This window comes from Xenopus laevis, chromosome 9_10L, assembly GCF_017654675.1.
Source record: "Xenopus laevis strain J_2021 chromosome 9_10L, Xenopus_laevis_v10.1, whole genome shotgun sequence".
Lineage (NCBI taxonomy): Eukaryota > Metazoa > Chordata > Amphibia > Anura > Pipidae > Xenopus > Xenopus laevis.
The window spans coordinates 48,826,171-48,898,259 of NC_054387.1; the positions used below are offsets into that span (position 1 = coordinate 48,826,171).

Sequence of the window (72,089 nt, forward strand, 5' to 3'; positions counted from 1 at the left end):
GAGACCCGGACCAGACCCGTTCCCGCAGCCCGCGACCCGAACCAAAACCCACATATTTCCACACTTTGATCTGCTACCCAACCCTGGTCCGTCCGCAACTGCCTTATCCGCAACCCGATCAGCAACCCGCTGACCACCATTAAACAGGAAGTGCTGTTTCTGCAAACCAGAAGTGACATCATCAAAAGTGGGCCGAGACTGAAAAACGTTTTGTAAAATTTTAAAAGTAGTAAAATACAGACAAAATAACATAACATAAGAGATATAGATGAGAGCCTCAACCCACAGACCCACGACCTGCAGACCTACAACTATACCCACACCCGTAAATCCTACCCTTACCCTGACATGTGTAACATTGTCTGATGTAAAAGGTGCCAGCACTTGAAATTTTCCTCTGTTGCCATTTGGTCTGTGCCACAGGGTTAAACCATGTGTTCTTCGTAGCAGAAGTCCTACTTTTTGTTGCAGTGTGTTTGCTAGTGTTCATCAATCTGTTTTCACCGTGTGCCAACAGTACAGATATTTGTAATACAAATTTCAGAATGATTCAGAGCTGTAGAAAGTTCAGGCTAATTATCACAAAGTAATTTGAGAATATATATTTCCTGGTATTGTTGGTGATTTTGAATTTGGGGCATTTTTATTAATCCTTTAATTGCCTGTCAATTTGGCACTTTGTGGTACTTTTATTGCCAAAGGGTTTTTGAACATTTTGTGCCCTTTTAGTTTACCTAGGAAAGGTGTGTGTGTGTGTGTGTGTGTGTATGTATATATATATATATATATATATATATATATATATATATATATAGAGTTCATGTGGGGCCACACTCCGCTAAAACATTTCAAAATCGGGTGCAAGGTAAAAAATGTTACATATCATAAAGAAGACCAGCAACACCGATATATTTTGTGCAAAAAATTCAAATGTATTGAAAATGCATGTACAGCCAACGTGACGTTTCGGTCCTCACAGGGACCTTTCTCAAGGCCTTGAGAAAGGTCCCTGTGAGGACCGAAACGTCACGTTGGCTGTACATGCATTTTCAATACATTTGAATTTTTTGCACAAAATATATCGGTGTTGCTGGTCTTCTTTATGATATATATATATATATATATATATACGTTATATATAACGTCGATGCATGTATTATGCTCTTTTAAAATTTAATAAATAAATTACGTTTTTTAAAAATTCCAGTGTTCGCTGCTAACTACTCATGCACTGTTGTATATATACATATATACACTGTTCCAATGACCAGCAACTCCAGGGGTTTCATTGAAAATATTGTATTTAAATATATGCAGTTACAGCCTGTAACTGCATATATTTAAATACAATATTTATACAATATTTTCACTGAAACCCCTGGAGTTGCTGGTCATTAGAACAGTGTATGTATATTTTTTACCGTGCACCCGGGTAATTGATGAGAAACAGTGTGCCACCCAGCCAGATGAACATGGATATATATATATATATATATATATATATTCAAGAGGGACCAGCACTCCGTTCTTTCAAAAACCACAAAAATATTTATTATACCATCACCGTGCCTCCAACGTTTCGGCCCGCATTGGGGCCTTTATCAAGAAGATCCTTGATAAAGGCCGGAGTGCTGGTTCCTCTTGAACATTTACATACATTTATTTGACCAAGCATCCGGAAAAGTGGGAGTTGGTGATGGCGTGCGGGTACCACTTATATTATTTTATATTTATATATATATATATATATATATATATATATATATATATATATATATATATATATTTTTTTTTTTTTTTCTTTCAAGGCAACCTAAGCTTTCAAAATATAAAAGCTTCTATATCATACTCTCCTTAATTTACTCTCATAATTTATTGTATGAACAAAAATACAACTGATTTGGAAAGTCAGATATCCTGAATCTGACAATACTAAATATGTATAGTTTTATGGCAATTTCTGACATGTGTAGTTAACAAACTCCCAACAGTTCAGTATGAAATTTCCAAAGCAGTCCAAAAGTCCACAAATGCTAGGTTTACCTAAGGAAACCATAGATTTTTGGAAAACACACATTCTGACTAGGGTTGCCACCTTTTTTTAAAAAATTTACCGGCCAGTGATGGGGCGGTAACGCCGTGACGTAAAAAGGGGCGGAGCCATGGGTAAATGGGCGGACTGTGAAGTAAAAAGGGACAGAACCGCGTGCGTCGTGATGCAAAAGGGGGCAGGGCCCCATCGCAAGATGGGCAGAAGACAAAGGAGAGGTACGTTTCTGCTTTTGTTATAGGTATTACAAATTACCGGCAGCTACATTGCCGGTAAATTTGTAATACCGGCCCCGGCAGGTATTTTTCCGGCTAGGCCAGTAAAATACCGGCCAGGTGGCAACCCTAATTCTGACAAATCCAAAATGAGTAATCGTGCTCTCATTTCTGTCTTTTCAGCTACTGCAACCCTTTAACTGCATTTTACGTGTGGTAAAGCCAGAAAAAAAGTAGTTTCACCCAAAAAAATCCATATTTTTTGGAAAGTACCTATTATTGCAAATCCAAAATTGCTAATTATGTCTTTCTACTCAAAACAGCCTGCAATACGAACAAAAGGGGGGGTACAGGCACTCAAGAAAATCCACAGAGCCACATACATAAAGTTCAAAACTGAGATGAAATATAACCGTACACTTCTCTAATGGCCCTACGCATTTTGTGCTCTGTTGGCACTTAATTTGTGTGCCCCAGCTGAGGATCTGAGGCTAGTGCACCTAGAAGAGTGCTTCAGTTTCAGAGTAACTCATATTGGTTACTTGTGGCACCATCCATGTTCGTTAGTATCGTTTTGTGATACTAAACTCTATAGTTAGTATAGATATGGGTATATATAATTTATCTGAAAGAATGGAGGGGTGTGTTTATAGATGCTGGGTTTCATTTGGCAGGGGATGAACTTGATGGCCTTTGTCTTTTTTAAAAATCACATCTAAACTTCCATTTTGCATCAGTTTATTTCATACATATTAGGTACCATGCTTAAACACCCTGAATATAAATGAATATGAACTAAACAGTTTGATGAACTAAAACATTTGATGCCCACTGTGCATCTAGCATGTAGAGGCCCAAAATTAAAATACCCCATATGCTCTATCATCTTTGTCAGGTACTGCACAAGCAACACATTTATTGCATATTATGCGGGGTAAAGCAAAAAAGAATTAGTTCATCCTAGAAAGCCATATGTTCTCCCAAATCAAAAATTGGTAAATATATTTTATACCTTTGCCAAACCACAAAGCTTTTTTCTGAAGATAAGAGTTTTGATAGTATTTCTGAAAAACGCCTAAAATTGCTAAAAAATAATCTTGCTAAATTGTAATAAAGTCACCAAAATGAAAGTGATTATGCTGTGTTATTAGTGCTCACACTTATCACACAGGCCAATCAAACACTTTTTAAGGAAAGACTTGATACAGTAAAAAAGGGGTGGGGAGAGTATGCATGTATGTGGGGCCACTTGTTCCACTTTCACACATAAGTGCTGCCAAATGTACAAACTGTGGTTCTTCAGTCACTCGTATAACATACAACAGTGCTGTCCAACTGGCGGCCCGTGACCCCCCTTGTGTGGCCCCCACATGAAAGTCTGCCTGCTGTGATTGCTTACCATGTGTAAAGATTTAAAAGGTAACAGTACTGAGATTGGTCTCTGCATTGTTTACATCTCAAATTCTGAATGTAATCTCCTGCATTCTTCACACCTGTTATACCCCCTGTATTGTTCATACCTGTGACACCTCTATTGTTCATACCCCTAAAGCCCTGTACTGTTCACACCTCAGACCTAGACTGAAAGTGCATATTGTTCACCTGTTCACACCTCATACAAACTGTTGGAGAGGCACCCGCACTGTGTGCCATACTCTGCCTGTGTGTGTCATACTGTGCCTGCCCTATGTTCTGTGTGTGCCATACTCTGCCTGCCCTATGCTCCCTGTTTGTGTCATACTCTGCTTGTCCTATGCTCCCTGTGTGTGCCATGCTCTGCCTGCCCTATGCTGCCTGTGTGTGCCATACTCTGCCTGCCCTATGCTCCCTGTGTGTGCCATACTCTACCTCTGTGTGTCATACTCTGCCTGCCCTATGCTCCCTGTGTGTGCCACACTCCGCCTGCCCTATGCTGCCTGTGTTTGTCATACTCTACCTGCCCTATGCTACCTGTGCATTAGTGATGTGCCGACCGGCCCGATACCTGCGAGTGTCATACTCTGCCTGCCCTATGTTCTGTGTGTGTCATACTCTGCCTGCCCTATGCTCCCTGTGTGTGTGTGTGTGTCATATTCTGCCTGCCCTATGTTCCCTGTGTGTGCCATACTCTGCCTGCCCTGTGTTCCCTGTGCGTGCCATACTCTGCCTGCCCTATGCTCCTTGTGCTTTAGAGATGTCCCGGCCGGCAAGATACCGGCGGGTCAGGCGGGTTTGGGCCTACCTTGCGCCCCCATTTGCAGGTGGCAGACGGGTTTGGGTTAAACTCTTTTGCCTGCACTTTCCACCCTTGACCTTACACTGCAGGCTTCTGATTTCCTGTTTCTGTTTCCCGTGCCCCTTTTGTGACATCATCGGGGGGAGGTGTGGGTCTATAAACGCACCAACAATTTGTTTTTTTTGGTGTGCTGCCACATTAATGTGGATATGGTCTTAAAAGTTCTTGTGGTAACATGCGTGTGGTTAAAACCACATCTGCTGCACCTTCAGCAGCCCTGAACGCACAGGCCATGTGCAGAACCATCACAACCGATCCAACTTTAAAGGCATAGTATTTCACATCCTTTGGGTTAATCAGGCATTGGGTTGGAGTGTAATAGAACTGTTAATAGCAGGTGCAGGACTAGTACAGAGGTGGTTGGACAGAAATTAAAGGCATTATTACTGAACAAGCAGAGGCAGTTGCCAGTATATTTTCATCTTCACTGAAAAAGCATAAAGTACAAAAAACTTGTCAGATGCTAGACTTAACTAGACTTGATACATGTTATTGGCCAAAGCAGTTGTTTTCTTGAACAACATTTGTGTGGTTTGTCTATAAAGAGCACCATCTTCACATACCCACTTCCTTCCTTGCATCATGAATCTGCATAAGAAGGCTCTTCTGCACACTGCTAAGCATACTGGGTAGAACTTTGTTATTTCTCGCCATGAAATTCGAACAAGTCAGTCGCAAAGCACTGGGGATGTCAGACCCACCACCATCCACATGCCCAGCAGCTCAGCCCCTGCCAGCCCTGCGCCCGCACCCCCAGCTCCCCCTGCTGAGAAACTGGCGCTTTCTTTATGGCCGTTTTTCTGAGCTTCCACTTCTCCCATCCATGGGAGATGGGTAGGGGTTATGGGTATACCATAGTCTCAGCACCCCTCGGGACCTGCTATGGCAGCGGAACGTATTTGGGCAACTTACAGATAAGCACATAGGTTTCTTAAAAAGAGTGCAACCAGACATTTTGACAAATCCCAATTTCAAATGAATTTCACGTTGACAGCTTGTGAACCAGCTTTAACTTTCTCCTCTAAAAGCAGCATAGACAATTCTCCATAGCAGAGATGATAATATGAAAGTGTAGTGAATGCCTAGGAGAAAGGCCGTTTCCAAAATAACTAGCTGGGCTCAATGTTATTTCACAAACCTTATGAACAATTATATTGGATATTAGGTTTTCTACAGGAATAACTCTATTGATTCTATTCGATTTTTTTTATAGGAGGGGCCCTGCACATATAGTTACTTCACTGAAATAATGAAATAATGTCACATCATCAAGGAAAATCTCTTTGGTAAGTCTATCTACTTTGTACAAGTCACATGGCGTTATGCGTCTCTCAAGAACACCAGCAGCAATGTGGTATTTCTGTGCTTCCTGTAAAACCTGCAGTAGCAGTATTAGGATGGAAGATTTTCTTGACCATAAAACCACATTACAAATGACTATATTCATTGGACGCCCGACAAAGTAATTTATATGTATGTATGTATATATATATATATATATATATATATATATATATATATATATATATATATATATATATATTCTTTTTTTAAAGGGATTCTGTCTTGATTTTTATGATGTAGTTTTGATTTCTAAATTACACTGTTTACACCGCATATAATTCATTCTACCATGTAAAATGTCATTCCTGAACCAGCAAGTGTATTTTTGTTTAGTTGTAATTTTGGTGTGTAGGCAGCCATATCAGGTCATTTTGCCTGGTCATGTGTTTCCAGCACTATAGGATGGAACTGCTTTCTGGTAGGCTGTTGTTTCTCCTACTGGATTTTACTATTGAGTGCTTTTCTTAGATTTACCAGGTTATCTTGCGTTAAGGAGCTGCTATCTGGTTACCTTCCCATTGTTCTGTTGTTAGGCTGCTGAGGGTTTATCAATGTCTGGAGTCACCAGCAGACTATGCTCACTCAACTGAATCCAGATGAGACATGTAAAGACAGAGTTCTGCCGCTGGCACAAAATCTGTGGCCTAAAGCTGGCCATAGACTCAAAGATCCGCTCGTTTGGCGACATCGCGAAACAAACGTATCTTTCCCCGATATGCCACTAACGCATGGCTATATCGGGGGTAATTTGAACGTTCGTCCGTATGGTCGAACGATCGAATTACAATACGCCAAGGGGCTCCGATGGGTCAGTCGGGTAAAAATCAAACCTTCCCGATCGATATTGTGGCCAGATATCGATCGGGAAGACCCGTCGGAAGCCCCCATACACGGGCAGATAAGCTGTCAAATTGGTCTAAATGACTGATATCAGCAGCTTTATCTGCCCGTGTATGGCCACCTTTACTGTCACTGTCACAACAACTAAGATGAGTTGAGATCATGGGGAGCCCAACATTTTTTTTCCCGGGGGGCCCCTGAGACTTCTAGTTACACATCTAGTCTCCTTGGATAAAGCAGATATTTATCTCTATAACCTCTATAATACCTGCAGGTGATTGCATAAACCCTTAGCATTGTTATTCCTTCTGCTATTACATTGCATACATTACAGACCTTAATAAAAAGAAAAGGTTTAAAGCATGTGTCAGAAGAGGCTGCTGAAAAAAAGCCCCAAATTGTTGCCATGAAAAGGCAAAAAAAAAGATAAAAAGCTGCCTCCTGTTTTCTCTGTAAATGTTTCATTTCTCTAGTAAAATGTACGTGCAGTTTATATAAAAAAAAATTTCACATGTGGTCAAGGTTTTTGTTAAAAAAAATTGCCTGTTACCTGATAGAGCTTTTTATACCGTATCCGCCTGCCTTTAAAGGGATACTGTGATGGGAAAACATGTTTTTGTCAAAACATATAAGTTAATAGTGCTGCACTAGCAGACTTCTGCGCTGTAATCCATTTTCAAAAGAGCAAACAGATTTTTTTATTTCATTTTAAATATCTGACATGGGGCTAGACATATTCTCAGTTTCCCAGGTGTTCCCAGTCACGAGACCTGTTTTCTGAGAAACATCAATCACTCTTTACTGCTGTACTTCAAGTTGGAGTCATATTACCCCCTCCCTTCTCCCCCGAGCAGGCAATCAGCAGAACAATGGGAAGGTAACCAGATAACAGCTCCCTGTTAGATATAAGAACAGAATTCAGTAGTAAAAATCCATGTCCCGCTGCGGGTTGAGTTGGAGAAACAGCCTGTCAGAAAGCAGTCATAGTGCAGCACTGGCTCTTTCTGAAAGGACATGACCAGGCAAAATAACTTGAGATGGCTGCATATATATATATATATATAAATATTCATAAAGTACCTGCACTCCTTCCTGGTTGTCGAGGGTGGGTGCTTGGTCAATCGTAGTATATAAAGTTCAAAGTGGACCAGCACACCAAATTTTCAATCAAAAAAAGGTTTATTCCAACATCACTTTAGTGTCCAACGTTTCGGCCCACATTAGGGCCTTTATATGATAAAGGCCCTAATGTGGGCCGAAACGTTGGACACTAAAGTGTCCAACGTTTCGGCGCAGAGTGATCGGGCAGAGTGGATCTATTTGGGAAGCTGTAATCAAGTTATTACACCCCAATATAGTGATGAATCAACTTTATTTTCCTCACAACATAATGCAAGACTGCTCCCAGCTAGAGGAAGAAATGGCAGTGGATTTGTTAGAGGAAAAGACTAGAGAGAAATCCCATAGTAAAATGCCCCCAGGCCAGTATTTGCCATCCTCTGTGGCAATGAGCAATGTATCCAGTCCTACTGTTGAAGCTCCTTTTAATTAGCCGTTGCTTAAGCAGCCACTCCCCCAGTGACAAAACCCTCAGCCCTCTGTGTCTTCAAAGTCAAATACATCTGAACCCGTTCCTTAGGGTCAGGTGGAGACTTTTTGTTCTCCACCTGAGGAATGGACAAAAATTTAAAAAAAAAAAAATTAAACGAAAAAATAGTAAAACAACCCTTCCATTTACATGTGTTCCCTCAATGAATATTTGGAAAATAAATTTGATGTGTTATCAGAGAATAAAACATGGGGGGAGGTAGTGGAGGAAGCAGAGGAGTTGGAAAGAATAGACAGGAAAGGGGAGAAAGAAGGAAGGGGAAAAACAAGACTGTGATCTGGAGATGGTCACAGATAATATTGTGGCAGAAGTTTCTGACAGTAAAAGTGAGAGAGGAGAATCTGAGAAATGAGAAGGATCTAGGTTTTTTTTTATAACAAATTTTCTAATACTGGGCAGTGTCATTCTGTGGCTACTAAAGCAAATAAAGTTCTGTCTTGCATAAAAAGGGCATTAACTCAAGGGATGAAAACATAATTATGCCTCTTTATAGGTCCCTGGTAAGGCCTCATCTGGAGTATGCAGTGCAGTTTTGGACTCCATATACTCCATTTTGGACTCATATAAATGAGCTGGAGAGAGTGCAGAGACTAAGTGCAACTAAATTGGTTAGAGGGATGGAAGACTTAAATTATGAGGGTAGACTGTCACGGTTGGGGTTGTTTTCTCTTGAAAAAAGGCGCTTGTGAGGGGACATGATTACACTTTAGAAGTACATTAGAGGACATTATAGACAAATAGCAGGGGACCTTTTTACCCATAAAGTGGATCACCGTACCAGAGGCCACCCCTTCAGACTAGAAGAAAAGAACGTTCATTTGAAGCAACGTAGGGGGTTCTTCACAGTCAGGACAGTGAGGTTGTGGAATGCACTGCCGGGTGATGTTGTGATGCTGATTCAGTTAATGCCTTTAAGAATGGTTTGGATGATTTCTTGGACAGACATAATATCAAAGGCTATTGTGATACTAAACTCTATAGTTAGTATAGGTATGGGTATATAGAATTTATGTCAAAGTATGGAGGGGTGTGTGTATGGATGCTGGGATTTTTATTTGAAAGGGTGGAACTTGATGGACTTTGTCTTTTTTCAACCCGATTTAACTATGTAACTACTGTATGTATCATCTGAATCAGATATGAAAACTGGAAGGCAACAGGTCAGCAGTTGGAGTTCTACAGTACATTAGCAGAGCTACTAATCACTCGGGCAACAAAATACTCAAAAATAATGCATTGTATTTGGAGACAATTTATTATCAAGTTATAGCACTCAGTGCAGAAATTATTTAGCTGAAAACAGTAAAGTAAGCAAAATTGATAGTACAGTATTAGAATCTCACAGCTGTAATATTAAAATAACAAACCCATACTGAGTGACTTCAGTTGGAATTTAATTGCTACATGTGAATCTTACTGCTAAAATATATTACCTTTTAAAAAGTAAAAACCTTTCCTTCATATAGTGATCTATAGCAAATTATTGTTGCGCTGAATAAAAGAAAATGTAATTCTGTTCTGCTACAATGTTTCAAGAGTTGGAACCAGAGAACAGACTTTCATAGCAATTATATGTACAATTGAAAGCAGTTTCTCTCTATTTCTTGCTATTCTATACTCTTCTTTCTGTAACTGTTCGTACTTCAAACACTGTATCACTAGTCCTATGTGTAAGGCAATGGAAAGTCTTGGAGGTCTTGGCTGGAGGACTGAACTGTTGTTATTATGTGTAGGGCAGGGAGCAAAGTGCAAAAAACATGTATAGTCTGCTGTGCTTTTTGTACTTGCACTCTGCACGTGCTCCAAGATCTGTTTTCCCAATAAAGAACTGTATTTATGAGGGACAGGGGGATAGAAGAATGCAGGCATCCATCCTGCTCATGCCTTGCACATAATTCAGATACTTTGAATGGCTCCTGTACTTACTGCCTGCTAGTTGTTTAGGACTATATACAAACAGTAAAAACGGTGGCCTTTTACACCATGTCCTGCACATAGAAGAATTGAACTGTATTTACAAGGGCCAGGTGGGTAAAGGCTTGGAAGCATCCCCCCTGCTCAGCCCCTAACTTATGTATGATTTAGACCCTCTGTATGTGCCAATATTTATCCAGTGAGAGGTCCTCTCTGAATGAGCACTAAGAGAAATTCTTTTGCACCTTTTCCATGCTCTTATACATCTGTCTGGGGCCAAAGTAAATGACCCCTCTGATCTCTGATACAGTACATTGTTTCTGTAGTCTAGTAGACTGAGAAGAGACTAAAGATCTTTCGTACGATCAAAGATCGGAATTGTAGCGTGTATGGCCACCTTAACAAAGGACAGGTTTTTGTTGCAATTTACATTTGCAGTTAACATGACAATGTTTCATTAATGTATAGCGGAAAGTTGCAGAGAATAATATTTTCATCCACTAGGCAAAAAGAAAAATCTATAGATTCATTATTTGGGCTGAACCATAATAGTAATTATTCTTATATTACTATGGTTTTTCTGCTCCCTGAAGCTAAGAATCTGGGTCTGGAGCACTTGGATGTGGATTTTTCAACTATAAGTAATGCTTCAGTGCTCCTTTTTATTTCTTTAATCTCACGTAATAATACTAGCTTCAGTATAACTGTACATAACACTACACAGAATTCAAAGCATTTTTTAAAGGGCTTTAGCAGCTGGGAACTCACACGGCACAATTACATTCATTACTCCATGGTACTTTGTGGGTCTTCTGCTGCCTGAGGCCATCAGGCCAAGTGCTGCACCACCCAAGAGGTACTCCAAATAGCAAATAGCTGCTCAGTTAGTGGAGTTTAAGACTGAATATATACACGCTACATATTAGATCTTAGCATAGCTCATAGCTGATATTATTGTTTCTCTTAGGTGTTGTTCATTGTGTTCCTGCGTAGGGTCTGTCTCATATCTTCATATACAGAATTCAATGGTTGTCTGGGATTTTTCATCTGTAACTCCTTCTGTTATAAAAGAATGAGCAAGAAATGTTGAAGTGGGAATCAGTATAGATAACATAAAGTAGTCCATTGTTACAGTGGCATAACTATATGAATCTGACCTCCTTCCAAAAAAAGATTTTTGTATCACAAATTATGGGTCATCTGTGAACCTTCCCCCCTGGGCCCCCTGGATAGAGGAAGTATGAACTTGATCAGTATATAAGACTTTTCTGAAACCCAAAAAGGTCAAACTACTGCTGTCCTAAAGTCTTTAGCAGACTGGGGAAGGCTAATGAAAATAAAAATATAGTTGGCCCCCACTTGGGCAGCAATGGGTTGTGGCATGAACAATTAAGGGACAAGGAGAGACAAAGCTCCTGGTCAAGCTAATGCACGTATACTGTATGTTGGAGGCAGATCTGCCAAGATGGTGCTGTCATGGGGTACAGGAGACTACCCAGTGGATTTTTACAAAGGAGGAGTTCGAGTTCTGAGATGGGAGTTAATGACTTTGGGCCCCTGGAAGGTGCTTTTCAGAAAGGGTTGGTTTACTTTTCTACCAAGATGGGGGATTATTGATCCAGTCACTGATTTGATTGGAGTCAGGAAATATTTTTTTCTGATTGGAAAGATTCAGGCATTTTGCCTTGTTTATATAGACTAGAAGCTTGTTTGGAACTGAGTATGGTGTTGAGGTTGATAGCTAGGTCCGGGTCCTATTTTAAACCTGAGCTATGATGTTACTATTTAGAAAAATACTTACATAAATCCTGTATATTGCAAATATCAGAATGGGTATCAGGAACAATGACAACATCACAATGACAACAACCAGCGATATGAGATGATTTGCACTAGAATCTGATGCTGCAAAAAGAGAGAGAGAAACCTTTTAAACCCAAGTGATGTGAATAGAAATTTTCATTATGGTACTACCCTTTATAATATGTGATTGGTAGGTTTAGACACAAGAAGCAGAAGGTCTGATTTGTGAAGCCAAATGCAGGGTGCAAAGCAGGGTCGTACTGGGCCGGCAGAACACCAGGTAAAAGCCCTTTTGGGCCCCGCTGACTAGAGTTGCAACCTGTCTGGTTTTGACCCAGACAGCCCGGTATTTTGAAGGGCTACCAGGTCAAAAATTGAAGGGCTACCAGGTCAAAAATTGAAGGGCTACCAGGTCAAAAATTGAAGGGCTGCCAGGTCAAATTACCTGCCTGGTTTTCCAAATAAGGAAAAAACGGGCAGGATTCCATGATTGACATGACAATCGGGCAATCACAGATTGCCATGCCATAGCCCTGCCCCTATATGGCATGGCCACACCCCTATATGGAAAGGCCACTATACGTCACGGCCTTGCCCCTGCCCAGTCTCCACTGGGGGAAAAGGTGGCACCCCTACCACCGACCCAGACCCGCACCCTAGCCCCAATCGAGAGAACAGGTACATGCATGGGGGCTGGAGAAGGGGCCCCAAAGGAGGGATTTCGAGTGGGGCAGGGGGCCCGGAAGAGGGGCAGGGCCCCCTGTATCAAAAGCCCCAGTGGGCTTCAGACTCTTCAGTCCGACACTGGTGCAAAGTGCAAAATAAAGGTGCAATAGGCCGGCCCAAAGGGAGGCGTTAAGGACAGGGTTGTGCCGCAAATCCCGATGCTACCCTTTGTACTGAACACCAGATTTTTTAATGCTAGTGCTTGTTCTGTGTTTATACAGAGGCCAAGAATCAGCCTTATTTGGCAGTACACTAAATATTGTGGTGGTTTTTTAAAAATATTTGCCAGTGACGAAGTGCAGAATTTCACTCATCACTAAGGAAGTGGGTAGGTTTACATTGTTTATTTTTTCCCAGCTTCAGCTGTTATTTAATATATCCTTAGTATATTTTCATTTTTTTGTAGTTCAGCAGTCTGGTTTCTAGGATCCAAATTACCCTAACAACCATGCACTGATTTGAATAAGAGACTGGAATATGAATAGGAGAGAGTCTGAATAGAAGATGAGTAATAAAGAGAAGTAATTACAATACATTTGAAGCCTTACAAAGCATTTGTTTTCTTTTTACATGGGGACAGTGACCCACATTTGAAAGCTGAAAAGAGTCAAATGAAGAAGACAAATAAGTGAAAAACTATATAAAAAAAAATAATGAAGTCGCAAAGTCTCTTAAAATAGGCAATTCTATAGTATACCAAAAGGTGAACCAACTCCTGCTTATGGCAAGAGTCAAGTACAGGCTCCCAAGCACTACTGGTTATTTTGCATAATTGTGCTCCAATTTTTGAACAGTGTTTAGGCCTTGCAAAAAAACAAATATTTGACCTCATAAAGGCCAAACCTAAGTGCCTAAAAATGCAGCACTCCCCAGTTCTCAATAGAAAAGTCTTTTATTCATAAAGTATATTTAAGTAACCTCAAATAAAAACACACGATAATCAAAAACAATTATCCTACAAGGGGGATCCCTAAGCTGTGACTAATATGCGTTAACATTATGAATGTTAAGTTAAGACTGTACCATACCACACTTCCTGCAATGAACTCAGTTTGCAGTTTCTTAAAGGAGAACTAAACCCCCAATATAATACAACTCACTACTCTACATAGTCCCCCTCCGTGCTCCCGCCTGCACAGGTGATAACTCCAATAATTGCCCCATATCCTGTAATTAGCAGAGCTCACGGGCACCATCTTCTTTTCTTCAGTAATCTTCGGAAAGTAATCGTCGTATCGGCACATGCGCAGTTGAAGCAATCTTCCTGTTCCGGACAACTTCGCATGCGCCGAAAGTGACGGAAACAGCCGAAGATCCGGAAGAAGACCGAAAAGAAGAAGATGGCGCCCGTGAGCTCTGCTGCGCTTACTCTACAACGAGGGGTAATTACAGGATATGGGGCAATCAACGGAGTGGATACTGGACTTTTTTTTATCAAATGGCCTTTTCCCTGATAATTCACAAGTAATGTGAACCAGGTCTTAAAGGGGAGTTTCACCTTTAAGTTTACTTTTAATATGTTTCGGAATGGCCAGTTCTAAGCAACTTTTCAATTAGTCTTCAATTTTTAATTTCTTATAGTTTTTGAGTTTTTTGCTGACTCTTTACAGCTTTCAAATAAGGGTCACTGACCCAGCTGCCAAAAAATATTGTTCTGTGAGGCTTCAATTTTATTATTATTGTTACGTTTTATTACTTATCTTTCTATTCCGGCTCTGTCCTATTCATATTCAAGTCTCTCATTCAATCCCCTGCCTGGTAACTAAGATAATTTGCTCCCAGCAACCAAATACCTCCTACAATTCCAAACTAGAGCTGCTGAACAAAAAACTGAGATGATTAAAAAAAAAAAAAAAAGGAAAATATAGACCAATTTCAAATTGTCTCAGAATATTACTCTACATCAAATTAAAGTTAATTTTAAATTGCAAAACCCTTTGAGACCATGTAAAAGGTAAAAGTCTAATATTAATGCGGCACATTTTTAATTCATAGCAAAGCACAGAGCAAAACAAATTCCACAGTCTCATGAGCTCAATAGATGGTTTCTGAGGGGAGAAAGGGCTCTTGCATTTGTGCTTGTGGGAATAGAAAATAAACCCTTATGATCTGTCCCTGCTGCTGCTTCATGTATGTGTTTTGATGACCTGATCTCACCATACATGAGATGAGAAACAAATGCAAATAATAATAATAAATGATCCCCTGGTTTGGTACTTACCATTTCTGGAATTATCACAAAAGGTATTAGCCGTTACGATCAGCACAGTCCCTTCTCCGCAAATGTCGTTGTCATCTTCTTCCATGCCATCACACAGGTAAAAACCCGTGTCGCTTTCTGTGACATTGCTTATGGTTACAGTGAAATTGTATACACTCACATTCCCAAATACATTTATGCGTATGTTTTTTACGTAATTGTGAAATTTATTGTCTGAATTCACATATACTATTTTATCGAAGCGTTTTAGTAGGTGAACTCCTTCTACATTTTTTGTGTGCTCGGCAGTGCAGCTGATGTTGACTGTCCCACCAGGTTTAATAAGGATTTGTCTTGGATGTTGTCTTATACCACCTGGACCATTTCCTGAAAAGTAAAAATAATAATGTATGTGTATATATCGTCCCCTTCTTAATATTGACTCTGTAGGCTGTTAAAGGGATTCTGTCATGATTTTTCATGGTTTGTATTTCTAAATTACACTGTTTACACTGCAAAAATTCACTATACCATATAAAAGTTATTCTTGAACCAAGTGTATTTTTTTTAGTTGTTAATATTGGTGTGTAGGCAGCCATCTCAGTCCATTGCACCTGACCCTGTGCTTTCCGAAAGAGCCAGCACTTCATGATGGAATTGCTTTCAGTTATACTATTGTTTCCCCTACCCTAGTTACTGTGTCACAGAGGACCTGGATTTTTACTATTGAGTGCTATACCTACAAGGGAGCTGTTATGTTGTATCAGGGAGTTGTTATCTTGTTACCTTCCCATTGTTCTGTTGATAAGCTGCTGGGGGGAGAAAGGGTGGTGGGTGATAGCACTGCTGGTGGGCATTGGTTTGGGCAATCTCTCTCTCTTAAGCTGGCCATAGACGCAAAGATCCGATCTCCCGACCCGCCACTAACCATTCAGATCAAAGTCTTACCATTCCGATCAAATAAAGTAGTAAAAGAACAGATCAGCCGATGTTCTGCCCCTGACAGCAATCGTCCGATATCTATGTCCGACCAAAGCTAGTGACAGTCTCCCACTGAAAATCGTACGATCGGCAATACACGCAGAGATATTATCTGCAGCCGACAGAAATTTTCTAACCTGTCCAATCGACCAAACGAGCGACCTCCGCCGGACGAAAAATGTCGGGACTCTCCACACACGGTCCGAAAATCGTACGAATCCACGATTCGTACGATCGGATTTTTGCATCTATGGCCAGCTTTAGGTTCCGGGCGACAAATTTAGCCGAATCTGAGCATTTGTCTTTGCCCTTAAAAGCTGCAAAAGCTAGTGGCGGGGGAGGATCTAGCCCTCATACTGAAACCAAGGTTAGAGAGACACTGATTACAAGTAATGCTACTATGCAGAGGTACAAGACTTTTTATACTATGACCGGAGGTAAAAAAAGTTAGGGACCACCGTATGGGGTTTATCTTGACGTGGTATAGTGGCTTATCAACTTTATGATCATAACTTTGTAACTTAAAACCCCTGTTTTTGTAAACACATGAATGGAATTGCTTTCAGTTATGCTATTGTTTCTCATCCGCAAAGTAACTGAGTCACAGTAGATCTGGATTTTTACTATTGAGTGCTATTCTTATACCTACCAGGGAGCTGTTATCTTGTTACCTTCCCATTGTTCTGTTGATTAACTGCTTGGGGGAAAAGGGTGGTGGGTGTTGCAGCAGTCTTTTTGTGGGTGTAGGTGCATGGGGTAAATGTTTTGCTTCTGCTTCCTTTCTAATATTAGCTCCCTTTATGGCACTGCAAATTTAGCATTCAGCCCGGGAGGTTGCAGAGATTCAAACAAGATCCTCACTAACTGTACTGTCTCTTCCTAACGAAAAAAAAATCTTTGTAGTTACCTTTCAAACAGGTTCCTGCAGCCAGGGACACAAGGTAGCAGAGAGACACGGAGATGAGAAGCATCTTTTCTTCAAGTTAGTATTCATGCATGTGGCTTGTTCACGTCTGTGGTTCAGATTTAACACCTTTTTTGTGAGCAATGTCACTGGTACAGCCCTCGTCTCTTCATAGGTGTCAACATTTTTGTTATTATCAGCCAAGTATCTCTTGTGATTCTAACAGTGAAAAAAACATTCCTCCATTAATTCCTAAATGGAGGCCAATGAGACCTGTTGTTCTTGGGACTAGGTGTTGCTGACTGCCAATGGGAGGGGGTCGGGTCTATCTAGCTGGCTATTTTCAACCCCCTCCCCTTGGCGCAGGTCAGGTATGAGTAGGGTTGCCACCTTTTCTGGAAAAAAATACCGGCCTTCCTATATATTTATCTTTTTTCCCTATTAATAACATTGGGATCAGCCATCATTTTTATCGGCCAGGCCGGTAAAATACCGGCCAGATGGCAATCCTAGGTATGAGAGTGAAGGGGGTTAAAACTGAAAAAGGTGAGCTAGTGGGGAGAAAGGGGCCAGATAAACTTTTGTTTTTGTGTTGTAGGTATAGAGCTTTGTTTGAACTGCTGCCTTCCTGGCCCAGGAATCAAGAGGTACTGACTTCAGATCTCAGCTACATTGAACTGTGAAGAAGATAGACAGAGGACAGCTAGAGTAAGTCACAAATTCAAAAGTTTGCCATGCTCAGCCACCAACCCCCAGTATTGCCAAGAACACAGTTGATAGAATATAGGCATTTATGCTCCACAGAATATGATAACATATGAGTTCCATTTCCCACAGCCCAACAAGGCAGCACAGGCCCCATTATTATAGGAGCAGACAGACTCACAGCAGGGCACACAGAAGGCATTTCTGTAGCAGGAAAAAGTCTCCTAGGCCTGATAGCAGTTTATATCATGTTAGAAAGCAAAGGGGTCACAGGGCCCCAGAATCTGAATCTGAACCCTTTCAGCAGCAAAGACAACGGCAAGTTCAACAGAATACAACTTTTAGGCTGGTGCAGAAAGAAAAGTCGGTATGAAAGAATTCAATTTAAAGCAACAGAAGCACACAAAGTAATCATCAGGTGGAAAGGGATCAACTCAGCAAAACAAAGGACATCAGCTTCTGATACAACAAGAGATGGTGGTAGGCAAGTGCAGAAAGGGGCATCTGAATTAACGATGGAGAAGGGTGAGTACTGTAAGATAAATGTTTTGATACAGATTCTTCTGATTCAGACAGAGAGTGAGAGAGAGTGAGTCTGCAGGGGATTTGATTTATAAGATACTTAAAGGGATACTGTCATGGGGAAAATATGTTTTATTTTCAAAATTCATCAGTAAATAGTGCTGCTCCAGCAGACTTCTGCACTGAAATCCATTTTCAAAAGAGCAAACCGATTTTTGTATATTTAATTTTGAAATCTGACATGGGGCTAGACAGTTTCCCAGGTGCCCCCAATCATGTGACTTGTGCTCTGATAAACTTCAGTCACTCTTTACTGCTGCACTGCAAGTTGGAGTGATATCACCCCATCCCTTCTCCTGCCCCCCACAACCCATCACTCAGCATGTAGGGGGCCCTCCAGTCATTAAAGCGACACTACGCCAATTTCTTTATAAACTTAAAAAATAGTTTTATTTGAAGAAATGCCAAAAACTCTTACCAACCAGCATATAAGATATTCCTTTACAGTCTTACAGGTGTTTTCTTATTCCCCACAGACATTGGACTTGCGAACCCAGCCTCTTCACCTTTCTTGCATCAGGCAGTCCGCCGTACGTCCTACGAGCCCTCCACCTCGCCCTAGTAGGAATTTCCCGTTGTGCCACCTTCCCTCCTTCAGCTAGCAGGCCACCACAGCAGTGCCCCCTAACCTATCCGGGTAGGATTTTTTCACCATAGGCCTTCCAATCCGACTAACCACGCCCTGGGTGGAACTATCCCTTTTATACCTTTTCTACCCTGTCTCACTACAGGAACTACATTTTACATAACACCATTATATAACTCCATATAACTAATGAGGACTCACACTTTTTAACAATTCAACTTTTCAGCATAATTACACATACACATAACAGTCACATTTTCATTCAACATTTTCGTATAGCACCATTTTCATCCACCTTACAAGCAGAACAATGGGAAGGTAACCAGATAAGAGCTCCCTATTAGATATAAGAACAGCACTCAGTAGTAAAAATCCATGTCCCACTGTGACAACTTCAGTTACATTGAGTAGGAGATACAATTGCCTGTTTGAAAGCAGTTCTATCCTGAAGTGCTGGCTTCTTCTCAAAGCTCAGAATCAGGCACAATGCATTGAGATGGCTGCCTCCACACCAATATTACAGCCAAAAAATACAGTTGTTGGTTCAAGAATAACATTTTAAATAGTAGAGTGAATTATTTGCAGTGTAAACAGTGTAATTTAGAAATAAAACCCACACCATAAGAAATATGGAAGGGAAGATTAAAACTAATGAAGCTTTATTAGAAAGGTCTGTGTAAATACAGCCAGTTACACTCACAGTAATGTTCTCTGAGTTCTCTGTGAAAAGAGCCACCGCAGTACCCAGTATGACAGGGCTGCAAAAAAAAGTTTCAAATAGATTCTGCTTCACAATTGCTGCCTTTACACACATATAGCTTCAAATTCACAGGCTGTTTCTTTCAGGGTAGTTCATTTGTGAAAAGATTTTTACCCAGGGGTTGTGCTACATCTTGTTCATTTTGTGAAATGCTGTAACACTTATTACCTGATTTTTAGAAGTTAAACTTCGGGCGACTTCGGAAAACGAAATGATTGGAGTGCCATCCTGCCAGTGATTTACAATCTAACTGGCAGGAGGCAGTTCGGGGAGGTTAGTCACCCCAAAGAAGAGGAGATTTGTCACCGGGCGACTAATCTCCCCGAATCTGAGCGCGTGTCTCTGCTCTTAAAAGCTGCAAAAGCTAGTGGCGGGGAGGATCTAGCCTTCAGACTAAAACAAAGGTTCAAGAAACACTGATTACAAGTAATGCTACTATGCAGAGGTACAAGACTTTTTATACTATGACCAGAGGTAAACAAGTTAGGGACCACCATATGGGGTGTACCTTGACGTGGTATGGTGGCTTATCAACTTTATGATCATAACTTTGTAACTAGAAACCCCTCTTTTTGATGCAAAGATCCGATCATACGCATCCTTGATTGGTACGATTTTCGGATCATGTGTGGAGGGTCCCGACATCTGTCGTGCCATGCCGATCGGTCGTTCAGTCGATCGGACAGGTTAGAAAATTTCTGTCGGCTGCCGATAAAATCTCTGTATGTATTGCGGATAGGGTTGCCACCTGGCCAGTATTTTAACGGCCTGGCCAGTAAAAATGATGGTTGATCCCAATGTTATTAATAGAGAAAAAAGATAAATATATAGGAAGGCCGGTATTCTTTTCCAGAAAAGGTGCCAACCCTAATTGCGGATCTGACAATCTTCAGTTGGAGACTGTCACTAGCTTTGTTCGAACATAACTATCGATGATTGCTGTCAGGGACAGAACATCGGCTGATCTGTTCTTTTTTACTTTATTTGATCGGAATGGTTAGTGGCAGGTCGGGAGAAAGTCTGATCTTTTACGGATTCGTACGATCGGATCTTTGCGTCTATGGACAGCTTAAGCCTTTGAGTGCTAAGTGCTTTGAAAGCAGCACTATTAACGGATGCATTTTGAAAAAAAATGTTTTCACATGACAGAATCCCTTTAATCTCACATTATTATATAGAATATTGTTTAGTATAAATACGAAGGCAGTACAGACGCATACAACCACTCATAACACAAGTCTGTGTTTGTGTGTGTATATATATATATATATATATATATATATATATATATATATAAAGAGTTATGTTTACCTGGGAGCCCAAGATGAGAAACAACAACATAAACAATGCAGAAGAACAGCCCTCACAGGACCTTCATTGGGATTCAAACACTTTCAAACCCCTGCAATTGTCCAGACTAGGGGCATGGTCAGGGCCGGAACTATGGGTAGGCAGAGTAGGCACGTGCCTACGGCACAAAGCTGGGGGAGTGCCAGGCACATACCTGCTCTGTCGCCTACCCCATGTCCGGTCCCATCTCTCCCCAGCAGCCGCTTGAATCTTTTTGCGTAAATACAAAAGATTCGAGCGCAGTCTTGCGCATGCGCGCTTGAGCACATTTTCACGCATGCGCAATCGAGCCCAATATCAGCCGGCGCCGTGGCCGGCCAGGTTGCCTAGGGTGCCTGGCCAGGATGTCCCGGCTCTGGGCATGGTATATAATGCCGCAACCAACATCATTGTTATTAACCACAAGGTGGACAGAGCAGGGGATTAAAACTATTGTCAGCAGTGAACAGATGTCCAGACCTACTGGAGCACCACACAGAAATCTGCTTTTGCATAGGAACAGGATCTTATTTTTGCCTGTCCCACACATAAAGTAGTTTATCACATGACCACAAGTCCCTGCATAATGGCCTTCTACTTATCTCAGCTAGAGAAAGGCAAAAAAAGGGAGGGGGTTGTTTAAACAGAGTATAGACGCAGGCAAAATTTTTCATTAAACAGCTTCAAAAATTCACTGTGCATCTTGTTTCACCGTCTGTCAAGATTTTTTAGCTGCGCGTCTGATTTTGGTGAACATCAAACTCGGCGCACGCACATCATATGCGCATAAAAAATTGGCGTCACCCGTATATGCTATATATTCAAGCTATATTTTCATGCAACCATTTTTTCGTATTCTAAATAAGCCAAATTATCCATTATCTTCCTAGATAATTTGGCTGATTTCGAATACGAAATTTTTTTTGCATGAAAATATAGCTTGAATATGAATAGCAACACTACATAAGGGTAAGAGAATTTCCCCTTGTCTAAATGTACAATATGAAGTTGCCTTATATTACAAATTGAATAGGCAGGCCGTATGGCAGTGCCAGGGTTAAGTGTTTTCTTTGCTTTAACTGCTGTTCTATTGTTACTTTTATTATTGCCCTTTTTTTCGGACTGACTCTTTTGTTGTTTTTAACAGGAAAGACTTTGGATGGGATAAACATGGGGAAAAAGGACTATTAATGAACTCTTTTTCTACTTATTGAAACACTTTGTTTCTTTCTTTGAAGGGGTGGCTAGGCTGACAAAAATGTTCCCCCTTAGCAGTGGCTACCAATACCTTGCATCACTAATACGGTGGGGTGAATTTCTTAAATGAATGGTAATTAGTGTTTTGTGTTACACTTGAAAAAGAGCAGTCGCTCGAAACATAAATAAATAAATGCACCCTGAATTTGCAAAATTGTACTGCGTTTGACCTTTTGTGCCTACTTTTGTGATTGAATAATACTTGGGGTCTGGTTTTCTTGCCCCCATCCAGCCTGACTTCTAAACTGAAAAAGTTCAGCGGGGCTCTTTTTCTGAAGCTCTTAAGCGAGTGTCGCAAGATGGTGTGACCCCACCACCATTTTGGAAGTGATTCGCTCACCCGTTGCTGGGCCTACTGCCGCCTATCCTTTGCCAAGTCCTGTAACACACAAGGCTTCAGGTTTTGGTCCCCCAGGATATCTTTCTGGATCCAGGCATCCAGATGATCAACCACCTTCTGGTAAGTCCAGAGAGGCACGTACGGCATTTAGTAACTGTACTCCTTGAACACCTCTCTATTGATCACCTTTTGCACTCGGGAGTGTGCCCAGAACTGTTGGGTCTCCGCTTGGCCTGGTAGCACCAGGGCAGCCATCGGGGGGGACAGGGGGGAGAGTTGTAGGGGGCCCGAGGGTAAGGGGGCCCGGCCACGCCACACTTACTTGATTAGCCGGCCCCCCATCTTTCTGAGAGCTGCTGACTTCGGGAAGGCATGGACGTTTAAGGGGCCCTGGCCACCAATTTTCTTATAACGTGGGAGGGGGGGGGGCTGGCCACCAATTTTTTTTTCTCATGTGGGGTCCTAGCCACCAATATTTTTTAATGGGGGGCCCTGGCCACAAATGTTTTTTTTATGGGGGACCCTGACCACCAATATCTTTTTATTTTTTATTAACATGTGGGAACCCTAGCCACCAATATTTTTTTTGGTTTTTTACTTTGTGGTGGGGAGAGCTGACCTGTAGGTGGGGCTTGCGGTGGGCACAGCCCAGGAGGCCCATATGGTCATATGGGGCCCTGCGATTTCTGATGGCGGTCCTGGGTAGCCCCCAGAAGGTACCCTCATCTTCATGCAGCTTGTACCTGGATAAACTCCTTGTGACCCATGGAGAACAAATCCTCCAATCTCTCACGGCCACTGCTGTACTTGCCTTCACCACCGCAGTCGTCGCTTCTGCTTCCACTGCCATTGTAACAGAAGCAGGTCATGTTCCTCTGACCTCCTTCTTCAGGCCACGGGTGCCTCTTGTGCAGGGGTCGGACTGGCTGTCTTTACTACTTCCTCCACCGGCCGAGGGACCTCTGCCACCACCAGGACTTCCCTGCCTTGTTCCTCTGGGCCCTCTTCAGCCAAATCCACCATGCATGGGAGGGGTCGCTTAGGCCAGAGTACCCCAATCCTTGCAGCTGGTGCTCCGGTAGGAAATAGTGGACTGTTGCTAAAAATGGCTGCTGCAAATTCTGCTCGGGTGTAATCTTCTTCCTGCAAAAGACCCTCGTCCAGACTTACCTTTCCACTGTGGTGAGCTGTCCTGCTTGGAGCACTCTGCACATACCCTTTTGCACTGTGTCACACTTCTGGTGGTTACTCCAGGGCATCAACAGCTCGGCCAGGTCTCCAAAGCCAATCTTGGGATGCACTCCCCTGCAACTGTCAGCTCATCCATCAATGGCATCCAAAAGTGTTAACGAACCTTTAGTGTGAGGGGGCCCTTCCAGTAATTACACAGAATGCAGGAGGAGAGCTGTAGTTGGAACAGGTCCACTTTATTTGTATCACAGCCTTCAGTTGTACAGCAGCACATCCACAGGACTCAATCCCCTGGCCTTTCCCACAAAACATCTGTGCCTGGGGGGCTCTCACTCACAGGCACCTCTCTTGGGATTAGCCTCTCCTCTTTAAGTCCTGGCTCGTGGGATTCCCGCTGTGAACACTTTGCCTACTAACTCCTAGTTGGGGCATACTATAACATCCACTAAGCCTCACACTACCTAGGTTCAGTTCCTGTTCCGAGGGATGACTCTACTGCTCCTTTCTGTACTTCATTCTTCCCATGATTCATCTCGCGTTTCTTACCTCCAACCTTCCCTTTTATATCCTCTGCCCACTAGGGCCTTCCCCTTATAACTGTTATCCTCTAGCTCCCCCTAGTGGCCAACATATATGTATTAACCATTACTTAACATTCATATTAAATCACTAACATTTTACCCTAATACATACTAATATATAAACTATAGATGGTACTTTTTGGTTAAACAGCAATACAGTGTAGTAGTAGATACCATTACCAGTCGACCAGAGGTAATGTCATGTTTTTAAGAAAATGGCAAAATGTGAGCAATCTTTTTCTTTTGAAAAAAACAGGACTCCTGTAACAATGTAGGGCATGTGTGTAGCAGTATACTGAGTGAAACATGCATGGGTCTTGCCATTGACTCCAATGCAATTCGGTGAATTTTGACACAAAGCAAGATGCCATATTCACTTATCGCAGTCTACAAAGTTTGAGGAAAATGTTTTATTGGTAGCCCCAAAGCTGAAAAAAGTGACACAAACAAAACAGCCATTTGGTTTCACTAAATTGCATTGCGCAACGAAAAGCCAAAATGTTTTGACGTGCGTCAAAAGTCAAATTTGCGACAAAACAATTTTGACACATGACAAAATTTTTTCGGCAAAGTGAAATGAAAGAGATTCGCCCCTCACTGTCTAATTCAATTAACCCTGGAAACAGAGGTAATAAGTATGAAACATTAACAATGATATGTTTAGTAATTTGGGTTTTCTTATATTACTATGGTTTTTATGCTCCTTGAAGCTAAGGTTCTGGGGCTGGAGCACTTGGACGTGAATTTTTCAACTAAAAGTAATGCTTCAGTGCTCCTTGTTATTTCTTTAATCTCACCTACTAATACTAGCTTCAGTATAACTGTACATAACACTAAACAGAATTGAAAGCATTTTTTTAACTGCATTAAATAACAAGAACCATGGTGGTGTATGTTTTTTAGCAGCTGGGAACTCACACGGCATAATTATATTCATTATTTCATGGTGCTTTGTGGGTCTTCTGCTGAATGAGGCCATCAGGCCCAGTGGCGGAACTACCAGGGCAGCAGGGGGTGCAATTGGGCCAGGGCCCGCACCCCCTCAGGGCACCGCTGATTCCGATAGGAAAATCACATACGGAGGGGGGCTCAGCTGCACATCCCGCACCAGGGTCGCCCCCCTCTAGTTACGTTATTGATCAGGCCAAATGATGCCCCAACCAAAAGATACTCCAAATAGCAAATTGCTGCTCAGTTAGTGGAGCTTAAGACTGAATATATATATATATATATATATATATATATATATATATATATATATATATATATATAGAAATTGCACGTGGTACCGTCACTCTCAGGGTTTGCATGAAAAACTCAAACGTTCGATATATTGAAATAAGGGAATAAGGTTTTTAATAAGGTTCTTGAGAAAGGTTCCTGTTGGGAAAACCTTATTCTCTTATTTCAATATATCGAACGTTTGAGTTTTTCATGCAAACCCTGAGAGTGACGGTACCACGTGCAATTTCTGTTTATTTTTCAACCAGAGCACCCAGGTATTTTTGTGTATCTTAAGGTGTGCAGCTTGTACCCACCTTTCCCTATATATATATATATATATATATATATATATATATATATATACGCTACATAAAATAAATTCCAGTTTGCTCTTGCAAACTGAACTAATCTTCACTGTAGAGATATTAGCATAGGTCATAGCTGATATTATTGTTTCTTGTCAATAAGAGGGGGGCAAATGTTAACAGGATCTGGTTTAAACTCTTTAGGTGTTGCTCATTGTGTTCCTGCGTAGGTTCGGTCTCATATCTTCATATACAGAATTCAGTGGCTGTTTGTGATTTTTCATCTGTAACTCCTTCTATAAACAAAGAATGAACAAGAAATGTTATTTAAAGTGGGAATCAGTACAGATAACATAAAGCATCCATTGTTACAGTGGCATAACTATATGAATCTGACCCCCTGCCAAAAAAGGTTTTTGTAGGCCCCCTGTTTGAAACAAATATAAATGATGGTTCACCTGCGAACCTAACCCCCTGGATAGAGGAAGTATGAACTTGATCTGTATATAAGACTTTTCTGAAACCCAAAAAGGTTAAACAACTGCTGTCCTAAAGTCTTTGGCAGACTGGGGAAGGCAGCAATGGGGTGTGGCAGAAACAACTAAGGTACTTAAAAAGGGATTATTCAAAGTCCCTGGGGTCTCCCTTCTTTTCCAACAAAACTCGTTCTCTTCATTTGAGTAATTTAGGCCATATAAATATACAACATATTACACTATATTATTTTTTGCTATACACTGCTTTCCCCAAGCTTTTATAGCGCTGACTCCCACCTTCCAAATGAACAATTAAGGGACAAGGAGAGACAAAGCCCCTGGTCAGGCTAATGCACGTATACTGTATGTTGGAGGCAGATCTGCCAAGATGGCACTGCCATGGGGTACAGGTCAGTAGGGTTTTTACAAAGGAGGAGTGTGAATTCTGAGATGGGAGTTAATGACTTTGGGCCCCTGGAAGGTGCCTTTCAGAAAGGGTTGGTTTATTTTCTATCAAAGTGGGGAATTATTGATTGGTATCAGGCACTTCAAAATGACAACAACCAGCAATATGGGGTGATTTGCACTAGAATCTGATGCTGCAAAGAATGAGAGAGAAACTTTTTAAACTGAATTGTTGTGAATAGAAATATATAATATTGGTGGCAAATGAATCCTATCGGGTATATTTAATGTTTAAATGATTTTTAAAAGATACATGGTATGTATTCTGCATAAATAGATTCCATACTCATATTACTTTCATTATGGTACTACTATCCTTTATAATATGTGATTGGTAGGTTTGGACACAAGAAGCACAAGACCTGATTTGTGATGCCAAATACAGGATGCAAAGCAGGGTCGGAATGGACTGGTGGGACACCGGGTAAAAAACCTGGTGGGTCCCGCCAACCCAGACCCGCACCCTTCTGCTGCCCATATGTAAGGAGGTGAACAAAATGTATGTGCAGAATGTTACGTGTAATGTGGGTACATGGTCACTAGATGGCAGGCAAGTGTAACAAAAGTATAAGTCTAATTATTTCCCCTACCACTAGAGGGAGTTGGTTTCTTCCAGGGGTATAAAAGAGAGCCACACCCAGAGTTAAGGGTCCGGTGATGGGAAAGAACTATCAGAGGAAAAGGTCCGGATAGAAGAGGCCCGGTAAGGATAAAAGACAGACCATAGTGATAGGCTAAGGTAGTAAGATTTAAGTTGAGCAGGCACTAGGTGCGTGAGACAGGAAATTTAGTAAGGGCCGCTCAATGCCCCAACAAGGAGGTTAGAGGGGATAGTGCCCCCGTGGAGGGTATGGGTCTTGGGCCAGGAAGCTGCCAGCAAAGAAGCCCAACTGGAATAGCAAAGGGGTGCTGACGGGGCACCCGATTGCTGAAGTGGGTGAGTCTGTGAGAGTGGCAAAGGGGTGCTGTGAGAGTACCAGATTGCCGAAGCAGATAGACTGGAGCTGTTTGTGAATGCCCTTCTTCCGGGTGGATTCCTTTGGGAAGAAGGAAACCCGTGTCGTAAGTGGGAGTATTCTGTGAAAGAGTGAATGCCTGTTTGTATGTAATTTTGCCTGAGTGTGAGAAATCAGAAGAAATAAAAGTTGGAGTGTTTGCACCAAGGAAATTTGGATCGTCTTTAATGTGAGGGGACTTCTGATGGTTATTTCCCCTTACACATAATGGCTCCCCTCTGATCTCGCCCTCCTGCAGCCCCAATTGAGAGAACAGATGTGCTGTGGGGGGGGGGGGAATTCGGAGTAAATTTGCAATTGTTTTTTCATTTTTTATTTGTAGTTTTATAGTTATAATATATTATTATTCAGCTTTTCTCCAGTTTGCAATTTCAGCAATCTATTTGCTAGGATCCAAATTACCCTAGCAACCATGCACAACCATTCCAAGAGACTGAAATATGAATAGGAGATGGCCTGAATAGAAAGATGAGTAATAAAAAGAAGCAATAATAATACATTGAAAGCCTTGCAGAGCATTTGTTTTTGTATATGGAGTCAGTGACCCCTATTTGAAAGCTTTAAAGAGTCAGATGAAGAAGGCAAATAAGTCAAGAACTATATAAAAAAAATCAGTAAAGAAGTTGCTTAGAATAGGCCATTTTCCATACCTCCCAACTGTCCCTTTTTCGGAGGGACAGTCCCTCTTTTGACAGCTCAACCTGCAGTCCCTCATTTGTACTGGATTTGTCCCTCTTTTCTCTGCACTGAACAGCCAGAAAAAGAAACAAAGTTTCTCACTTAATTGGCTTTTAGCAGAGAGCCCAGAACAACTAACAGGTGCAAATAAGATACTTTGTAACAATTTTGAGACACAAAAACACAGTTTAGATAAGGAGAAATATTTTTAAACTTTCATAACCTGCCAAATTTTGTAAAACAAACATGGTAAGTAAGGGGTGTGGACACAGAAAGGGGTGTGGTCAAAAAATTGCTGCGCTACATGCGTAAAAAAATTTTTTGTCCCTCTTTTTACTTCCAAAATGTCGGGAGGTATGCATTTTATAATATACCAAATGGTAACTTAAAGGTCGACCACATACTTAACTCCAGCTATTTTTTATTTTGCATAATTGTGCTAGAAAAATGTTTTACAAAAAAAAAGTTCTCTCTAGAAAATTTAAATTACCTCAAGTTAAAACACATGATAACCAAAAACATAACATAACATGCGTAATGTTCTTTATCATTAATTCAGTCTGCTGCAGGTCTGGACTGAGAATTAAAATAGGCCATGGCATTTCAGGTACACAGAGGCCCAATCAGCCCACATAGAGGCCCAAACAGCCCCCACCAGCCCACTAAATAGTGACTTTCTATGGCACCTTATAGCAGCCCCTCTGGCATTTGACAGAACCCACAGATTGCCAGTCCGGGCCTGGTCTGCTGCATATTGTAAACTGCATGCCAGATAGTAGGTTTTTATATCAAGAAGGTCAATGCCCGCTCATTTTGGGTGGTGGCGAATAATCTCCCCAAAATGCCTTCCTGCCTCCATGAACATGAATTTGAATCAATTTTCCGAAAAAAACCCAAAGCGACACGTATGCCACCCCACCGGGGAAGGAAGGCATTTTGGGGAGATTAGTTGCCCACAGTAGCGAAGATTTGTCGCTTGGCAACTAATCTCCCCTTGTGCCACCACCCTTAAGATGTTGGAACTTTGTCCTACTAATGTGGGGATATTTAACCTGCCTTATAAAACTCAGAGAGCCTGTTTTAATTTTGCCACATCTGTACAAGTGAGAACTAATGGCAGCATCTGCAGATGTGGCATTTTTCCTGATACTTCAGGTTCTTATTTTGCCTGTCCCACATATAAAGTAGTTTAATACATGATCAGTCCCTGCATAATGGCCTTCTACGTATCTGTCAGCTAGAGACAGGCACAAAAAAGGGGGGTGGGTTCAGGCCCAGATTTGTGGCAAGACCCGGGCCTAGGGTGGCAAAATATTAGGGGCAGCATAATTCCCTCGCCACATCCTACAGAGCACTGGGGACTCAAAGCTCCCCAGTGCTCTGGTGCTTAAAAGCTCGCTCACACGCGGAGAAGGGGTTGCTTGTTATATCTAATTCAATTAACCCTGGTGATTACAGGGAAACAAAGAAAATAAGTATGAAAAATGAACAATGATTTGTTGCTTTATTCTAACAAAAAAGGCAGAATACATTTTCAGTAAAAGTTCTGTTTATTTTGCTTTCAATGTTAAATAAAGCTGTATATAGGTTATATTTGTACATACTTTTTAAGGGGAAGTTTTTTGTGAACTTTCCGACTGCCTAAACAATTGGCAATTTGGGATTTTGTTTTCAATAATCGATTGTTTCTAAAGGAATTTTTTTTTTTTAAATCAGTGGGCCTCTGGTATGTGTAGGCAAAAATGGGCCAGAAAGAGATGGGCCATGCACAGCCCTTAATCTCTCTGAGCCTACTTTGGGGATGACAGTTTATATCATGATTAAAGATACTATAAATTCTGCCTGTTAATTCCTATGCCTTAAAAAAACATCATTTTAATAAAATTCCATGTTCTTTCCTGGAATTTGAGCAGTGTCGGACTGGCCCGGTGGGACACCGGGAAAAAACCCGGTGGGCCCCGACCCACATGGGCCCCCGCCGGGCCAGACCCCTCTCCTGTTGCTCATTTTTTTCCCTTTTTTTAAAAAATGATCTTCGCGGCGTGCATGCCCGCCGATGGGGCGTCTTGTGCGCATATGCGCCGGGGCGCCATGTGCGCATGCGCGCCAAGGGGATGGTGCACAACAGAGCACAGCGCCGCACGGTACGCACAGCAGGGGGGCGGGGGGCCTGTAGGGGGCCCCTGGACTGCAGTCCCGGTGGGCCCCGGGCCCCCCAGTCCGACCCTGAATTTGAGTGTAACTTTGCCCACTTCATACCCAGCTCAAAATTCGACATCAGATTCAGGAAGTGAAAAATGTGTTTTGTTTATTCTGTTCATTGCGTGCACTTGGGTGTAAATTTTGCCTGCGAGGCCCACAGATGGAATATGGGCATACACACATACTCCATGCAACTTCATATTCATACAGTGTTACAGCACACTCTTTGCAGGCGCATGGGGTTAAGGTTCTGTTTCTGATTCCTTCCTAACTTTAGCCTTCTTTATGGCACTGCAAATTTAGCATTTAGCCCGGGAGGTTGCAAAGATCCAAACAAGATCCTCACTAACTGTACTGTCTCTACCTAACGATGAAATCTTTTCCTACAGCCAGGGACACAAGGCAGAGAGACACTGAGATGAGAAGCATATTTTCTTCAAGTTAGTATACATAAAAAGTTCCAAACAAACTACCTAACGATGTGTATTACGTTCTGGGTCATAGGGCTTATCAGTGTCAGACTGGCCCACAGGGATACCAGGAAAACTCCCGGTGGTCCAAGGTGTCAGTGGTCCCTCCTGCTTCTAAATATTTGGCTTATTTCATGGCCATTCCATTTTTCTATGAGAATAAAGAGGCTAAATAGATGGAATAATATGTTATAGTATGGAAAGAAAAGAGAATAGGAGAATAGGTTGAGTGAGGAGAGGAAGAAAATAATACTTCGAGTGGGCCCCTGGTCTAAAGGTGTTTGGGTGGGCCCCTGGTCTAAGGGTTTTTGGTAGGCCCCTGGTGTCCCAGTCCGACACGGGGGCTTATTCACCACAGCTCCTCAAAAATGTACATAAATCTTGTCAAAGGACAACATTTATTTTGCTTTAAAATGCCTTTAAAGGTCACATGTCAGGGAAGCAAGAGCACCTTTGTACTTGCTGCCCTGACCATTAAAATTTTGGAGTGCTGTCGTTTGCCAAGATTTATGTTCAAGTAAGTATTCATGCATGTGGCTTTGTGACTTCTGTGGCTCAGATTTAACACCTTGTGAGCAACGTCATTGGTTAAAAAGGTTGCTAATTCCCAAAGCATCAGTCTTTATTGCAGAATCGTTGCATGTACACATGCATGTATACATAAGGCCAAAATTATGTAGGTATAAAATCAGACTCGCAGGCCTGACTTTTAAACCACCTAAGCAAATCAGGCTAGGCTGTAAACGGCCCAACCCTTGGGAATCAGGTCCTGGAGAAGACTAAGGAATGTAAAAAGTCTCCGTATCCCTTCAATGGATCTTTCCTTCAGATTTTTAATGTTAAAACTCGCTACAATAAACTGGACATAAACATTGACAGTTAGCTCTAATTTGGAAAGATCAGTGACTTGGTTGGGACTTGGACACATATTAGTTAGAAAACCCCTACGGGTATTGAACACACACGACCACAGGGCGGCCAAGAATGGCAAACATCTACTCTAGTTCCTTAGCATGGTGACTGCATAAGTGTTACTTTTCAATAACATGTCAAATATATATTTAGAACACTACTGCACAGTAATCTCTCTCACTTAACCCAGTACTATTTTCATATTTTCTGGTGGAGCTGGAATATACTATCCTAATTACGAGTTCAATGAATCTCTTTAACTGCCTATGAGCATGTTCCATATTCGTAGGTGAGCATATTCATTTATTTGAAACACAGCGGCCAGAAATGGTCAGATGTTGTCCATTTATTTGGCTTGCCAACATGAATGATTCAGGAAGTGATTAAGTTCTAATAAATGTTCTATGTTTTAGTTGTTTGAATTTTAGGCTAATGGCACAAACATGGTGAGAAACAACACCAAAGATGGTTTCTGATGAAAGCTGTGGGCATATGTACGAGCTCATGGTAAGCAAAGGAACCTTAAACAGATTGTCCTACTCCAGTCATTTATGCTTAAAGGAACAGTAACACCAAAAATTGAAAGTGTTTTAAAGTAATGAAAATATCATGTACTGTTGCCCTGCACTGGTAAAACTGATATTTTTGCTTCAGAAACACCACTATAAATCACATAAACAAGTTGCTGTGTACAGGTGCAGCAAAAGAAGTTTTAAAGGATCTTAAAGGAGCTTACCTCTTTTATTGTGACCACTGCTGCACCAACATTTGTGGAAGAGCAATCCCCAGATGAAGGGAGGATTGGAGGGTTGGACCACCATATTAAAAGGTGTAAGCTCCCCATCTGCATGAAATATTGTGTATGTGCTGCTCCTTTCAAACTTCTTTTTTCTAACAACCTCATGGGGTCATTGATACAAAATCCCACCTGAAAGTTTGCATTGTCCCCTCCCCCCCTTATGTGACTTGCACACTCTTTCAACAATTAATTATCTTACTTTCGTGTTCTAATGCACCTATTTGGGCTGTCTTGCTTTTCTAAAAGGATACATTGTGTGCAGTTATAGTACTTACTGTAAAGTTTAAAACCAGAGAGCATTCTAGTCTACATTATGGGGCCCATTTACTTAGCTCGAGTGAAGGAATAGAAGAAAAAAAACTTTGAATTTCGAATGTTTTTTTTCTGGCTACTTGGACCATCGAATGGACTACTTCGACCTTCGACGACGACTTCGAATGGAACGATTCGAACAAAAAATCGTTCGACTATTCGACCATTCGATAGTCGAAGTACTGTCTCTTTAAAAAAAAACTTTGACCCCATAGTTCGACACCTAAAACCTACCGAAGTCAATGTAAGCCTATGGGGAAGGTCCCCATAGGCTTTGCCATCTTATTTAGATGAAGAAAAATCTTCGATCGATGGATTGAAATCCTTTGAATCAAACGATTCGAAGGATTTAATTGTTCGATCAAACGACTTTTCGATTTCAATTCGATAGTCGAATATCGAGGGTTTATTAACCCTCGATATTCGACCTTAAGTAAATTTGCCCCTATGCTTACTGATGAATCTTCTTCTTTTCTGCTTTAGTTCACCTGGATGCATGGCTCAACTCCCTCTCATCTTACAGTATGTGCTATCCATTGCTCTGCAGATCTGCACAAAAATACAAGATAAGCACCCAGGTCCAGACTGATTTAAAGGGGTGGTTTACCTTTGAGATAACTTTTAGTATGATGTAAAGAGTGAGATTTGGAAACAATTTGCAATTGGTTTTCATTTTTTATTATTTAAGGTTTTTGAGTTATTTAGATTTTTATCCAGCAGCTCTTCAATTTTCATTTTAAGGAATCTTGTTGCTGGGGTGCAAATTACCCTAGCAACCATGCATTGATTTGAATACAAGACTGGAATATGAACAGGAGAGGCCAGAATAGAAAGATGAGTAATGAAAAGTAGCAATAACAATACATTTGTAGCCATAAAGAATATTTATTTTTTAGAAGGGAGTCAGCGACGCCCATTTGAAAGCTGCAAAGAGTCAGAAGAAAAAGGCAAATAACTATAAAACTTTAAAAAATAAATGATGAAAACCAATTGAAAAGTTTCTTAGAATTGTCCATTCTATAACCTACTAAAGGTTTTTTTTTTTTTTTTTAACATACTATTGGTCTCCCCACGACCTCTGATTACCTATAAAAGGAACACCAGCATCGGGGACTTACTGACCAAAAGTCATTGTATGCTGTAAGACACTGGGTACTTTCAGATGCGGAGCCTGTGAACAATGTCAGTTTGTGAAAATTTCTAATGAATTTGGGGGAGATCACTCAAATTTCAAGATGTATCACTATATATCTTGTACTAACACGTGTGTAGTTTATTTGTTCACTTGCCACTGTGGGAGTATGTATGTGGGGAAAACAAAAAGGCCGCTGAAGAGGCGCATTTACGAACATATACGGGATATTGGAAATTGCAATCTTATGTCTAGCATCGCTAAGCACATATACTGCTCCCATAACGGCCACTATTCAGGTTGCTATTTTCAAGGGGTAGACCGCCTACATGGAAATATAAGAGGCAGTGACCTGGATAACAGATTACTTCAATTGGAGACGACATGGATATTTAGGCTCAATACCTACCGCTCTGAGATTGGCCTCAATGGACATTTAAACTTCCAGGCATTTGTTCACAGATAATCTTAAAGGGTGAATAGACTAACCCGGCGCTTAGTCCATAATATCTTACAGTCATCATTTCTCCCCTATTAACAATCGGGATTTAGTGTCTCTATGTGAGTGTATTGTCATTTAGCAACACTTTACCCTACCACCATTTCCTTGAGTGGATATGGTGCTACTTATGTCATTTATTCATTTTCTTTATTTTCCTTAGTTTATTTACTTTTTTCAACGTTATAATTCATTATTTCCCCATCTCATATTTTTAATATTAATTTCTCATATTATCATCGTTTCTTTATTATATAATTCCGCTTTCTTGTTGGTGGTTGTTTCTGTTTTCGTTTTCATTTTGTCTTATTTTATTTTGTTCTCGTTTTGTTTCTTCTTTATTTTTGTGTTTTGGTTTTGATTTTCTAATACAGTATGCTCAGCATTTCTGTCTGTGAGATTACCTCAGGATTAATACTCATAATACTGGCTAAATCCAAATATTTGTTGTATATTTTTCATTAGACCTTTTTTATTTATGTTGTGAACTAATTTTTGGGTCTACTTACATTTAGCGGTAGTCGCTTTATGTGCTAACTACATGCGGTGATTGGACATTGAGCATGACACCAATACGATATTATGACACCGAATTCCTCCTGTGTAGGACGTGATTCAAATGGACACTTGGAATACAACCAATAGAGTTCACAACGTAAATACGTCATGGTCACATGACGCTTCTTTTAAATCTTACAGCAACTCCGGATTTCCGGTCTCTTGACAAAGCCACGTTGGTGGCAAAACGGCTGTCGAGCTGCAGCACATGCAGCGGTCGTGGGGTCCCTGCAGGGTCGGTATGAGACACAGCTATTTATGCTGGCAACGGACGGAATTGCTTTGGTGATGTCCATCGCACGGATGTACATGGGAGCGCCCACTTACTTTCATAGTTGGGAAACATATTGCAACGCTGAGGCGATTTATCGTGGGGGTTGTGAGTATTTCACAGAGATATCTTTTTGGGCGACGGCATTTCCGCCCCTCCCGCTGATTTTCATAGCATTTTGACCAACTCCACTTTACAAGGGTGGGCTCCCCGTGCCCTTTCTGGACTGTGTCGGGTGTATTCCCATCTATTCACGAATAGCCCTATTACGATACCACATACCCTAGCACCGAGTGGCCATAAGGGCGTCGGGCCTGATGTGGCAATCCGTCTGCTCTCTCTGACCCCTGGATATATCATTATCACTATGCACTGGTAGCAATTTGCTTTGGATACCAATATTGGACATTTGAAGGACACACGTCCAATTTGAACATTGGTTGCTTCATTCTACCTCCGCACTGTGGTGCTTAGTGTATTGTTGCATGTCTCATTAGGCAGCAATTCATCATACATATATGTATACATGCATGTTGCACTAGTGCATATAATATATTTGCATTAAGGGGATCCCCGTCCACATGCAGCGCTGCTTATTATTTTAATTGATTTTAATTGAAGTGTTTTGGCTTGGTGTTTAATAAATATTGCCTTTTATCATAATAATATGTCCTATTCTCATTGAATGTATTTGAACCTTTTGGGCAGGGGGTTAAGTCCTATGAAGTTGTGTATACAGATTTACTTGGTTGCGGACACCCAGGCCCTTTTGGTTCTCATACATAATTGCATTCATTACCTACCAGCACCCCTCTCTCACTTTATTCCACTGTTGTAATTACATGGAGGATGCACTCCTACAGCAGATCCAGGCTAGGATGGCACAAGAGGGTACAGAGTGGTTGCAGAACCTCCTCTACACTGAAAAAGATAAGGCAGCAGGAAGATCAGGGAGAGAAGGGGTAAGAGGCACCAGGGCTCGCCCTGTTCGCCGTTCTCGCCCGCCCACTAGATTAAGCCCCAGTCCCCCTTCAGCTCGTAAGAGAGCTCAGCCAGCCATAGTACCGGTTGTAACATCTATACCGGCAGTAACAGCCCCACAGTTACAGGTGACTGCACAAGTTCATGCATCTGCAGAACCAACCTTAGCTGGGTTGCAGTCACGTTTACACTCCCCAGGTCATGTTAGTTGTGATCAGGGGTATTTGCAAAGTCGTTCCCCATCGCCTTCCATAATTCCCCCCTCCCCCCGGCCATTTGGGGCATACCAACTTGGGTTCGCAGGGTGATGGGGGGCCCAGCAGCTAATTTAGTTGAGGAGCTTCATGATTCCATGGCATACAGCTCTGAGGACAGAGAGCTGCCCAATTTTGATACGGCACCACCACAGGCCATTAGGCCTCAGCCTGTACACACACCTGTGATTCATCAATCTCCTCTGCCCCAATTCAACCCACCTCCCTTATACCATCCCGGCTCCCGGCTTCCTGCCTCACTCCCTGCACCCTCCCATCACATGGGATGGGAGGGTCGTTAGCGGTTAGGGATCTTGCATCACAAGGTTCTGGCGGGTGTAAACGTCATTGTGACGCTGTTAGGTCCCCAGATAGGTTTTTGGTCAATAGGGGAGCCTCCAGGCATAGGCTCTACGGTCCGGGGTACAGTGACCACAGCTCATCCGCCTGAGAGAGACTCTGCTTGTCTTAAAAGGAAGACAGCTACTACAGTTCCTGCACAACCGACAGTGACGGTTACTCTACCGTTCCCAACCCATTGTTACAGGCTGGAAGTGATGGCATTTTGCCGAACAGCGTACAACAGCAGACAGGTGAGCATGCTTGTTTGGGTGCTTGGGATCAGCTGAGAGGTAATTCAGAAGTCATTAATGCTTTACGGCCTATTATGGGTAAATTACTGGGACCTGCTTCAGCAGCGTCTCAACCCTCTTTAGTTTGTCCTTTAAAAGACTCCTACTTTTGTGGTGTTACACCATTAGGGTGCCATATCTCCACTGATACAAGGGAAAAAATTTGGCGCAACAAATTTATTGACATATGGTCTTTAATTTCACCGGATCAGCCCACAGTTGACTGGGAGAGGCGTTTTGAAAAGCCTGACGACAAAAAAGTAAAAGTAGCAAAGACTTTTGGAAATTGGCTACAAGCCTTTTCGGTGCTGGCCTGTGTAGTGGGCCAGAAATTTCCCAATAAATGTTCTGAGCTTTTCCTGTACTTGGATTTAATCTATGGGGCCTACAAGACACCTGGGGGCGCTGCGTGGTGGAGATATGACGAGGAGTTCAGGAGGCGGTTAGCGCTTAAACCGGATCTGGGTTGGGATAGCAAGGCGACTGATGTTTGGCTTCGGTTAATGACCTCACAGAGGTCACAACCCTTTCACTATCCCGCTGCACAACATACCCTTGGGGCACCCAGTGCAGCGGCCACTAGATGCCCCAGTTCCTGCTGGTTGTTTAATGAGGGACACTGCAGGTTCTACAGCCTGTGTAAGTTCAAACACGAGTGTTCCACTTGCGGAGGAGCCCATTCGGCACTCCGATGCTTTAAGAAATTCAAACCTACTACCCGTGCTGGTACCGGTAAGCCAGAGGACCCCGGTGAGCGTCCAAAGGATGTCCCCGTGGTTAGACAGTTATCCCAAGAAGCAGGAAGCCGCCCTACTTAGAGTCGGCTTTACCTATGTTTTTTTCATCCCTTTTCAGTACTCGCCCTTTCCTACATTTGCTGAAAACTTGAAAAGTGCCGTTGACAACCCGGGGGTAGTTGCGCTAAAACTAGCTACAGAAATCCAGCTTGGCAGGGTAGCCGGCCCTTTTGACTATTTGCCTTTTCCCAATTTGTGGATGTCTCCTTTGGGCGTGGTACCCAAGAAGGAACCCGGAAAATTCCGGTTGATACACCACCTGTCCTACCCAAAGGGTACATCTGTGAATGATGGGATTAGCAGAGCGGCGGCAGCAGTGTTGTATATTTCCTTTGATAGGGATGTCTCCTTGGTTAGGACAGCCGGCTCAGGGGCGCTCCTTGCTAAGTCAGACATAGAATCAGCTTTCCGGCTCCTCCCGGTCCACAATGATTGCTTTCATTTGCTGGGTTGTCATTTCAACAATGATATTTACTATGATATGTGCCTACCTATGGGCTGCACAATCTCCTGCAGGTACTTTGAGGTTTTCAGCTCATTTTTGGAATGGGTAGGACGTACTGAAACGGGGTTCAATTCGGCGCTGCACTACCTTGACAATTTCCTTTTTGTGGGGCCCCGATCTTCCAAGGTGCGTGGTTCATTATTGAACGCGTTCCACTTTTTCATGCAGAAATTTGGGGTGCCAGTGGCACTGGATAAAACCGAAGGCCCCACTATGGTTATTTCTTTTTTGGGTATAGAAATAGACTCAAATTTGATGGGTTTTAGGTTGCCACAAGACAAATTGCAAAAATTGAGGGACGCCATCACGGTGGTTCGACTCTGCAAAAAGGTGACACTACAACAAATGCAATCATTATTAGGGCTATTGGTTTTTGCCTGCCGCATTATGCCTATGGGCAGAGTGTTTTGCCGAAGGCTGTCTCTGGCTACTCGTGGTGTTGAAAAACCCTATCACCACATTCGCATTACTAAACAATTGCGAGAGGACTTAAGTGTATGGCACTCTTTCCTAGGCATCTACAACGGCCATACTTGCTTATTGGGTAAGGAGGTCCAAAACAGTGAGGTGTCCTTATACACTGATGCGGCTGACTTAACTGGTTTTGGAGCCGTACTTGGGAATTCCTCGTGTGCGGGTCCTTGGCCAGCTACCTGGCACGAGCTTGGTCTTTGCAGGAACCTAACTTTATTGGAACTATTCCCCATCGTAGTTGCCCTTGAACTTTGGGCTCCCGGCCTGGGCAATCGAAAGATTTGTTTTTGGACGGCAATATGAGTATGGTACATTGCATTAATGGGTTATCTTCCTCTTCACTTCCTGTTTTGGCATTGCTGAGACATTTGGTGTATTTGTGCTTAGCCCATAACATTTGGTTTTGTGCTAGGCACGTGACGGGGAAGGTCAACTCCATTGCTGATGCTCTTTCTCGTTTTCAGTGGTCAACGTTTCGACTGCTGGCTCCCGAGGCGGAAGAGGAGGGTACGGAATGCCCAGCTTGGCCCCTGGTGGAGACGAATTTATGAGTTTGATACAGGCATCGGTTACGTCAGCGACATGGAAAGGTTACGGTAATGCTTGGACTGAGTGGGTACAGATGGGGCATGGCAGGTCCTTAGCCAGTGATGCTGACAGGCTGCAACTCACGATAGATTATTTGTTACACGTGAGAGCAAAAGGCTATTAGCCCACAGTGGCTCAGAGACGTCTGTCGGGACTTGCTTTTTATTTTAAGTTGGCGGGTTGGCATGACGTGACGAAACATTTTGTAATTTCGCAAGTGCTTAAAGGGTGGAAGAAGGAAGTAGTTAAAAAGGAGAGCCGCAGACCCATCTCTTTTGCGTTGCTGCGACAGTTAATTTTAGGTTTGCAGCAGGCAGTTAGTTCCCCTTATGAGATTTCCCTGTTTCAAACTGCTTTTAGCTTGGCATTTTTTGGTGCTCTTGGCATCAGCGACCTGTTCCCCATGAGTAAGGTCAAAACAGGTGGCCTCCAGGCGGAAGACGTTATTCTTGGTAACTCCTTCATACGCTTCAGAATCCGAAAATCTAAAACGGACATCTATGGGCAGGGCACTTGGGTGGCTCTTTCAGCGATTGATGACGTAGCTTGCCCGGCAAGACTTGCAACCGCATTTGCGGCGGTTCGGAAGCGGGATGTGTGTTTTTTGTCTCATGAGGATGGTTCCCCGCTGACTAGATATCAGTTTGACACTATCTTTAAGAAATGCTTGACTGCGTTGGGGCTCAACTCCAAGGAGTTTGGGACTCATTCCTTTCGGATAGGGGCGGCCACGGAGGCTAGTGTTCAAGGCATGTGTGAGGAACTGAATTTTCTTTACAGACGGATCATCTCCTGTGGTACTTCTTGTGGGGCACTCATACATCTGTCAAACGGCACAGCGTGCGGAGAATCGTCCAGGGGGAAAAAACCTTGGTTTTTCTGGCACACGTGTGATTTGGCGAGGCATCAGTGGCATGTGGTGGCTGCAAGTACTCCCTGAGGTGGTTCGCTTTAGCCGAGCTTATGATGGCCCGCTGGTACTGGTAATACACGCTGGGGGTAATGATTTATGCCAAGTTCGGGTAGCTGAGCTAATTTCTCTCATAAAATCTGATATTGCTCGTTTCCCCCCATTTTTTATGGATTTGGTTATAGTTTGGTCAGAGTTGGTGCCCAGGTTAGCATGGAGGGGTGCCCGCAATGTTGCTGCAGTTGATAGATCCCGTTCCCAGCTTAATCAAAGAATCTCGCGTTTTGTGCGTAGCCAAGGCTGGGTGGTGGTTAGGCACCGGCAACTGGAAACGGATACCCCCTTGTTAGCTGACGGGGTTCACCTTAATGATGTCGGTTTAGATATATTTTTCCCTAGCGGGGCATAAATGTTAAGTTCCATAGGCTTAAACATCTTCACAGTCACAACAGGATCCTGTACTTACTGTGTGCCCTACCCTGGGCGCAGTCAGTGTTTAAATTACTTTTGACCCACTTAGCGATCTTGCACTTGTGTCCAGGGTCTCAGTAAACGACTCCTAGTGTGTTTTTCCAGACAAGCCTTTGTGCAAATCGCAGCCGAGTATCACAAGAAAAGGCAGATTCCTGAAAATGGTTTAAATATTACATCTTATAAACTTTACATTTTGGGGCCGATTCACTAAGGGTCGAATATCGAGGGTTAATTAACCCTCGATGTTCAACTGGGAATTAAAATCCTTCGACTTCGAATATCGAAGTCGAAGGATTTAGCGCAGATAGCACGACCGAACGATTCGAAGGATTTTAATCCAACGATCGAAGGAATATCCTTCGATCAAAAAAACATAGGAAAGCCTATGGGGACCTTCCCCATAGGCTAACATTGAGTTCGGTAGGTTTTAGGTGGCGAACTAGGGGGTCGAAGTTTTTTTTAAAGAGACAGTACTTCGACTATCGAATGGTAGAATAGTCGAACGATTTTTAGTTTGAATCCTTCGATTCGTAGTCGTCGTCGAAGGTCGAAGTAGCCCATTCGATGGTCGAAGTTGTTTTTTTACTTCGAATCCTTCACTCGAAGTTAGTGAATCAGCCCCTTTGTCTTAATGAAGAAAATGTAGTTAAAGGAAAAGGTGTTGATCACTGGGGAGTGACAATTTGCTTGGCAATAATCTCATCCTCTGTGCTGAAAATGCACCGGCCCGTTTCTATTCGTGTCCTGTCCTAGCAGCGTTGCAGCTGCCCTGGGCCATGTAATGCATAGTAGAGTTAATAAGACTTTTATTGACATAATTCCCATTTTACTCTACCCAAGGCAGGCCCAAGAGATTGATGGGACAGAAGGCAAGATGTTGACTAGGTATTAACTAGAATAGTTAATATTTTCCACTGAAGAGGAGCACCTAAATCGGGTCTGAAGTTTAATCACTGGAGTGTACCTAACAAATTGGGTCATTAACCCTTTCTTTCTCCTTTAATTATAACCCATATTACTATACACTGGCCAATCATAACCATTCATGGTGACATATACTGTTTATTTGAATCCTTTGTAGCCCTTCTGCTAATGACAGAACCCATATTTGCAACTTACTTTATACATATTCTGCAAACAAATATATATATGACACAACCAACCTACCAAATTTGAAGAAGAGAAGGAACTGTGGCCTGAAAATCTGTATCATGATTAACTTTGATAGTTTGCAAAAGTACTACATGTTCATATCTCTCCCCCATATAAAAATACTTGGTTAATTATATCATTTGTATAACGTACATGGTAATAATAGAAAGTATAGTGTCTCTCATTCTGCAAACATTTTTATTTACATATTTTCTTAACATAACAAAAACAGATATTTTGTGTGGATTCCACAGTTGACATGGGTTTATATGAACCGACCCACAAACAAGAATTTCTTTATTTCTCCAGAGGGTTGTAATCGTAGGACATCCATGTGACGTAATAGATGGTTCAGATGGCTGTTTCGTAGTTCCTAAATCATATCCATTGTTCAGAGGAATAAAGTAAGTGAACTAAACCAGTCAGCCAGTATTGTAGGTGTTGGAGTTGCTCATCGTGTTCCGTCGGGTCTGTGTCATGTCCACATATAGAGAGTTCTGGGGCAGCTTTTGTAGGGCTTTCTTCAGCTGAATCCTTTTCTGAAAATAATTAAAACATTTTTCCCTGGTCACTGTGGCAGCCATCCCACTAAGGGTGTTTTCCCACCCCCACACGCTGATAGGACAGTACCTCCAAAATCATCCAATGAGCTACGTACCTCTCCCTTATCCACCCTTTCCGCTCCCCTCCTATTGTCTTTTTTTCTGTCCTCGCAAGGCTGATAGGATAGATAGCTTTTGTCTCGGTAACCTGGGAATTATTATCGAGTTCCTAGAAGGGCTGGGTAATGCATTTCTTCTTAGAAGATTCCTACAAGCCAAAAACCTGCATCGACAGTACGCAAGTCTGTGTGTTACACCGGGAGATTGCGCAAGCAGGAAGGAGTGACGTGCGCATACCGTAGGCGCCATCTTTCTTGTGGGCAAACGGCCAGTGCTTGGGCGCACAATACACGCAACTTCCTGTGCGCGCAAGGTTGCTCGCATAGGGAGAATAACACGCTCAGACGCTGCAGAAGTGTTGGAGTTTTCTACCTAACAGGGTCAAGTGCCAGAAGTCCACCATTCGTCTTTCAGGACGCAATATTACAGGTCAGTAATGGATTAATGAAGGTGCTTGGAGCACATATATGTAAAGAGTTGTACAAATGTAATATCATTTGTTTTTAGCCTCTATCCAAACATGGAGTCCCAAATGCCTAGTAGCCCAGAAAATGCTGCCCATAGTATCAGGAGGTGAGCCATTTTTGAGTAAAAGCTATTTCTATTTTTATTTTTATTTTATTTTATTTAAAAAAAAAAATGGGATTTTGTCTGTTTTCTTGTTTTTCTATACCTCAGTGTGTCTTCACCTAAGAAAAGGACTAGTAAAGAGAAGAATTAGATTTGTGTAACATGTGAAAACCCAGCACAGAAACACTCAAAATTATGTGAGAGATGTTCTAGGAGATTAGCGGGTGATGCTGCAGCAGACACCTCAGAAGTTATGAATTGGATCAAATAAGCAGTAGTAGAAGGGGTTAGAGCTGCTACAAAAAGATCTAGGACCGAGATGGAGCCGGAACCATTTGTGAACACTCAAAGTGAACATAGCCAAAGTCTTACTGGAGTGATATCGGATATTTCAGATGAAGAAGATTTTAGAGATGAATCCGTAGGAGGTTCTTTTGATGTAAGTGGTGTGGAACCATTAATTAAAGCTGTTAGGGAACAGTTAAATTTACCTGAAACAGCAGAAGCACAAACTTCTACATTTAACCCGTTTAAGTCACTTAAAAGGGAAAGAACTGCTTTTCCAATCCACAAGATCATCAAAGATGTGGTGGTAAGAGAATGGGAAAAGAGAGAAGGAAAGTATCCTGTTCCCACAAGGCTTCATAAATTGTATCCATTTCCAGGAGATGAAGAACAGGTTCTGGATAAACCACCTAAGGTGGATGCAGCCGTAGCTCGCCTATCTAGGAAAACTGCACTCCCGGTGGATGATGTAGTATCCTTCATTAATCCAATGGATAGAAAGATGGAGGCATCGCTAAAAAAATCTCACATGGCGATTGGAGCCACAATAAAGCCGGCGTTAGCTTTAACTTCAGTATCCAGAGCTCTACAGGGTTGGATACAAAATGTGGAATCAGCATTGAAAAGTGGGGTAAGCAGAACAAAAATTCTAGATTCTCTATCGGAAGTAAAATTAGCAGTGGATTTCATTACAGAATCCTCACTAGATTTGGTGAAATCGTCAACCAGGTCAATGGCCCTATCTGTAGCGGCAAGAAGAGCTCTATGGCTTAGGCTAGGGCATGGAATGCAGACAAGGCTTCTAAGATGAGCCTTTGCAATCTGCCTTTCGAAGGTTCCATGTTGTTTGGAACAAAACTGGAAGAGATAATAAAAAGAGTCATAGGAGGTAAGAGCGTTTTTCTGCCACAGGAAAGGGCACCTGTAAGAAATTTTGACGCAGGAATAGAAAGAAATTCCTTTCGAGACAGAAAATTCTTCAGAGACAGGCGACAGTATAGAGACAAAACACGAAGACCAATTATTGGAGAGGAGGTCAGAGTGCAAGTGTCAAGACACAAGGGAACAGGAGTAATCCTAAACAGTCTAAAAAGTGGTACTGAGATGGAGGCAGTCCAGTCCTCACCAATACCCAGAAGATTAGAAAGATTTTTAGGGGTGGACAAAGTCAGTAAAAGATCAATGGGTAATCCAAACGTTAAGAAGAGGATATCTATTGGAACACGAGACTTATCCAAAGGACAGTTTGTTCCAATTGTCGAAAATTCCTGGTCAAACAGACAAACGAAAAGTACTATTAAGTTACATTCAACAAATGCTACAGGATGGAGCCATTATTCCAGTACCAGAAGAATACAGTGGGAAAGGTGTTTATTCAAAACTATTTCTGCTGAAAAAGAAGACAGGAGATTTTCGCCCAGTGTTGGATTTAAGACCAATAAACTCATATTTAAAGATACAAAGATACAAGATGGAGTCGATTCAATCTATAATTGCACAAATAGATCAAGGGGACTGGATGGTGTCATTAGACCTCAAGGATGCATATTTACACCAGTGGCTCACAGTCATCAAAAGTTTTTAAGATTTGCGATAGAACAAAACAAGCATTTCCAATTCACATGCTTACCGTTCGGTCTAGCAACATCACCCCGGGTGTTCACAAAGATTTTGCAAACGCTGATTGCAGAAATAAGAAAAACAGGAGTCCAAATTTATCACTATTTGGACGATATACTCTTAAAGGCCAGAGATCCAAAGATTTTACAATAACACAAAGAATTTGTAGTACAGTTTCTTCAAGGACATGGATGGGAAATAAATCAGCAGAAAAGTCAATTGATTCCAGCTCAAGATCTGATTTATTTAGGAGCAAGGTTTCTAACGAAACAGGCAGTGGTTACGCTACCAGTACAAAAAAGGGAGAAGATAAAAACTACAGTAATCAATTGCTGAAGAAATCTATGAGAACGGCCAGGGAGATTAACAGTGCAATTGGACTTCTGAATTCGACAATACCCATGTTGAAATGGGCAAGATGGCACATAAGACCATTACAACAGTGCTTCCTACAGCAGTGGAAAAGATCAGAAGCAGATTGGGAGCAGAAGATAATCTTGACACAAGAAGTAAAACAAGAATTGAGAGGGTGGTTGTCAAACAAAAATTTAGACAGAGGGATATCTCTCAATCAAACACGTTGGACGATGTTGACGACAGATTCCAGTCCTCAGGACTGGGGAGCCCATGTGAATCAAACCATTCTTCAGGGCACTTGGAGGAAAGAAGAACAAGTCTTGACAGCCAATGTGCTAGAACTAGGGCAGTGTGGAAAGCGATACAACAACTAGATGGCGAATTAACAGAAACAGCCCTATTAGTCAGATCCGACAATCTAGCAACAGTAATGTACATAAAGAAGCAAGGGGGAACTCAAAGTACAAATCTGTTAAGGGAATTACATCCCATCATGAATTGGGCGGAGACTCATTTGCAGGATTTAACAGCACTGCACATACCTGGAAAATGCAATCAAATAGCGGACTTTTTAAGTCGAAAATTGGTGAGCAAACACGAGTGGGAATTGAATCAGGAAGTGTTTCACCAGATAACCAGAGTTTGGGGTCAACCAGAGAAAGATCTAATGGCAGTATGGGGGAATTAGAAAGTGAAAAACTTTTACTCCCGTTTTCAATGTCATCAAGTGGAAGCGATAGATGCTCTGGATCAGGACTGGAGTCAGGGACTCTTGTACATATTCCCACCATTCCCTCTGATACAGAGGGTTCTGAAGAAAATCAAGCGGGAGAAAGCCAATATAATAGCAATTATTCCAGATTGGCCAAAGAGAGTATGGTACCCGTTGTTGAAAAACATGGAAACAAACAGATCATTACCTCTACCCAACAGATCAGATCTTCTGTTACAAGGTCCAATCAAACACCCGTGTTCTCAAGAGCTATCCCTAAAGGCCTGGAAATTGAAAGGAACAGGTTAAGGGAAGAAGGGTTTTCAGTGGCAGTAATAGACACTATGATAGCGGCTCGAAAACCCACAACAAATAAAATCTACGAAAGGGTGTGGAAAACCTTTGTATCTTGGTTACTTAAAAAAGGAGCCACTCCTGAAGAAGTAACAGTTTTTCATATACTTGACTTCCTTCAAGATGAATTGGAGAGTAATTTAAGGGGCAGATGTATGAAGGGTCGAATATCGAGGGTTAATTAACCCTCGATATTCAACTAGGAACTAAAATCGTTCGACTTCGAATATCGAAGTCGAACGATTTAGCGCAAATCCTGCGATCGAACGATCGAACGATTATTTGTTCGATCGAGCGATTAAATCCTTCGAATCGAACGATTCGAAGGATTTTAATACAACGATCGAAGGAATATCCTTCGATCAAAAAATCTCAGGCAAGCCTATGGGGACCTTCCCCATAGGCTAACATTGACTTCGGTAGCTTTTAGCTGCCGAAGTAGGGGGTCGAAGTTTTTCTTAAAGAGACAGTACTTCGACTATCGAATGGTCGAATAGTCGAACGATTTTTAGTTCGAATCGTTCGATTCGAAGTCGAAGTAGTAGTCGAAGGTTGAAGTAGCCCATTCGATGGTCGAAGTAGCCCAAAAAACACTTCGAAATTCGAAGTTTTTTAATTCGAATCCTTCACTCGAGCTTTGTGAATGTGCCCCTAAGTGTTAGGACCCTGAAATTGCAAACTTCAGCAATTTCGGCAGTAACAGGCGTTCAGTGGGCAAATTTCTAACAGGAGCACTACATATTAAACCAACAGTGAGAGAGTTATCAGCAGTATGGAATCTACTACTGGTTTTGGAGAAGTTAACAAAGGCCCCATTTGATCCAATAGAGACGGTGTCAGAAAAAATACTGACGCTAAAAACAGTCTACTTGGTGGCAGTCACTTTGTCACGAAGAGTGAGTGACTTACAGGCACTTTCAGCAAAAGAACCATATACAGTTATACAAGCAGATAAGATCTGTATGAGAACAGTACCAGAATTTTTACCAAAGGTGGTATCACAGCAACACATGAATAAGGAAATTGTGTTGCCAGCTTTTTTTCAGAATCCTGATTCACAACAAGAAAAAGATTGGCACAATCTAGACACGGTCAGGTGTTGGAGAGAACCAATGAGTGGAGAAAAACAGATAAATTATTTGTTATCCCTACAGGAAGTAGGAAGGGACAAGCTGCTGCAACCTCGACAATAAGTAGATGGATTGTAAGCTGTATTAAAATGGCTTATGAAGAGAGCGGAAAATGCTTACCGAAAGGTGTAAAGGCACACTCTACAAGGGCAATCAGTGCTTCTTGGGCATTTCAGGCTGAGGTACCAATGGGGGAAGTATGTCAAGCAGCAACTTGGAGTTCTGCAAATACCTTCCTTAAACATTATCATTTAGACGTTAAGTCTACTAATAAGGCAAATGTAGGCTTAAAAGTATTGGAGTCAGTTTGTAACTCAAAATAAAGTATTCTTCCAAGCAGAAAAAGATTCAAGTTGTTATTAAGACCCTCCCTAAGATATTGCTCAAGCATATCACCCTTAGTGGGATGGCTGCCACAGTGACCGGGGAAAATTTAACTTCATAATTACCGAAATTTTCTTTTCCAGGTTACTGTGGGCAGCCATTACACTAAGCCCTCCCAAAGTACAGCTCGGACAAAAAGACAATAGGAGGGGAGCGGAAAGGGTGGATAAGGGAGAGGGAGGTAGCTCATTGGATGATTTTGGAGGTACTGTCCTATCAGCGTGTGGGGGTGGGAAAACACCCTTAGTGTGATGGCTGCCCACCGTAACCAGGAAAAGAAAATTTTGGTAAGTATGAAGTTAAATTTTCCATTATTTAAACCGGGTAGTAGATACAATGAATTATACAAACATTTACATTTTAAATATTTTTCTATTTTTCTTGTCCTTGAATCCCTATTTACTGTCTTATGATTTCCCTAATTGATTACTGCAACCCACACTGACTCTTAGGGCTGGGACACACTGGGCGATGTGGGGAGATTTAGTCGCCCGGCAACTAATCGCCGCGACTTTTCTCCCCACTCTGCGCCGGGCTAAAATGAAAAGTCGCCGGCGCTAATCACACAGCGATTCGTTTTCCGAAGTTGCCTCACGAGGAAACTTCAGGCGACTTCGGAAAACGAATCGCCGCATGTCATTACGCAGGCGATTTTTCATTTTAACCAAGGCATGAGGAAGATTGGTCACGGAAAGTCGCCAGGAGACTAAATCTCCCCAAATCGCCCAGTGTGTCCCAGCCCTTAAAGGCTTGTAAATAAAAACATGTAGCGTTCTGGAAGTAGTGGTAGAAAGCAAACGTGAGTACATAGATCACAACCATTTTGGGAAAAATTGCAGTATGTTTATTGCTGTTTCTTTTTTGCACCTAGACACTCCTCTCATAATAATAGTCTTATCCTTCAGTTTGCTGTGTGTCCATGGACTAGGGGTTATTATATCTTTCACAAATGAATATACTGTAGTGATCATTTGGTAATCGTGGGTATTTGCTTTTAATTTATAAATAAATGCCTACTAATGCCCACTACTGTTTATTTTTAAGTTATCAAGGTTTGAACAGGCAATGGCCAAGCATGTGCATGTGCAAAATCGTATTATTAAAATATATACAGCAGTGATCCCTAACAAGTGGCTAATGAGCAATATGTTGCTCCTCAACCTCTTGGATGTTGCTCTCAGTGGCCTTGAATCAGGTTCTTACTTTACAAGCAAGTTTTAGTTGCATAAAAATCATGTGTGTGGCTTACGGGTTAAATAGGTTGGGGACCCCTGATATAGGAATTTTATAGGGATATTATATTTGATGAACAAATTAGATATATCATATTTGATAAAATACAATTGTAACTACTATATCTGCAAAATATGTGTTTATGTCTCTATCCTAAGTGATAAAATGTCAGTTGAGCCTCATCAATACTTACATAAATCTTGTAAATTGCCAACAGTAAAAGGGGCAGGCACAGGAAAGCAATAACAGCAAGGACGATAGGAAGAAGATACTCCCTTGATTGCTCTTGTTCTGCAGTGAATAAATAAACAGAGATGTATCAGTTTCTCGTGTTTAGCACTGAAAAGGAATAAATGAAGCCTGGGGAAGAAACATTCAGAGGACTGAAACCTGCATGTCTCATGACTGCCCTTTACCCACACCTTCCACACACACTCTACTTTGCCATATAAATATTATTATTGTTATTTAAATGTTTAAATAGGCTGCATTCAATTCAAATGATGTTAAACAAGGAGTTTTGTGCAACAGAGGACCATGAACCCACAGACACCCAGATGAACAAACCACCATTAAATCATTTCCCAGGCATCCATATGCAGCAGTGCTGTTAATATAAAGGGATCTTTCTGGTTAAGGGTACAAGTATGGAACCTGTTATCCACAATAATCAGGGGGTTATTCATTAAAGGTCGAGTTGTGAAATCCCAAACAATTTTTTCAAGATTTATTAAACCTCGATGCTGCAAAAAAGCCTCAATCCAAAAATCCTCCATCTCAGACCTGTCGAGGTCCTGTAAAAGCCAATGGGAGATGCACCTATCTCAATCTGAAGTTTTCATGGTCTGCGCTAGGGTTAGCCTGAAAATCCGGTTTTCGGGGAAAAACTTCAAGCAATCCGAGAAAAAAGCCCAAAAATTCAAGCGATTCGGGTATTCGCTCGGTTTTATCGAGTTTTTTCACAATTGAGTTTTTAAAATTAAATAAGCTAAAATCGGGCATGGGAGTTTGGTCATGTTTTTTTTTAATAAAATATGAGATAAATTTGGATTTTACTAAATAATGCATCAGTTAATAGTGCTGCGCTAGCAGTATTCTGCACTGAAATACTTTTTTAAAAGAGCAAACCACTATTTTTTATATTTAATTTTGAAATTTGGCATAGCTATACATATTGCCAGTTTCCCAGGAGCCCTCAGGTCATGTGACTTTTGCTTCAGTCTTCAGTCACTCTTTACTACTACATTGCAAGTTGTAGTGTATAAATTAAAGGGATACTGTCGTGGGAATTCTGCACTGAAATCCTTTTTTAAAATATAGCACCTATCTGACACCTCTGCTTGAAGGATTTGTTTGCATTACTAAAATTGGTCCCTAGCCCTGCCTAGTGGTACACATGAAAATAGCACCAAATCTGGAAAACCCCTGCTTTTTTCCCTGCTTGTGTGCTATTTTCATGTCTACCACTAGGTGGGGCTAGCACTTTTAGCACTGCAAACGACCCATGTCATGGTATAATATGATGGGAAGTGGAGAAACAATAGTTGTCTCAAAGCAGTTCATTCCTGAAGTGCTGGCTCCTTCTCAAAGCTCAGGATCAACACAATGCAGCGAGATGGCTGCCTCCACTCCAATATTACAGCTAAAAAATACATTTGTTGGTTCAAGAATAAAATTTTAAATAGTAGAGTAAATTATTTGCAATGGAAACAGTATAGTTTAGAAATAAAAAGTAAACCATAAAAATCGTGATAGAATCCCTTTAATAAATTAACTTTACATCAATAAGGATTTCTTATATTTTAGATCAAGTACAAGGTTCTTTTTCATTACTTCCGAGAAAAAGGAATTCATTTAAACAATTTTTAATTATTTCATTACAATGGAGTCTAAGGGGGCAAATTTACTTACCTTCGAAAGTTGCGCCAGCGTTGGTACTTGCTGCACACTTTGCCAGGCGTAGATTCGCCAGGGCTAATTCGCAAATTCACGAAGATCTGAAGTTGCGCACAAGTTACCGATCATTTGCGAAGTTGCGCTAGCAATGTTACGATCAGCGGTTCGAAGTTACGCTAGCAAAGGCAAATTTGCATACGGCGTGCAGTTAAAGTACAATGGCCGTATATGCAGCAGAAAACACATTACACTACAGGGAACCATAATAAATGTTTTCTTAAAAAAAAAAATCTTTTTCAGCCTATCACCCTATAAAAAGTTTTATATAAAAAGCGTTTTTTTTTGGACTTTCAACTTTTTTTGAAAAATTTCAACTTTTTTTGACCCATCCCTATCTACACTATTGTACTTTGCGTGGTCTGAAGTAGTGAAGTAAAGTCTGGCGCAAGAGGTAACATTCACAAAAATCCGCAAGTTAGTGAATTAGCGTAGTTACGTCCCTTCGCCAGAGCGCAGCTTCGTCTGGCGTAAGGGTGCGAAGTAGCGCTAGAGTAGGTCCACTTCGCTAGCGAATTTACGCTAGCACAGTCACGCTGGTGAATTTTCGCTAGCGTTAGCCACTTCGCCCTTTAGTAAATTTGCCTCTAAGGGAGACTTAATTTAGGTAATTCAGAGCTTTCTGGATAATGGGTTTCTGGGTAATGGATCCTATACCTGTAATTGATTCAACTGTGTGTGAGGCTCTTGCTCTAACTATAACAGTAGATGAAGTCATGTGTAGTGCCAGAATCAATAGAATGCTGCTCATTGTTAGGTGTGGGTAGAGATCAACAGGGTCAGCCAAGCCTAGTCTAAAAATCAATGGAATTGAGAGGAACAGGAGTAGATACAGAACCTTTCGCAAAACACACAAGTACAGGAACAGGGTCAGGCTGATCCAGAATGGGTACTTGCTGGGCCCCTTCTCTTTGCTGGCCCCTTGTGGCTGCAGGGTCTGCTCCAAGCTAGTTATGCCACTGCTACCATACATTAATGATATAGCAACCTCTCAGCATTCTTCTCCCAACTCTCTGCAAATACCTTGAGCAGATTTTTCACCCCTTTCGGGTAATTCGGACCCAAGGCAATAGAGTCGCTGTGCAGAAAATAGAAATACAGCTTTTTAATCAAAGTAACACTCAATAATCTCCCCTCACCTTTACTTGTACTGCGGCATTCATCTGCAGAATGTACAAAAATGATAGTCCCATTTCCACAAAGTTTTTTCTGATTGTTTTGCACAGGCGCATCACACAGGTAAATATCCGAGTCACTCTCACTCAGATCCGTTAGCATCACAGTAAAATTCCGACTTGACCCCGACACTAACATACGTTGTTTATAATCCGACTCCCTGCTGGTAATGTTTTTAGAATTGATGTACATTATTCTCCTGAAGTGCCTGCTCAGGGTCACCCCGTGGATTTCATCTTCCACCGTGACTTGGCAGCTGATATTGACAGATCCTCCTGCCTGAACGGCGGCAAATTTTGGAGTTTGCATTATGCCACCCTCTGCATTTTCTGAAAAGCAAAACGGCAACACTTGTTTATTCAAAATACCTTAATTACAAAAATTATTTCAGCATAATTATTCAGTTACCACCCCATGCTGTACACTTAGCTTTGCCCACGGCTCCCAGGTGCGCATTGACTCCCATCACTGATAATGTTTTAATGTAAAGGTTACATGATTCACCATTGTGTTATCACTGAATTGTCAGAGTTCTTTGAAGCAAAAGTTAATTCAGTTGGCACAACCGACATTGTAAGGGCTATAAGCCTCAATAATTGATAACCTGGACCTGATGGTAATTTCAGGATTCCCTTAGTGGGTTTTGTCCTTATGAGGCTTTATCCAATAAATCAGAAGAACTGAGAGAAAGCATGCAGAGCAGATTTACTTCTAAGTGATTTATTTTTCACAACATGTTTCGGGCTGCTCGCCCTTAATCAAGTGTAAAACAAACAAAATGATCACAGACTTTTAAGGGTATAGACAGGAAGTGAGATCACACAGGGTGGGCGTGGATTACCTTAATTAGGTACAGGTCATTACCCTATAGCCACGTTTCGTATGAAAAAGGTAATGTCATAGTATCCAAACGTGTAACAAGTACAAAAACATTCAGTAGAAAAAATGATTCAGTAGAAAACTTATTGTAGAAAGAACGCTTAAAAGCTTTTAAAAGTCCAAATGTTCACACATAGTACTGCCCATTATTAGGGCCTACTATAAAGAATCTTGATAATCCTGTGTGGGAATATTAATAAGAAATTACTACAAAGGGAAGTTTATTGGATTAAGAGACTTGACACATTACAGCCAAAAGGCATGAATGACAGCTGGAGTGTGAAATGTTTTCTTTAATGCTGGTACAATGTTGCCTATGATTGAAACTGATTCTGTATTTGTTTCCTTTTTGCAGATAAATATCTCTGTGCCCAAGATAGAGACAATATACTAATTTGTACGGCTAATGGTAAGAATACTGGGCTTTTCCTTCCTTCATAATGAACACAGGATTATCAAGCTTCTTTATAGCAGGCCCTAATAATGGGCAGTACTGTGTGTGAACATTTGGACTTTTGAAAGCTTTTAAGCGTTCTTTCTACAATAAGTTTTCTACTGAATCATTTTTTCGACTGAATGTTTTTGTACTTGTTACACGTTTGGATACTATGACATAACCTTTTTTCATACGAAACGTGGCTATAGGGTAATGACCTGTACCTAATTAAGGTAATCCACACCCACCCTGTGTGATCTCACTTCCTGTCTATACCCTTAAAAGTCTGTGATCATTTTGTTTGTTTTACACTTGACAAAGGGCAAGCAGCCCGAAACATTTTGTGAAAAATAAATAAAAACTTAGCAGTAAATCTGCTCTGCGTGCTTTCTCTCAGTTCTTCTGATTTATTGGATTACTGTGTTACACCTGGAGCGGGGGTATTTTACTGAGATAGAGAGCTAGAAATAACCCCAATACTCAGTCATCCCTATGTTGTGTACTTATGAGGCTTTATGTCTGCATGTTGTCACCATGAGTACAGCAATAATCTATTCCAGGGGACGTTACACTGGAGCAGGGTCAGGGAGAAGGGTTTAAAGTGACCATACACTATAAGATCCGCTTGTTTGGTGAGGTTGCCAAATGAGCAGATCTTCCCCGTTATGCCCACTAAAAGATGATACTCAGTTAATCTGATTGTTCGGCCCTACGGCCAAATGATTGGATTACAATGATGGGAATACCAGCCAACGGGACGAGGACTGCATCAACTGGTCAATGTGGTTTGATTTTCCCTCCCGCATACCTCCCAACCTTCAACAAATGGAAAGAGGGACAAAAAGTTGTGCCGCATAGCGAAACACTTTTAATCTATTTTATGGACATACCTCCTAATTACCACATCCATTTTTCCAAAACTTGGCAGGTTATGAAAGTTTGAACACATTTCTGGGGGTTTTGCAATGTGTTATGTGTTATAACAGTTTTGCTAATGAAAGTGAATTGTCCTTTAAGCTGCTAGTCTCAGTTCTCCCAAGAGACCTGCTTATCTTAAATAGTTACAATTGTATCTTTGCTTATCTAAAATTGTTTCAAAAGTATCCAAGTGCAGCTGCTGAGCGTTCTGGGCAAAAAGCCTTTCATTTTAATTAAGTTTCAGAAACTTTGTATCTTTTTCTGGTGTCAGTGCAGGAAATCAAAGAGAAAGTCGGGACATTTCAGTAAGACTGCAGACTGAGCTGTCAAAATCGGGACTGTCTCACAGAAAACTGGACAGTTGGGAGTTGATCGAGATATCTACTTCTAGATCGAGATCTACAAAAGAGGTTTTCTATTAGCCCATCAACTGCCAAAATTGGTGAGGCTGCTGCAGCACTCCACACTGTGGCTAATGTCTATTGTTCATTGGTACCCAAGCATGACACTCTGACTGCTCTAGTAATGATGTTTTCTGAGAAGAAAAACAATGTAACAGCCAGATGCCGGAAACCTTAAGTGTAATGTCAGTAGTGATGTGTCATATACAGTAGTTGTAGGTATGACTCACTTGGCATTTTGTTAGCAGCAACCAAACCACTCGTATCTCACAGCACATAAGGCTCTACCTCCCCAATACCTAGGAAGCACAATATATAGGTACTAATTTAGGAGCAGGTGGTGTCTGATAGGGTATGTTGTTGCCGCCCAGTGGAAAATTACCAGCTATAGTCTACTAGGCTAATGTGATGATTTTTAAGGGTGATTCACAAACACACCAAGGGGCAGATTCAAGGTTGGACTGGGCCGGCAGGACACCGGGAAAAAACCTGGTGGGCCCCTCGCTCTTGTGCCCCGGCCCAGATCCACCGCCTCCCTTTTTCGGGCAGTTGCGGCAAAACATAGTGCACGGCAGCAGAACGGGGGTCCAGAGGGATGCCCTGGACAGCAGACCCAGTGGAAACGGGCCTCCCAATTCGACTCTGGTCAGATTTATTACGTTTCGAGTTGTATTTTCCATGAAAATTTGAGTTTTAGAGATGTAAGTTTTGGTCAAAACTCACATTTTCAGATTAAAAAAAAATCTCAAACTTTTCGAAATTTATTATACCCCGACCTTGGAAATAGTTTGAATTCTTAAAATAAACCTAAATCTAAAACCTGTCGAGGTCATGTAGGGGTCAATGGCAGAGGTCCCCATTTGAAGAGGTTAACAGCCTGCATGATGTTTGAGTTTTTTTGAAGGGGTTTTTGTCCGAAAACTTGAATGAATTAAGCAATTCGAGTTTTTTTTAACCGACAATTTGAGTGTACGGGTTGCGGGACTCAAAGGCGCAGAATCTGTTTTTCCCCATTAGAGTTTTTTCTTATATGAGATACCATTCGAGACGCAAAGATCCTATTTGCGGACCGTGTGTTGAGAGTCCCTACATTTTTTGTCCGGCAGAGATCGGTTGTTTGGTCGACCGGACAGGTTTGATTTTGTCCTGACCATTCCCGCCGGAGCCCATTGTGCTCTCATCGTAATCTGATCGTTCGGCCATAGGGCCGAACGTTGAGATTACCTCCGATATAGCCATGGCCGTTAGTGGCATATCGGGGAAAGATGTCGCCAAACGAGCGGATCTTTTCGTCTATGGCCACCTTAACACTCGACCCTTGATAAATAACCCACCAAATGAAATTTGTGAAATGGTTTAGCAAGGTTTTAATGCATTGTATGTTTTAAACAAATACGATATTAAATGGCTGGGTGGATTTGCAATAGAGGAGGATTGTACTGAATTGGTTTGCTTTGGTAATGCCAGGAAAATTCTGTTTTCTGAACACTGTAAATATTGATTTAATAGCTTTGAACAGGGAGCGGGCAAAGTCGGCTGGGCACTTTAGGCTACCTGGCCAGGCACATGTGCGCATGCATGAACGAGCTCTCACACTCAACAAAAACAGTGAAACAGCAGCGTTGGAGGAACACTAGGGGTAGACAACATAAATGGTATGTGCCTTGCACCCCCCAACTGTTGCACCCTAGGCATGTGCCGCTTCTGTCTACCCCTAGATCCAGCCCTGGCTGTGAAAAGCTGCCACAGATGCAGAGCGCAACAGTACACAGCCTTAAGTACATATGGCTCAATCAGTACCATTCAAAACTTATACCTTGTGTGAGACATCTTCTTACAGGCATATTATTGTAATTATAGCAGATACGGCCCTATAAACTAAGAGACATACTCATATCGTTCCATGAGCTGCAGGAAACAGTGCAAGTGGGAATGTCTAAACAGAATCTTTGTTCAAATTGGGTTTTTAATGTTAAATTGGTGCCAATCATTGAGGCTTGAAGTGGGCTGTCAGGTGGGGGGTAATTCATTGCTAACTGTCTAATTTACATAACATTGAAATAGAACAGAAATCTGTTTCACACCCTCTGGCAGTTTGTTTCTATGACCTGAATAGAAACGTCTTCGAGTAAAGCGTCTGAAACCGTTTCCTTGAAAATAGGGAACTTTAAAGGGGAATTAGATTGAAGGTTTGTTGTTTACCATCGTTCCCCATTTAAATAGTTAGCGATTTCTCAACAAAAGTTACTCGTGGCTCACTTTGATCACATTTTTGATAACATCAGCAAATACGGATGAAAAATTGTCATAAATATGTAGATAATAAAAATGATCTAAAATAATACACTTTGGAAATAAATATTTTTTGCCAAAAAAGTTGTTGTTGGATGAATTAATTGGGAAACAAGTGGCTGATGATTGCCATTTCTAATGTTCATGAATATGGCCCTTTATGCCTTAAAGGGGTGGTTCACCTTTCAGTAAACTCTAGTATGTTATAGCAACTTTTCAATGAGTTTTTATTACATATTTTTTAGTTTTTAAATTATTTGCCTTCTTTTGGCTCTTTCCAGCTTCCAAATGGGGGTCACTGATCCCAACTAAAAACAAATGCTCTGTAATACTCCTCATGGATTGTTATTGCTCATTTTATTCATCATCTTTCTATTTTATTTGGACGCTAGCAAATAGACTGCAATAGAATTGCAAACTGGAGAGCTGATGTATAAAAAGCTAAATAACTCAAAAACCACAAATAATAATAGTAAAAAAAAATTGAAATTGTCTCAGAATATCACTTTTTAAATCATACTAAAAGTTACATCCCCTTTAATGAATCATTAACGAATGTATTGCTCTGGCCCTTCTGCAGATGCAATAAATACATTCTATATCTACACCAAGGCCAATGAGAACTTTAAGCAACTTTCCAATATTCATTAATTAATATCGATGGGCGAATTTGGGGCTTCACCTAAAAATTTGCGAATTTCAAGCGAAATTGCAAAAAATTAGCGAAACGCCGTCGGCGTCTGATTTCTGTCGAAATTGCGTCAGCGTCCAAAAAAATGGACGCTGGCGTCAATCTTTTTTTTGATGCCGGCGAATTTTCACAGCGGTTTTGCAAATTTATTTGCAGGAATTCGCGCCTGGTGAATAAATTCGCCCATCACTATTCATTAAGCATGCTTATTGGTTTTCAGTTTGTTTGTAAATCCAGTTGCTGTTGAAAGCAGTATATGTCTGGTTGTTTGTATTCTCTGAACTGCTGGATGTGACTCCTGAAACAATGAAGCAGTCATTGATTCACAATTCTGTAAGTGAACTGACTTCTGTTACAGAAGACACATGCAGCTTTCAAAAGTAATTACATTTACAAACAACAAGTGGCTTCGAACTACATTATTGGGGGGTATTTACTAAAACTTGAATTTATCTCATTTTGTTTATTAAAACAAAGTCAACTTAAGTTCCATCCACAAATTGAACTGAATTAATCAGCTCGAAATAAATCAGTGCTGGAAAAGTCTCAACAAAATCAAACAAAAATTCAAATCATACGACTTGTTCAGATTTGAACCCTGAATTGCTCAATTTTTTCCAATTGTCGCCCAAAATCTGCCATTGACTTCTACATGACCTTGACAGGTTTTAGCTGGAGTATTTTTGGATTCTGACTTTTATCATCTTTGGGGTTTAATACATCTCTAACTTTTTTTTTTCCAAAAAATTTGAGTTTTCCCCTTAAAACCTGGACCAGAAAGAAACTGAGGTTAAATATATAGGCCCCTAATTGTTATTAATACCATTATATGAATTAGTCATTATACAAAAAAGGAATGTGAAGAATCTCATAAAAATCACAGCAATTGAAGTTACTAAAACATGAAGTTAATAATACATACCACTGAAACAATTAGCTGAAGCCAGTGAGTAACTGCAAACGTGCAGCAAAAAGAAAAGCAACATGTTCACTCCACAAGCTTCGTCTTGTTGTGGTTTCAACGTCTGGGGAAAGTATGACATACATGTAACTTAAAGGGGGTTGTTCTCCTTCCAAACACTTTTTTCGTTTTCAAAATGTTTTTATTGGTTTCAAATTAAACAAGCAGGGTTTTAACATAAGACCAAAGCTGTACAATGAGGCACACCAATATAACTTGTTTCGGCTGAATGCCTAAAAGAAAAATTAATTATACATTCGAATCTTTAATTGGTGATGCCACCTGAACTGTTCAACGTGTTAAACAAATGAATTAAAACCAAATCAAACAACCTACTTACCTACTCAATAACGCTCAGTGAATATATTACAAAGATCTTAAATGGTACAATCCTACAACAAGGAATGAAAACTGAAATCTGTTGGCATGCCAGATGAACCACTAAAGGAGAGATTATAACTGTAACAAACACAAAGTACGTGATTTGAAGTTAGAATCAATTTGATCCCAGAATAATGATCAAGTTACATTAAACATTTGTTTAAGATGTGATTCTGATGATTTAATCCTTATTGCCTCTTCCCAACAGAGTTGATTTAGGAGCGACGGAATATCTGCTAGTGAAGAAATGGATTCAGACAGCCAATTTAGGACCAAACACTTTTTTCAGCTCAGTTGTTTTGAGACTGGTCATCAGAAATAAAGTCTTTTTTTCAATTGCTTTCCAAAAATCGAAGTTTAAAGTTTAATGTCCCTGTATCTGGCATTTAAGTCCAGGAGCAGATTCTGAACTGTTACCAATTGTTACATTAGTTGATACATTTCCCAGCAGCATCTGTGAAGTATTAGCAACTATTTTATTTCCCGATTACAACTTCTTTTAACGAAACTCAGGGATTCTGCTTAGCAGGGCCAAAGATAAGAAATGTATCAACTAAACATTTCAATTTAGAACAGTTACACATTTGTTGCCCCATATAAAAAAGAAGGTGAAAAATGAAACTTTAAAATTCACTGTTAGAAAAATGGTCACAAAGAGAAAATAGAAAGTCATTGCAAAAGGTCTTTGGTTTTTGAAACCAATTTAACTGAAAAAAAGTGTTGGAAGGTGGACAACCCCTTTAACTGAACAGCACACTCCATCCTCAAGAAAAAGTATGGCGGTATTCTGTCTCTTTCTCTTTGTTTAAGATATGTTGGCTAGACCTATATGTTTATATACAGAAACAGAGATTTTTGTAATTTGCTGCTTATTTACACACTAATTTATTACTCAATCGTTAATTCCTTTACGTGTTTCTATGCTTGAATTTCTTGTTTTAATTTTGCGTTTCTTAATCTATTTATATAACCCTTAAATGGCTTCAAACGCGTTTCCCATTCAGACGTTCACCAAAGGTGGTTCAGGTGTTACGCCCCAAACCCATAGCAAGGGGAGAAATCATCTGACCAAAAATCCACTTTTAGGCACGCCTTGGAGGCGATGAAGAATTCCAAAAAAGCTTTATTTTACATTAGTTAAAACATCTGACGTGTTTCGAGTGCAGCCACACTTAGGGGCCGATTCATCCAGGGTCGAATATCGAGGGTTAATTAACCCTCGATATTCGACTAGGAACTAAAATCCTTCGACTTCGAATATCGAAGTCAAAGGATTTAGCGCAGATAGTACGATCGTACGATCGAAGGATTATTCCTTCGATTGAATGATTAAATCCTTCTAATCGAACGATTCGAAGGATTTAAATCCAACGATCGAAGGAATATCCTTCGATCAAAAAAACTTAGGAAAGCCTATGGGGACCTTCCCCATAGGCTAACATTGACTTCGGTAGCTTTTAGCTGCCGAACTAGGGGGTCGAATTATTTTTTTAAAGAGGCAGTACTTCGACTATCGAATGGTCGAATAGTCGAACAATTTTTACTTCAAATCCTTCGATAGTCGTAGTCGAAGGTCGAAGTAGCCCATTCGATGGTCGAAGTAGCCCAAAAAAACTTCGAAATTCGAAGCTTTTTACCTTCGAATCCTTCACTCGAAGTTAATGAATCGGCCCCTTAGTCATAAACTAATATTTTAACTAATGTGAAAGAAAGCTTTTTTGGAATTCTTCATCGCCTCCAAGAAGTTTGTGAGTGCGTGCCTAAAAGTGGATTTTTGGATGGATCATTTACACAATACTCTCAATGGTAAAGCAGCTCCCTTTATCACCAAATCTTGGTGCATGTCTTAGCAGAGGCATTATTCTGGATGACAGCACTCCAATGTAGTACAGAATTGGGGAGCAGAGAAACAATGTTTTTAACATGCAAGTCTCTTATGTACTGTTAAACCATTATGGGACCATGCCAGTGTTCTTATATAAATGGAACATCAAAAGAATTTTGGTCAGAAGCTAGAATGTTTTTTTCTATGATTTTATATTGTGTTTTAGCCATATTTTGACACAATCATGTTGTTATATGGGCAGGGTGGCCCCAAAGATGATGCTTATGAATATAATTCTACTTGGAAACGTTTACCGCTACAACATATAAGCTGTATGAGCTAGATTCATGTTGGCACATTGCAGGATAAAGATTAAGTAGATTAGGAAAATGTAAGTAAAGGCCAATAAAAACACAGAAAATGGCACTAGTTCCAAAAGATTACAGTATATTTTATATCACCCCCAAATGTTACAGTTTTTGTAATATTCTCGTTTTAGTGCAATAGATATAAGATACAAGAACTAAACGTTATTGTGGTCAGTTTTCTCTCCTCTTATATCTATTGCATTTTTGTTAAATGGAACATGCTTTATCCATTTGATGCACATTAGTATCTGTAGGTATCATATAGGATCTGTGACAGAATAATCTGTTATAAAGATAGCTAGAATCTCAGCCATAAAGCAGGACAGGACTGCTGCTTACAAGGGGGATCAGATAGGATCTGTGTCACTGTGACATAATGCTCTGTTATAAAGATAGCTAGAATCTCAGCCATAAAGCAGGACAGGACTGCTGCTTACAATGGGGATCAGATATGATCTGTGTCACTGTGACAGAATGCTCTGTTATAAAGATAGCTAGAATCTCAGCCATAAAGCAGGGCAGGACTGCTGCTTACAATGGGTATCAGATAAGATCTGTGCCACTGTCAGGACCTGATTTACATAGCGGGCACCCCTAGGCCCGATGACATTTGTCGCCCAGCCCCTCCCTTTTATTCTGACAAATTTTCATTGGGACCTGAGCAATGGGAATTGGCACGCAGGAAATGTAAAAAACTATCATATATCCTGCTCATCCCCAGTGTTTCTGAATCTCAGCCATAAAGCAGGACAGGACTGCTGCTTACAATGGGGATCAGATAGGATCTGTATCACTGTGACAGAATGCTCTGTTATAAAGATAGCTAGAATCTCAACCATAAACCAGGACAGGACTGCTGCTTACAATGGGGATCAGATAGATTCTGTGTCACTGTAACAGAATGTCTGTTATAAAGCACTGCTGAAGCTCCCCATAGACGCGACAATTCTTCTTGCCGAACGACCAATTTTAGCGAATTCCGACCAATGCGGTTAGTGGGATTCGAACGATCCCACGTCTGTCAGGAAATTGATCGGCCAGGTTAAAAAATCTTTGTCGGCCCCAGTGCAATCTATCTATGTTTGCAGGGCCTTACAGTGGGCTCCAGATGGTAATTGTGTATAGAATAGTAATTAAATCAATGTATTCATTTATTATTGTTCAAGCAAATAGGAGCAGTAGCACACCTGGTCTCTCAGAATCCTCACCGGTGCTTGGGGTTAAAGGAGGACGGCACCTCCAACTAATGACCAATAAGATGAAAACTCCAGCACACGAATGCTTAAGGGTTCAAAACCCGTGTTTATTGTCAATGCCAAACAGGAAACAACGTTTCGGGGGCGTACCCCTTCGTCGAAGGGCGTACGCCCCCGAAACGTTGTTTCCTGTTTGGCATTGACAATAAACACGGGTTTTGAACCCTTAAGCATTCGTGTGCTGGAGTTTTCATTTATTATTGTCCCTGGAGAAGAGGGTCAGGAAACTCTGCCTAAGAGTAAGATGGCTAGAAGATAGGGAAGATAATATAATAATACGTAAAAGCAGACATGTACAGGAAATTACATTATAACTATTACATTAACTCATTAAGAAATTAATAGTTTACATACAATGTACCTCTACAGTTATCCCCCTCCTTTCTTAACCCATCACAAATTAAAAGTCATTATAAACCATGATAATGTGTTAATTAGAGATAAAGTTCTCAAGCGAATGTAACTCATAACCTCAAAAACGTTTCACAAGCCAATGTGTGAAAAAGCTACTAGTTGTAAAGTGCTATATATGCACAGCTCAATTATTTTATGAGGAAGATTAAATCTCTGGCTATTATTACCCTTGTGGTATTTGTAATTTGTGTATTCATATCAAAAAGAACCCCAGACAAAAAAACCCCAATAACAACACAAAAAGGGGGAACATGTCATCTACATCTTGGCATTTTTTAAGTTTCATTGAACATAAGGAGTGCACTGCACAAAAGTGAACACACAAATTAAGCATACATTGATGCCATTTATAAAAAGTACTTGCACCCAATGAAGGGGGTCACCAAAGCACCCACCCATCCTGCTCTTATGAATAGTCTACATGTGTGCACATTGATGCTAGAGAAGTCTGGACTGGCCAATAGTGACAGTGTTTCAGTTGCAGATTTAACCAATTGGTGGTGCTTGTTACTTGAGCCAGCCAAATCAGATGTACATGCCTTTATTAAAATTGCATTGTGAAAGTCACTCATTTCTAACACAAATACGGGGGATATTGTTCCGATTGCAACTTGCAAGTGATTTGTCAAATGCACCCATGTTGGTGCAAATACACCAGAAGATGGGTTAAGAATGGAAAAAGTAACTATACATTGTGTGCATAGTGTGCACTGCTAACCACTTTGTACTAACCACAACTGATGTATTAAACATTTTGCAGCAAATGCACCTGGACGTGGGTTTATTAACTCTCAGACCCACACACTGACTTCTCCGCAAATAACACATTGGCTCCTCCTTCTTCCTACAACCCAGCTCCTGAAAGCAAACACAGGCCAGGGTTATATTTTGAGTTTTTTGATGTTTTCTAACTGTATACTTTACCTGGCAACTTTGTATTAATGTCACTGAATCACCATGTTGTATTTGGGTCTCTAGTCCGATTGAGATAACACTGGTTCCAATAAGTATATATATTTATATGTACATATATATATATATATATATAATAGATAGAAGCTTGCGGCACTCACAGGATTTATGTTGCAAAAACAAAAAAGGTTTATCTAGCCTCAACGTTTCGATCCCGCACAGGGATCTTCGTCAGGAGAAATATTGTAATAAAACCTACCTACCCTGGTGGTCTAGTGGGGCGGCGGGGACGACCGCCGCGTGGTCCTCTTCCTGCGCCATCTTGCCTTCCTTAGGGCACGCGTGGTCATAAACGGCCCATTGTGATTGCAGACAGATGCCCGTGATAGAACTTGGTTTCTTGTGGTTCCTGTAGCCTTGTGCATCTGATCTGTATCCTGTTTGTTTGATTACCTGTGTTTGACCCAGCCTGTTCTTGACTACTCTGCATTCTGTATCCTGACCCTTGCCTGCCTACGACAACTCTTCCATCTTAACCCCTTGTTTGACAACCCGGTTTGACCCTTGCCTGCCTGACGATTCTGATATCCGCCTGCCTTGACCCAGCCTGTCTGACCATCCTTCTGCCTAATCCTTTTGTACCGTGACCTTCGGCCCAAAAGACTTTGCTAACAGCCGTGTCCCTTTGCCAGCCAGAACATCTCGCCTTTTACCCCTCGTTAAGTCCAGGTGGCACCCAAGTAAGCTGAGGGCTCCTCCCGAAAGCCCAACGGTGGTCACACTACTGGTGAAGCCGAGACCAGGGTGCTTGGCACTTGTTCTGGTATTGGGTGCCGGTCGTGACAAATATACAGACGAAAACACAGACCCCCCCCCCCCCCATAACCCCACTGGTAATAAAGGCTTAGATTGGTGCCTAAACTTGTTGCTAGGAAACCATGGTGGCATCCATGTTGAGTAAGGAAATATTTTTAGGTTTGCCACAAGTGCAGAAAAATAGAAAATTGCATGTAGGGGGACAGAGCAATGAACAGCAAGACACCGTACAAGTTGTAAGGCCACTCTCCCGACTCCTTTGGTAACTGTCAGGAGATATTAAAAATGGACTTCCCACCCTATCACAGTACATTGGTGGGTATGCACGGAAGCGCACCGGAGCCTCATAGACCTGCATGTCAAAGCCTATAGCTGACGTGCGGAATCTGCCCATACCTGCAAGGAGCCACAGTCTTGGTCACTATCGCAGCGATCCGTAGCAATGCTCACCTGGTGTTTACTTAAGAGGAAGCAACTAGCCTCTCAGTCTCTAGCCATGGTACCAAAGCCATATCGAGATGCAGACTGTGTGCCCCACGTACCGGTGGAAGGTAAACCACCGGGTGAGTGTCTGTCAGGGGATAGTGAATGATTAATTGCACAGGCTACTTAGATCACGACCCACATATTACTGTGCACTTGGGGCCCGTCGTGCTTAGAAACTACTGGTGTATGCAGAGATTAAAGCAAAGATAAGCAGAAAGATGACAACATAAAAACATAAAGTTAAACAGAGGGCAATCAGTAACCAAATACATGTGCATCTCGTAAAGGGTTACAGTTAAGTTTTTTAGGCCATTGCACAGATAAAGGTGAGATGAGAATTTAAGTTATAAAACCGTGAAGCAGTTCATTTAAAGTGTCCCCATATATCCTGAGTAGGGTTTATATGAAGCAGCCCAAAGGGAGGGTTTCATTCAGTCCCCTGGGGGCTACAGTATCTACGCAATATATCCATCTGGATTCTCATCTGAGCAAGGCTAAGTCCCTGTTTCCACCCTTTGGGAGCTGTGGTTGGAAATCGATCGCCATGCAGCGAAAAGTGGGTAGACCATGGCCCATCTTCAGGAAAAGTCTGGCTAATGGTTGTTTCGAGCTTTTTTCTTTTAGAGCTTTACTTATGGCTGATCTGTGATTGGCGATTCTGTCGCGTAGTGGGGTAGTGGCTTTTCCCACATAATACAAGCTACATGGGCATGTGACTATGTATATCACAAAGGATGAGGTGCAATTAAGGCGATGCTGTATTTTACAGCATTTGCCCATATGGGGGCGCAGAAAGTCTTTTTCAGTAAGCATGGACCTACATGTTGTGAAGTCTGGGCAATGATAACACCCCAATTTCTGTTAAACAGTCAGCCAGTTGGAAGTTAATTTAGTTTTATTTATGAAGTTGGTTTTTAAGGCTGCGATTCGTGCTATGTCCAAACACTGATGAAGGGGCACAATGCAAGGACATTGTTGGATCCATGGCAATAATTGGCCAATTTTTTTGCGCACATTTTTTCAAGTCTTTGGAGATATGTGAATATGTGGCTGTAAAGAAAAGCTGGATATTGGTTTTTTTTTGGCATGTGGTTTCTCCTTAATTAGATCCATTTGTGTGTGTGATAAGGCTCTTTGTAGTTGGCATTGTAGTAAATCCTCATTGTAACCTCTTTCTGGGAATTTCAAATAAGTCTTTCATAGTTGTACTTTAGTGCTCTCTGGGTCACTGTGCGTATGGTGTGCAAGAATTGAGAGTAAGGAATGGCTCTTGTGCTGGCAGGTGGGTGGTCACTGGCAGCATGATCGTGTTCTGATCTATTGATTTCCTATAGAGGCTAGTCCCAAGACTATCAGCTGTCTTAAATATCAATAAATCCAGAAACTCAATGCTCTGGCTGTCAAAATTTAATGTCAGTCTTATGGGGGTGTCCAGTGTTTTAAGTGTGTCAAAGAAGTCTCGCAATGACCTTGAGTCTCCCTTCTAAATAAGAAGCAAATCGTCAATATAGCGGAGGTATAAAATATTGTTGTCCTCAGCCCTGCCAATAATGTTTTCTTGTACATATTGTAGCATGATGGCATATGATGGTGCCAGGGCACTGCCCATTGCGGTCCCAGATGTCTGCAGGTAAAAGGTAGTTTCAAAACGAAAGTCATTTCTAGTAAGTGTCAGCTCTAGGAGCTCTGTTAGAAATTCAGTCGGTACTGATTTGTCTGGTCGTGTTTCAAGGGCTTTCTTACAGGCATAAATGCCCTGGTCATGTGGTATTACTGTGTAAAGGCTCTTTACGTCCATGGTTGCTAGTAAGTAGTTATCAGGTAGAGCTTTTAGAGGCCTAATAACATGTATAGCATCCTGGGTAAATGATGGCATCGCAGTAAGAAAAGGTTGGAGGAAGTGATCAATAAATTCTGCTACCGGTTGGAACAGGGAGCCCACTGCCGAAATAATAGGCCTACCAGGGGGTGCAGTTTGTGACTTGTGTATTTTTGGAAGGGTGTACATAATTGGAATCCTGGGGAAATCTGAGCAGAGAAAATGGTAGGTATCCTGATCCATCCATCCCGCAGAAAGGACAGTTTGTAATATGCTGTCTAGTTCCCGTTTAAATCCTATTAGGGTCCCCTGGTAATGTTTGGTATGTGGAGCTGGCCCAACAACTCTTATTAGTAGTAACTGTAACAATTCCCCCACCCTTATCCGCAGGCCGGATGACCAATTCCTCATCCTGTGTCAATGTGCTTATGGCCTGTTTTTCCAGGGGAGAAAGGTTGGGATGTGATTTGGAATGTTGTAAAGAATGTGTCATTTTTTTTGACATCATATTGCTAAAAGTACGAACGGAAGCTGGCGTAATCAAACTTACAAGGTTAAAAATCGGGGTAGACGTGCTGGACTGATTCCTAAAGTGATCCCGAAGTTTTAGTTTGCAGTGAAACCTGTGTATATGGCCCAATATATCAAAAGGATCAGGTGACATGCAGGGTATGAATGATAGACCTTTGTTGAGGAGGGAAAATTAATCTTTTGTGATATACATAGTCACATGCCCATGTGGCTTGTATTATGTGCGAAAAGCCACTACCCCACTACGCGACAGAATCACCAACCACAGATCGGCCATAAGTAAAGCTCTAAAAGAAATAGGCACGAAACAACCAGTAGCCAGACATTTCTTGAAGATGGGCCATGGTCTACCCACTTTTTGCTGCATGGCGTTCAATTTCCAACCCCAGCTCCCAAGGGGTGGAAACAGGGACTAAAGCTGGCCATAGATATTGAGATTTTTAAAAGATCAGATCCTGATCGTGAGACCACGATCTTCTCAGAACGATCGTACGAATTTACCATCAACTAAAAAGACCAATTTGCCAGGAAAACAAAGGGGAGCTGCCTGCTTGGCCCTGCAAACCTAAATAGATTGCACTGGGACCGACAAAGATTTTTTGACCTGGCCGATCAATTTCCTGACAGATGTCTGCCAAAAAATTGTAAGATGTACGATCTTTCGAATCCCACTAACCACACAATAATTGCGAAGGATTGGTCGGACTTCCCTAAAATCGGTCGTTTGGCAAGAAGAATCGTCGCGTCTATGGGGAGCTTTAGACTTGCTCAGATGAGAATCCAGATGGATATATCGCGTAGATACTGTAGCCCCCAGGGGACTGAATGAAACCGTGTCTTTGGGCTGCTTCATATGAACCCTACTGAGGATATATGGGGACACTTTAAATGAACTGCTTCACGGATTTATAACTTGAATTCTCATTTCACCCTTATCTGAATATTACTGATGTTGATTGTTTTGTTGCATTAACTAGCTACTTTGTAGCCTAATCTATTGCTACATGTGCAATGACCTAAAAAAATGTAACTGTAACTCTTGTAACTGTAACGCATGTATTTGGTTACTGATTACCCTCTGTTATCTTTATGTTTTTATGCTGTCAGCTTTCTGCTTATCATTGCTTTAATCTCTGCATACACCGAATAGACCAGATGCCATCAGACTCCGTTTGGTTTCGAAGCATGACAGGCCCCAAGTGCACAGTAATATGTGGGTTGCGATCTAAGTAGCCTGTGCAATTAATCATTCACTATCCCGACTATATGACAGACACTCACCCGGGGGATTACCTTCCATAAGTACGTGGGGCACACAGTCTGCATCTCGATATGGCTTTGGTACCATGGCAGAGACTGATTTTATTTGATCGATGTTTCTGTCCTCACCATGGACCTTTATCATCTTGATAAAGGTCCATGGTGAGGACCAGAACGTCGATCAAATAAAATACCAACTTTTTTCACGATAAATCCTGGTGTGCAGCAGCATTCTTCTCGAGAGAAAATATATATATATATATATATATATATATATATATATATATATAGCCTGTATACAGTATATGTATATATATATATATATATATATATATATATATATATATATATCAGTGCCGCGCCGCACAGGCGCCCAAGGCAAACCGGCGGATGCGGTGTTGGCTTAGCGCTCCTGCACATGCCCAAGGTGGCGCTCTCGTGCGCATGCGCAAGAAAGAGTTTTTACTTATTTTTTTTCCCTCCTGCGCATGCGCGAATCGTTGTGAACACGCGCATGTGCAAAATGACGCAAGCCTGTGTTCGCGAGCATGCGCCGGAGCGCAAAGAGAAGTAAAAAGAGTCGGGAACAGAGGGGACCGGACTGGGGGTAGGCGACAGAGGAGGTACGTGCCTGGCGCCCCCCCAGCTTTGCGCCCTAGGCACGTGCCAACTCTGCCTACCCCTAGTTCCGGCCCTGATATATATACATATATATATATATATATATATATTTATTTAAATTTACTTTAATGTACAGCATACACCCACAATTTATAAAAAAAATACTACCTAGTGTATTGCATTTAAAACATTCATTACCTTCATTACCGAAGTATTATATATAAATGTGGCTGCATTAACAGTAGGGGCAGATTTATCAAGGGTTGAATTTCAAGTTGTAGTTGTAGTGTAGAAACCATGCAGTTTACCTGTATGGCCAAACACTACCAATGCAATATGCTAAATAAACTGCCTTCCTTAACTTTCAACGGCATTTGCTGAATTGTCTCCCAGGTTAGCGAACAAAGGCTCAGACTGTGGCAGTAAAGAATAGCTGATGCATCTGTAGGGTTATTCATACTCCTTAGCAAATAGAATGTATTTATGTAATGGCTACAGGCTGGTAGAGAACATTAGAATTGATACCCATGGGTGGATTTCTCAGCGGCTGAGCTGATGTGTCCTCAGTGTGGTCAGATTACCTGTAAATGATGCTTATGTTCTATACACACTGAGGTTTTGTTTGTCTTTTACATTGAAGTATGTTGTAGACACCGGCCTTCTGCGACAATTTGTATATTTTTTCTGTGGCTTTCCTGTTTGCTATTTAAACTGCTATCTGCTGGCTCACTGCCCACAGCAAGCAAACCGTTGGTAGCATTAGCCTGAAAAGAGAGACAAGAATCAAACACAATTTATATCACTTAAAAGGAAAGGTTTAATCAGTATGGGGTATCAGTAATTATAATCCATAAATTTGGCTGACTGCATCTACAGTATTTGTTGAAAACTGCACCTGCCTTTGGTACTATCATAACGAGTGCCATGCTGCCATCTTGCTTTTAATAATTCTTACTGCTGAAGATGTTGCCCTGTACATGGGCAGTAGGGCAAAATCTGAACTAAATCTAAACAGAAAGGTGAAGTTTTTACTCTATTGCCCATGCACACAACCCAGAGTAGCAGCAAGGATCACATTTATTGAAAGCAAGATGGCGACATGGTGCCCCTTACAATGTTAGCCCACGCCAGTGCATTTTAAAGGGGTTGTTCACCTTTGAGTTAACTCTTAGGGGCACATTTACAAAGCTCGAGTGAAGGATTCGAATAAAAAAAACTTCGAATTTCGAAGTGTTTTTTTGGCTACTTCGACCATCGAATGGGCTAGTTCGACCTTCGACTACGACTTCGACTTCGAATCGAACGATTCGAACTAAAAATCGTTCGACTATTCGATCGTTCGATAATCGAAGTACTGTCTCTTTAAGAAAAACTTCGACCCCCTAGTTCGGCAGCTAAAAGCTACCGAACTCAATGTTAGCCTATGGGGAAGGTCCCCATAGGCTTGCCTATGTTTTTTGGATCGAAGGATATTCGTTCGATCGTTGAATTAAAATCCTTCGAATCGTTCGATTCGAAGGATTTATTCGTTCGATCGAACGAATAATCGTTCGATCGTTCGATCGAAGTATTAGCGCTAAATTGTTCGACTTCGATATTCGAAGTCGAACGATTTTAGTTCCTGGTCGAATATCGAGGGTTAATTAACCCTCGATATTCGACCCTTAGTAAATGTGCCCCTTAGTATGATATAGAGAGTTATATTCTGAGACAATTTGCATTTGGTTTTCATTTTTTAAATATTTTTAGTTTTTCAGCGGCTCTCCGGTTTGCAGTTTCAGCAATCTGGTTGATAGGGTCCAAATGTCCATAGCAACCATGCACTGATTTGAATAAGAGGCTGGAATATGAACAGAAGAGGACCAGAACAGAAAGATGAGTAATAAAAAGTAGCAATAACAATACATTTGTAGCTTTACATAGCATTTGTTTTTTAGATGGGGTCAGTGACCCCCCATTTGAAAGCTGAAAAAAAACCAAATAATGTAAAAAACTAGCTTAAAATTGGGCAATCCATAACAAATTTCTATAGAGCCTATTTTCTTTTTTTCCCTCTAAAAATCTGTTATTATTCTAAAACTTAAAATTAGAGATTTATAAAGTGTAAA

At 41.3% G+C, this 72,089-nt stretch overlaps 2 protein-coding genes across 4 annotated transcripts; both read right to left on the reverse strand.

Annotated features, from left to right (window-relative positions):
- Window positions 1-9,569: 9,569 nt before the first annotated feature.
- LOC121398213 lies at window positions 9,570-17,260 on the reverse strand. 2 transcript variants are annotated; one of them, XM_041577078.1, is made up of 4 exons: window positions 16,865-17,260; window positions 14,998-15,363; window positions 12,049-12,152; window positions 9,570-11,303 (listed from the first exon to the last, which is right to left on the reverse strand). In XM_041577078.1, exons 1-4 carry the CDS (start codon window positions 16,926-16,928, stop codon window positions 11,211-11,213), a joined length of 627 nt encoding a protein of 208 aa, XP_041433012.1. In that variant the 5' UTR covers window positions 16,929-17,260; the 3' UTR covers window positions 9,570-11,210. The 2 variants fall into 2 exon arrangements, with proteins under 2 accessions (XP_041433012.1, XP_041433011.1); XM_041577077.1 differs by having other exon boundaries at window positions 9,570-11,306; window positions 16,865-17,258.
- Window positions 17,261-25,631: 8,371 nt separating this feature from the next.
- LOC108701144 (T-cell antigen CD7) lies at window positions 25,632-59,360 on the reverse strand. Of its 2 annotated transcripts, none has more exons than XM_041576856.1 (4): window positions 59,254-59,360; window positions 52,678-53,043; window positions 49,779-49,876; window positions 25,632-26,017 (listed from the first exon to the last, which is right to left on the reverse strand). In XM_041576856.1, the coding sequence occupies exons 1-4, from the start codon at window positions 59,315-59,317 to the stop codon at window positions 25,922-25,924; spliced, it is 624 nt and encodes a 207-aa protein (XP_041432790.1). In that variant the 5' UTR covers window positions 59,318-59,360; the 3' UTR covers window positions 25,632-25,921. The 2 variants fall into 2 exon arrangements, with proteins under 2 accessions (XP_041432790.1, XP_018090885.2); XM_018235396.2 differs by lacking the exon at window positions 25,632-26,017 and adding an exon at window positions 42,458-42,817.
- Between the last annotated feature and the right edge of the window lie 12,729 nt (window positions 59,361-72,089).

Coding starts and splice junctions, on each gene's coding strand:
- LOC108701144 (XM_018235396.2), bottom strand. CDS start 59,317: ATGTTGCTTTTCTTTTTGCTGCACGTTTGCAGTTACTCACTGGCTTCA. Junction 53,044..59,253: donor TTCAGCTAATTGTTTCAGTG/GTATGTATTATT, acceptor TTTGCTTTTCAG/AAAATGCAGAGGGTGGCATA. Junction 42,818..49,778: donor TGGCAATTTACAAGATTTAT/GTAAGTATTGAT, acceptor AATTATTTTCAG/AAAAGGATTCAGCTGAAGAA.
- LOC121398213 (XM_041577077.1), bottom strand. CDS start 16,928: ATGCTTCTCATCTCCGTGTCTCTCTGCTACCTTGTGTCCCTGGCTGCA. Junction 12,153..14,997: donor TTGTGATAATTCCAGAAATG/GTAAGTACCAAA, acceptor CTCTTTTTGCAG/CATCAGATTCTAGTGCAAAT. Junction 11,307..12,048: donor TTGCAATATACAGGATTTAT/GTAAGTATTTTT, acceptor CTTTTATAACAG/AAGGAGTTACAGATGAAAAA.